This window comes from Erpetoichthys calabaricus, chromosome 14, assembly GCF_900747795.2.
Source record: "Erpetoichthys calabaricus chromosome 14, fErpCal1.3, whole genome shotgun sequence".
Taxonomy (NCBI): Eukaryota; Metazoa; Chordata; class Cladistia; order Polypteriformes; family Polypteridae; genus Erpetoichthys; species Erpetoichthys calabaricus.
Window position 1 is genome coordinate 92849486 of NC_041407.2, and position 72089 is coordinate 92921574.

General features: G+C 43.9%; 1 protein-coding gene across 1 annotated transcript; it reads left to right on the forward strand.

Moving 5' to 3' along the window:
* The first annotated feature begins 7687 nt into the window (after nucleotides 1-7687).
* Nucleotides 7688-46611, forward strand: fbxl20 (F-box and leucine-rich repeat protein 20). Its single transcript, XM_028818527.2, has 15 exons — nucleotides 7688-8300; nucleotides 8860-8921; nucleotides 31005-31059; nucleotides 31156-31230; nucleotides 31485-31579; nucleotides 31690-31758; nucleotides 32362-32457; nucleotides 32556-32682; nucleotides 38889-38963; nucleotides 39046-39176; nucleotides 39286-39346; nucleotides 39432-39476; nucleotides 44379-44435; nucleotides 44692-44904; nucleotides 45055-46611. Exons 1-15 carry the CDS (start codon nucleotides 8259-8261, stop codon nucleotides 45160-45162), a joined length of 1311 nt encoding a protein of 436 aa, XP_028674360.1. The 5' UTR covers nucleotides 7688-8258; the 3' UTR covers nucleotides 45163-46611.
* The last annotated feature ends 25478 nt before the right edge of the window (nucleotides 46612-72089 follow it).

Below are 72089 nucleotides of genomic sequence, written 5' to 3' on the forward strand. Positions count from 1 at the left end.
TGGAGCAGCGGGCCACAAGGCAAAAGTGAGAACTAAGTGGCTCGGGGAACAAAACATCAAAATTTGTGGTCCATGGCCAGGAAATTCCTCATTGAGAACTTGTGGTCAATCCACAAGAGGCAGGTGGACAAACAAAAACCACCAATTCTGACAAACTCCAAGCATTGATTATGTAAGAATGGGGGGGGCATCAGTCAGGATTTGGCCCAGAAGTTGATTGACAGCATGTCTGGGTGAATTGCAGAGATCTTGAAAAAGAAAGAAGGGCCAACTCTACGCATAAACGTAATGTCATTGTCAATAAAGGTTATGAAATGCTTGTAATTCTACTTCAGTATACCATAGAAACATCTGACAAAAAGAAATGAAAACTGAAGCAGCAAAGTTTGCGAAAACCAACACTTGTGTGATTCTCAGAACTTTTGGCCATGACTGTATAGTCAAGTAGCTTATATTGTCATTTCCACCTTACACAGTTAGGAGAGTACAACGTTCCTCTGGGACCACAGTGCTGCGTAGAACATGGGACTACTGAAAACTCTACACATTACAACATAAAGTGCAGGTGTGTGAGTGTGTGCAAACATTGCAGAACAGTGCAAAGACAGACAGGGGTACGAACGAAGATAGTGCGGCGCCGGGCAGTACGCATTTATGGTATCTAAAGGTACAAAAAAGTATCAAGGTGTGCCAAAATGTGACAATGTCTTAATGGATGGAACAGATGTAAATGGGACACTGGAAATAGGAAGAAGGCAACTGTATGATCTATATATATAAAATCCCTATGTGCGTCCAGGTGTCTGTGTGTGGGTGTCTTCTGATGAAGTGCGCATGCGCGGGGCATGGTGCGACTCGCGACTGACTTACTGTCCGAGAAAGTTAGAGGCGTTTTACGGAAATACAAACCAGTATTACTGCGAGAGGAAATTAAAGGTACACAATACAGTGACGCATATTACAGCCACATACAAGCCAGTATTACTGTCAGAGGAGATTAAAGGCATATTACCGACGCGCACGCCTGTATTACCGCCAGAGAAAATTAAAGGTATATTACGGACGTACAAGCCAGCGGACATACAAGACGGTATCCTTCAATAAGGGCGCGCACAAAAAGGCGAGCCTCAAAAGGGCGACCTCAATTGGGCGCAGCAAATAAAGGCGCACGTAAATAAAGATCTTCACCTTTGTTGCTCTTCACATATTCCAGAGCCATTTGAACTAAATTATCTATGAACGCCTTTATTCGCCACGCACAATTGAGGTCGCCCTTTTGAAGCTCGCCTTTTTGTGCGCGCCCTTATTGAATAGAGCCGTACAAGACAGTATTACTGTCACAGAAAATTAAAGACACACAATACACAGCGGTAGCCCACGAAGAACGGTCAGCTCAGCAAGTAAACATCAACAAAAGAAAGGCTGAAAGAAAGAAAAATACGACCAACAAAAAGAATGAGGTCAAAGTCCCTTGCCATTTAATATAGACTGTTCCTACTAATGTTTATGCACTACTGTTCTAGTGCCCGTTATTGTAACGGGCTAAATGACTAGTAATAAACATAAAGACGCTAGCTGCGTAAGCACATGCTGTAAAAGGCCCGGGATCCTAGAAACTTGAAATCGTCAAGCAAAAAAACTGAAATGTGGAGATGTCTGGTAATTGAAATGAACTACTCTGAGCGTCTCTCTGCTGGGAGGATTCGTTTTGCTGACGTGCTCGCCTCGCTTGTGTATTAGCGGCGGGATGAAAAGTAAAAGGGATACCGTACAGGTTTGCCGATGTTAGCGGCTAAGCGACATTGTCTTTCTTCTGAGGTTTCGTTTTGTACTGACGTGCTGGCCTTGCTTGTGTTATTAGCGGCTAAGTGAGTTTTCTGTTTCCTCGGAAGTGGAGCCCTTACCCCGACTCCACCTCTCACTTCCAGGCCGGACAGACAGACAGACAGACACACATGTAGACATTTATATATAAGACTAGACATTAAGCCCATTACAATAACGGGCGCTAGAACAGTAGTCCATAAACATTAGTAGGAACAGTCTATATTAAATGGTAAGGGACCTTTTACCTCATTAAATTTTTTTCCGTAATATGCCTGTAATTTTCTCTGACAGTAATACTGGCTTTGCTGTCTGTAATATGCGTTTAATTTTCTGCGACAACAGTGGGCAATACGCAGATTCTCCCCAGCAACTGCTGTAATGTGCGCGAAAATAAATCTACTTTTACTTTACACTTTACCGGGCCAGGCTTCTTAATCGTAAATCTGACATCCCCAGCGTGAACACTTGCACAACAATGGGGAAGCTGGTCTCCGTGTCTCAGTACCCGATTGGATTTTTCTTGTTTTTGTGTTTTAGGTCTTACCTCATTTACCGAAATCCGATTGGATCTGCCACGCGATATTTTATAGGTCCCGCCCTCTCTGTCTTGTGTGACGCGTCAGGCGGCCTATGAAGCATCTGCTTTGAAGCATCGCTCCGTGCCCCGCGCATGCGCACTTCACCAGAAGACACGGACACATGGACGCACACAGGGGTTTTATTAAAGAGGATGATACAGTGGAGTGGGAGGCTGTGTATGTGCGATCAGTCTACTACTCCCTGAGAGTCTTGTGGCTTGATGGATTAAACTGTCGCACTTTCTGGTGGTGAAGGCCTGAATGCTTTGGTACTTTTATTCAGGCGGCAGGAGAGTGAATAGTTGCACAGGACGCTCTCAATGGAAGGTGGTGATGGGAGATGGGCTTTCCTCAGCCTTCGCAGGAAGTGAAGACGCTGCTCAGCTTTCTGGGCTATGGAGCTGGTGTTGAGTGACCAGGTGAGGTTCTCCGCCTGGTGGGTGAACACAAAGGAATCTGATGCTCTTGATGACCTGCACGCTTCAGCCGTCGATGTACAGCAGAGAGCCGTCTCTTCTAGTTCTTCTGAAGGCAACAACCATCTCCTTTGTTTTGTCTACTTTCAGAGACAGGATGTTGACTTTGCACCAGTCCATTAAACGCTGGACTCTTTGCTCTTGCTGATGAGGCCCAGCACAGTCGTGTCGCCAGCGATCTTGATGATGTGGTTCGAGTTGTGCATTGCTGCACAGTCGCGAGTCAGTAAAATGAGCAGCAGTGGGCTAAGCACACAGCCCTGTGGAGCACCAGTGCTCCGTGTGGCGGTGCTGGAGATGTCATATCCAATCATGACTGTCTGAGGTCTCTCATTCAGGGATTCCAGGGTCCAATCACAGAGGGAGGTGTTCAGGCCCAGCAGGCTTAGCTTTCCAATCAGATGTTGAATGCTGCACTGAAGTCTCTGAACAGCATTTGGACGCAAGTGTCCTTCTTGTCCAGGTGAGAAAGGGCCAGATGGAGGGTGGTGGCCATGGAATCATCTGTTCCAGGAGTATGCAAACTGCAGGGGGTCCTGTGAAGGGGGCAGCAGGGTCTTGATGTGCCTCGTGGTGAGCCTCTCGAAATACTTTTTGATGATGGGTGTGTGTGCAACGGGACGATAGTCATTGAGGCAGGACCCTGAGGACTTCAATGGCGCAGGAAAGATGGTAGTAGTCTTGAAGCACGTTGGAACTATGGCGTTCCTCAGGGAGATGTTGAGCATCCGCCAACTGGTCCACACATCCTCTGAGTACCCTGCCATGGATATTGTCTGGTCCAGCAGCCTTCTGTGGGTTGACTCTGCATGAAGTTTTCCTCACGTTGGCCATGGTCAGAAGCAGTATTTTGTTGTTGTTCACTTCAAACCGTGCATAGAAGTTGTTCAGCGCATCTGGAAGGGAGTCACCTTTAAGTTACTGATAGCCTTGATGCCCTGCCACATACGCCATTTTTTAAAAAACAGTGTCTCGGAAGTGGCTACGGATTCTCTGGGTGTATGTGCACTTTGCTACTCTGATGGCCTGGCATAGTTTGGCCCCCTCTGTTCTCAGGGCGGCTTTGTCACCTGCTCTCAAAGCGGAGTCCCGGGCTCTCAGTAGCAAACATACTTCTTGGCTTCTGGTTAGGGCATGTGGTGATGAACTTAGGGGGCCGTAACCTCGTCAGTACACTTGCTGATGTAGCGTGTACCCCTCCGAGTTGGTGCAGGTGCCATTGGTTGCAGCCTCTCTGAACATGTCCCAGTTGGTGTGCTCAAAACAGTCTTGAAGAGCAGAGATGGCCCCTGCTGGCCAGGTTTTCACCTGTCTCAGAACCGCTTTGGATCGCTTGTTGAATGGTCTGTATACTGGAATTAACGTAACAGAGAGGTGGTCTGAATAGCTCAGGGGCTGCGTCAGGAATGTTTGTGTAAACAAGATCCAGCACGTTGGCCCCCTCTCATTGCAAAGTCCACATACTGATGGAATTTAGGGACCACTGACTTGAGATTTGCACAGCTGAAATCTCCAGCGACAATAAACAGTTCGTCTGGGTGAGAATCCTGCAGTGCGCTGATAGCACCGTAAGAGTTCACAGAACATGGCATGGGGTGTAAACTCTGACTATAAGCACAGTAGTGAACCCCCATGGTCAATAAAAAGGTCTGCATATAACAGTCACAAACTCAAGATGGAAGAGGTTCTGGTGGGATTTCTCTAGGTTTCATTTTTTTTTATTACACAAAATTCTGTGCTTTTGGCAGAGTTGCAGGACAGCCTCGCGTCTGTGTGCTCAAGTTTCTAGCCGCTCTGTCATTTCTCTTCATTCTTCTTTGCCAGTCTGCTCCAATCCTATCAGGTGTCGTAGAGATTGTGAGTGACCAGCCTTTGTCAATTTGCGATTGAGATCTGGACTCCGACTTCACTACTCCAGGACATTCACATTGTTGTTTCTAAGCCAATCCTTTGTAACGTTTATCTTTATATTTGGAGTCGTCTTGCTGGAAAACAAATCTCCCATGGTGCAGGTTTCTTACAGGATTCAGTTTTCTCCAGAGCCTGCTGCAGAAAAGCATCTCCACAGCCTGATGTTGCCACTACCACATTTGAAGGTGGAGATGGTGTGCGTTTATGATTATCTGCAGTGTTCAAACAATGCGTGGAGTCTGGTGGCCAACAAGCTTAATTTTGGTCTCATCAGACCATAGAACCTTCTTGCAGCTGGCTTCACAGTTTCCACTATACGTTCTGTCGAGATGTTTGTGCGTTTTTTTCTCTTTGCCACTCCGCCATCAAGCGTAACTTGTGAAGCTCATGGGCACTGCTGACTGCTCAGTCGCTCCAATCTTACCCACTGTAGCTTGTAACTCCTATGGAGTTCTCTCGGGTCTCTTGATGGCCTCCCTCACTCGTCTTCTTTTTCTTGCTGATCACTCAGTTTTTGTGGATGGCCTGCTTTAGCTGATTTACAGTTCCGACATCCTCCTTCTGTTTCTTCATGATTGATTTAGCTGAATATTCAGTAACTGGGAGATTTTCTGGTCTCCATCCCCTGATTTGTGCTTTTTATGGAATCACTTCATTGAGGTGCATTTACACTACAATCAAGTGAACCTCAGAAAGGTGACCTCCGTTAACTCATTCTGTGACATCTAAAACCAATGGGGCTGCTATTGTGATGATTTTGGCGGGGTCATATTAAAGGGGGTGAAAACTTGTGAGTCCAGTTATTTTATATTTGTTAATTATTTAAGGCAATTTGCAGTGATTTGTTTTCACTTTCTTTAGTAGCCACATCGTCCAAATATAAAATTGCACTCTTGGAGCTGACAGATAAATTTGAAACGCACTATATGATAGATAGATAGATAGATATGAAAGGCACTATATGAAAGACAGACAAAATAGATGTGAAAGGCACAATATAATTGATTGATAGATAGATGTGAAAAGCAGTATATGATAGATAGATAGATGTGAAAGGCACTATATAATTGATAGATAGATATGAAAGGGGGGCGGCGCAGTGGGTAGCGCTGCTACCTCGCAGTTAGGAGACCTGGGTTCGCTTCCCAGGTCCTTCCTGCGTGGAGTTTGCACGTTCTCCCCGTGTCTGCGTGGGTTTCCTCCCACAGTCCAAAGACATGCAGGTTAGGTGGATTGGCGATTCTAAATTGGCCCTAGTGTGTGCTTGGTGTGTGGGTGTGTTTGTGTGTGTGCTGTGTTGGGTTGGCACCCTGCCCAGGATTGGTTCCTGCCTTGTGCCCCGTGTTGGCTGGGATTGGCTCCAGCAGACCCCCGTGACCCTGTGTTCGGATTCAGCGGGTTGGAAAATGGATGGATGGATGGATGTGAAAGGCACTATATAATAGATAGATGTGAAAAGCAGTATATAATGGATAGATAGATATGAAAGGCACTATATGGCAGACAGACAAATAGGTGTGAAAGGCACTATATAAAACTGTCACACAAATGAATGGATGACTTTGCTAGTGGAGTATGTGACATGAGTAATGTGAGATTTGATATTGCTTTCTGTTGTCCTGTGTTGGTCACCTACCGTGACCATTGAATGATAAACTTTCTTATCTAACTTTCTATCTGAATGAAACAACGAAATTAGATGTTTTTCTCATCCATACTCCAAAGCACATGGGGTAGGTAACATTTAAACAAAACATCATTTTTGGTTGGAGTATTTCTTTAGGCTGCATGTGATGCCACTCTAGTGGTTGGTTAAACTTGTAATTTTATAACGGGGTTTCTTAAACTGTGGGCCATGACTGTTGTATTTAATGATAATGTGGCATGGAAGGTTTGCAAAGTGGGGCAGAGCGGGTTGATTAAGCCGTTGACATTGCTCTGATGATGTCCATGATTCTCCAAGGAGGACTCCACCACCCTGTAACAATCAGCCATGCCCGCTCCAACAATGAACTGAGCATTCAAGACTGGTTTGAGACAAAATAAGGAATTGATTACCCAGTGTGATAGCCATTGCCAGAACAAGACCCCCAAGACCCCTGGGTGGGAGGTGAATAGCTCTCCTTACCAGGCTTAATTATACTTTAAACAAGGCAGCATGAGGACACCAAGCCAGTTAATGCAGCTTCGTAATTCCCAGTATTAGCGGTGTGCAAATATTCGATTGTTTCCTTGAGCAGGATTGGGGGAAGAGGGTCCCCTTGGGTCATCTTGGTGTCACCATCATCCAGTGATTTAGTCAGCCTTGAAAAATGGGCAATGCCCACTTTATTCTACACTGCTTAGGATTTTTGACATAACATGAAAACATTTGACGAACAAGAGGAGACCATCATACCCAAAACTTATTTGTTTAGCAGATGGCGAAGCTGTCCAAATATCTAATCCAGATACTTCTTAAAGGTTCTCGAGGTTTCTGTATTTGGATGCTAAATCCAAAACACGAATGCTTAAGGTATGAATGCAGTTATTAATTTCTTCAAAGGAGGCTAAAATAAAAGCTTTCCAGACTTAGTGATGTTCAGCGGGCATTGTTTTATCATTTCTATCTCAAATCTCTTCACTTTGCCCTGCGTGTTTATTCCCTACAGGTGTGGCCGTGTTACTCGTCGCTTCCATGCATTAAAGCTGTTTCGTTGACCAAGCTGCGACCTCCAGTCTTAGATACTTTGCGATATCGGAAGCTCCCGAGGATTCTTTTGTGATCGATGATCGGCGCCTCGTCGACTGCGCCACCCGACTGGTTAAAGCCCCAGCTCCACGCTTGTTTCTCCCGCAAAGATTGCGTCACGGTACAGCGTCACACGGTTCGTCGCGATTGGCTAAACAGTTTCTTGGGGGCGGGGTGAAGCAAGGCGGAAGTTCTCTTACGGAGGAAAAAAATAATAATAATAACAATCCAAGTTTAAAGTGTTTGCCAGTTCGTGCTGGTGAAGAAAGCCGCGTCTGAGTAACTGCTGAGCTCCGCAGAAGGCCGGCGCGGCCCTGCTTCACCTGGATCTTGCCAGACAGCTGGACCGGCCGGCGCAGGCCCTCGAACGGGAGCAAACAAACCGCCGCACCGGTTCTCCTCCTCCCTGCCGATCCGGCCAGCGACCCCCCACCCCCCTCCTTCTACCCCGACGTTACTACCTTGACTACCTAAGCGTTTGTTCTGTCGCTGCCTCCTCTGTCCCCCCCTCTTTAGTTTGCTCGCATTTTCCTCACGGACGGGTTGCAGAGCTGTCGTTCCGCTGAAGGCTACGGCCGCCCGGAGCTCGACCTGCGCAGAGGCCCCGAGTGCGGTGCGGCCGAGGAGTAGGAGGAGAAGGAAGAAAGTGGACGGGTGGCCAGCCGTTACCGCCCGGAGGTCCCAAGTCAGTCATCCCGGTGATCGAAAGGAACCTCGTGGCCCCAGTGCCTCACAATGGGCAAAGAAGTGAACGGCGTGTCGAGGAGCAGATTTGAGGTGCGTGGCTTTGGGGCGACGAACGGGGAAGGAGAGGTTTAGGCCTCGAGGAGCGGAGAGTGCAGCCGGCCGACTATCCGACCCGATAGACAGACAGACGCGACTTCTTGGGCGACTGTTGGCGGTAGCGCCGCAGGGTCTGTTGCCCTCCCCCCTCGGGCTCCTTGGATGTCCATTTTCGTGGCGACCCCCCTTTCCCCTTAGACTGTCTAATCGTAGTAAAGCCGATCAGGCGCCCGCACGACGTTCTGGGATTGGCTCGCGGTGGGCCTGTGGGGCTGCGTGCTGTCCGGTAGGCAGCACGGGGCGGCCCGGGAGAGAGCAGACTTGGCGACGCAAGATGCTGCACTTTGAGAAACTACGCAGCCGAGCACTACGAGTGGCAGGAGTCCAGGGTGTCGGGGCCAAGCCACATAACTCAGTAGGGGTTCATGTGTGCAGTGGTAGAAGACGGGGCATCTGAGGGCAACGGGTATGCTAGGCAGACTGGAATGCAGATGGCACAGAAGATTTCAAAAGCTCTGGGTGTTCTTTTGTCTCTCTCTCTCTCTCTCTGCAGATGTTCTCCAACAGCGACGAGGCAGTCATCAATAAGAAGCTGCCTAAGGAGCTGCTGCTGCGGTGAGTTGCTCTGCACGTTGGCATTAATGCAGCAGAAAGTGGCAGTGTGTACTGTTTGGTGCAGCCAGGGTGCTGTAATGGTGGTGTGTTGTGTATGTAGAGTGGGCACAGCCCGTGCCTTGGTGTGTATGTGGAGTGGGCACAGCCCCTGCCCTGGTATGGGTGCATGTCAAGTAGATTGAATTGGATTGGATGGATTGGAACTTTGAAGTGACTGGGTGTCCACAGCCACGGAGAAGGAAGAATGGCCGTTAGCCTGTTTGCGGTGGGCTTCCGCTCCAAGCCCAGTCACTCTCGGGGTGTTAAGTGTTGTCCTTTGGCATCAGATGCTGATATTTATGTGTGTGTGTGTGTTGGATCAGCAGCTTTTTACTGGCTTGGTGTGAGAGTGTGGCATAAAGTGAAATGTTGAAGATTCCTTCCTTGCATCATTGCTGATATACATGTTTTATAGAGCCCCTCTTTATAGCAAATGCCATCCCAAGGCAATTCACTAATAAAGAGATGCATTTTTAAGATGATCTGGGGGTGTCATAGTTCTTAGCATTTCGTCTTCATGTCTGTGTCATGTTTGCATTCATTCTCTCCTTTGTTTGTTTGTGATGATTTTTCTCACACATATCCCAAGATGTGCAGGTTAGGTTAACTGGCAACTGAAAATTGGCCTTGGGACCAGTAACCTGTCTAGGTTTGTTTTTTCTGCCTTGTGCCTGAAGGTATTGGATTCTTGTCCCCCATGGCTCAGTTGAACAAAATAAGTGTAAGAGTATAGGTTTTTACAGGTTAAGTGGCTTGCTCCAGGTCACTCAGTCTGACTGCAGCAGTAGTATTGTAACGTCGGGCAAAAATGGAGTAGCCATCCGAACAAGTAGGGAGTATAAATGGATTTTGTGTTCCTGAGGAGGTTCTGCTGAAGCTTTATAATTCACTGGTGAGGCCTCATCTGGAGTACTGGGTGCAGTTTGGGTCTCCAGGCTACAAAATGGACATAGCAGCACTAGAAAAAGTCCAGAGAAGAGCAACGAGGCTGATTCAGGGCTACAGGGGTTGAATTATGAGGAAAGATTAAAAGAGCTGAGCCTATACAGTTTAAACAAAAGAGGATTAAGAGGAAACCTGATTGAAGTGTTTAAAATTATGAAGGGAATTAGTCCAGTGGATCGAGACAGTTATTTTAAAATGAGTTCATCAAGAACACGGGGACACAGAAACTTAAGGGTAAATTTTGCACAAATATTAGGAATATTTTCTTTAAACAAAGAACCATAGACACTTGGAATAATTGACCAAGTAGCATGGTAGCCAGTAGGACTTTAGGGACCTTTAGAACTCGACTTGATGGCATCAAGTGGATAGGACTGGTGAGCTTTGTTGGGTAGAATGGCCTCTTCTTGTCCAGATTGTTCTAATGGTCTAACTGACTGGATTACATGGGTAGTAGTATTGTTGCATAGACAAGAGTACGGTGAATTTCTTGCTTGAATGTCTGACCAACGTGAAATGCAACACATTGTTGCTCTCCAGCACCAGGAAAAGGAAAGTATGAAAAGACAGAACTTTATTTGACTTAAACAAAAACACAAGTCCGCTTACCTGTGTTTACATACCACTTGCAGAAAACAAACTGATGACTCCTAATCCATTCCAGTTTATGGAACCTGATATTTTAAGCGTCATTTATATTTTTATTTTATGAGTAGTACTCGTAAGGTGTGATCTCACAGCAGGAACTTTTGAGTTCCTGTATGCTGTTAGCCCTGGGCCACTTATGGTTCCTGGCCGCCATCATGTGTTGCATTCCCACTGCACAGCAGGAACTGTAACCTTTGTGCAAAATATAATTGCGATTTAAAGAAGAGGTGTGAAGTGTGGCGCATTTGAGAGTTCAACCCTCCTCATTGCTTCAAAGCAGTGTATATTAGAAAGTTAGAACAATCTAGACCAGAACAGGCCATTCAACCTAAAATATCATCAAGTTGGGTTTTGAAAGACCCTAAAGTCTTACTGCCTACCGCACTACTTGGTCACTTATTCCAAGTGTCTGTGGTTCTCTGTGTAAAGAAAAACTTCCTAATGTTTGTGTAAAATGTACCCTTAGCAAGTTTTCAATTGTGTCCACATGTTCTTCATGAACTCATGTTAAAGTCACCGTCTCGAACCACTGGACTAATTCCCTTCATAACTTCAAACACTTCAATCAGGTCTTGTCTTAATCTTCTTTTGCTTCAACTGTAAAGGCTCAGCTCTTTTAATCTGTCATCATAACTCCTCAGCTACAGTCATGGAATCAGCCTGGTCGCTCTTTTCTGGACTTTTTCCAGTGCTGCTATGTCCTCTTTGTAGCCTGAAGACCAAAACTGCACTCAGTACTCCAGATGAGGCCTCACCGTTGTGTTATAAAGCTTCAGCAGACCCTTCCTGGACTTGTACTCCATACATCAAGGTGCTGTATAACCTGACGTCTGTTAGCCTTCTTAAGGGCTTCTGAATACCGTCTGGCAGTTGATAGTGATGAGTCCACTACGACTCCTAAATCCTTCTCATAAGGCGTACTTTTGATTTTCAGACCTCTCATCTTGTATTCATACCTCACATTTTTACTTCCTACTTGTAACACTTTACTGACATTAAGCTTCATCTGCCACAAGTCTATATGGTGAAGAACACAAGGGAGGCTATGAAGAGTGATGTGGTGTGAAAGTGAAGCCCATTTGGGAGTTCAACGGGGGGACAAACCATATTGCTTTGAAGTAATTGCAACTTTACTGGGGGAGATTGTTGTTTCAATGCGGTTTACCGTGCAGCACACCGGGGAGGCAGCTATGAAGAGTACTGCGGTGAGAAGTATGGTGTGTCTTCGTCACCGATAACTCTCCAAAGTTTAAACTACTAACAAGTTTGTAAGATGGCGCCTGTGCTTGTGGCCAACCAATCGGAGCAATTCATTACCCCCCAGCCCCACCCACACTAGTTCCTAGTACCCAGGATACCAAGAAGTAGGAGCTAAAAAAATACTGGGAAGTACAAATGGCTCAAGTTTGTGTTGATGGGAATGCTATAAAAAAGTCTCTCATTCCTGCAGTGGGACAGCACTTGTTGGTGCAGGTAAGCTGGTAGCAGTTACTTGCTCTGCCATGTGAACCCTATTGCCCAGAAAGCAAGAATACTGACATTTAAACAAAGGTGAGGATTGAATTGGCAGCCTTTGAGTTTAAATTTCAATTTCTTAGCTATTTTTTGCCAACCCCAAGCCCCCCAAATATGAGAATAGATTGATGCTATCCACATGTAGTGACATAGAACTGTGTACTGTGAAAAGTTGACTTCATTTTTTATTTATTTATTTTTTTTAAAACTGAAAAGTGCCTTTGTTTACTGGAGGAGGGCAACTGCATAACCAAGCTGTGCCCACTGCAGAGATGGCATGTCCTGTGGGGCTGCACTTACCTGGCTCACAGGATTTTTGAGGAATTTTTTTCGAGGGGTAACAATGTGGTCATGTGGGGGCGAAATGTCCGTAAACCTAAAGCCACAACATTTCACCTCCATGATATTTCTCCCCCACCCCAGTAACTTCTAATACCCACACTTGACGTTTTGAGTGTTGGAAGTTTCTAGAAAAAATAAAGTGAATAATCGTTCTCAGCGTTCAAAACTGACTTTCCTAATTTAAACATTTTTTGTAGCAAATGATAAAGTTAGTAATAGTGCATCATTTAATTGAAACACTCTGTAAACATATATACATTTTTATTTCGATTAAACGAATCCAAACGATTTTACAAAAATGAATATCTCATGCTGTTGCAAAAAAACATGTGAAATACAAGTATGTACTAAATTAATATCTTTGTAATTTTAATGTTACTGGGGGCGAAATGTGGGGGGCAATTTAACCGGACGCCGTGGCTTTATTCCTCTGACTTAATGCAGTGGCTGTGGCTGTGGTGAGGGTGTAGTGACAGTAGCATCTGCGTGGTATTTATTGCACTTTCAGTGACCACCTGTTATTTTGCTGAAGAGACCCCAAAGATGCCTTTAGTGTGAGTTCACCAGTTTGACTACTTAAGTAATCGTATGGAATAGTGTGATGACATCCCATTGTCTGTCAACTCCTCACATCGGAGATTCAAAGTGTCTTGATGGACTATATGGTGATGGTGCTCATTCAGTTTGCCTTTTGTAGCGATTTGTCTTTATTTTTATTTTGTTAACTACCATATGAGTCTTAATTTTTGCTAGTAAGTACACCACAGTAAGGCCATGTGTGTTTTTATTTATTAATAAGGTATGTTTCTTGCCTTAAATTCCGCTCTGGAGGCTCAGTGTATTTTTATCATGGGGACCTTGCAGTTCCACTTTATATCAGTAGAGGGAGCATTCCTGGTAATCGCTTACAGTACTCCACAGTGAGTTTCAATGGAGGTCTGGCCTTAAGGACAGGAAGAGCTGCTGACCACTGAGACTTTGTGTGCACTCGGGTCACAGAGAAGTGTGCTTGAATTATCCAAGATGGAGGTATAAACAGTGTAATGCCTGTTGGGTTCAATGTTGCAGAGGTGTGGCAATCCGCACAACAGATGTGCATCAACAGGTCAGTTTTAGTATACTCTTTGTGGTGCTCAGGTTTATTATTTCCCTTCCCTCTTTTATGAACAGCATATTGAACTTGCTATTTACAGTAAACTGTGTGATGCCTGTTTTTGTGTTGTATGGTGGTTGTGGTGGCAGTGACACTTGTATTTTTAGCAGTTTATGCATTTGATACCTGAATGTTTGTGGGAAGGATGCAAAGTGACCCTCGCTGTATCTGCACTTGGTTAAAAGAAAAGTGTGCCACCACTCAGAGCTTCTCATTTGGCTTTCATTAGCTAAACGTGTGCACGTTATAGATAGATAGATAGATAGATACTTTATTAATCCCAAGGGGAAATTCACATACTCCAGCAGCAGCATACTGATAAAGAAAATATTAAATTAAAGAGTGATAACAATGCAGGTATACAGACAGACAATAACTTTGAATAATGTTAACGTTTACCCCCCCCCCCCCCCCCCCCAAGTGGAATTGAAGAGTCGCATAGTGTGGGGGAGGAACGACCTCCTCAGTCTGTCAGTGGAGCAGGAAAGTGACAACAGTCTGTCACTGAAGCTGCTCCTCTGTCTGGAGATGATGCTGTTATATGTTATATAAAATATATGATACTGTTATATGTTATATAAAATATATGATACTGTTATATGGTATTAGTGATGCTTAACCCTCTAGAAATGAGTTTACATTTTTTGGTTATTTATAGAAAATTTTCAAAGTCTACTTGCCATTTATCCTTAATGCTTGGGAAGTGCAGATTGGAGTTGAATGACTCTCAGTTGTAGATGTTTTGTCTCTGCTTGAGACCAAGAAGTCCTCCAACCGTGTCCGTGGACGGCACGCTCATTTTGACATTGGGTTTTGTATTTGAATTTTGTCAAACCCACAGAGTTCGGTTTAGAGCTTAAGCACATTCGTGTAGTGCTGGGCATAAAGTGGGAACCAACCTTGGACAAGATGTCAGTCTGTGCCACTCAGATGGGGCCAATTTAGAAACGCCAGTTAATCTCACACACCAGATCTTCAAAATCATCCATGGAGTTGAATCGGCAGAATTCTTTTCAGTTCACTACAGAGTCACGCACTTGAGATAATTGCCAAGTTTATGGTCACTTGCGCACAGTATATTTAAATTCTTACTTTATGTCTCTTCAGATTATTGACCATGAAGTGACATCAACAATAAGGTGCTACACCAAAGAAAAGAAAAACAAACCTACAATTGTAGATACAGAGATGTATAGACTCACTAGCCGCAGTACCATTGCTTTGTTGATTGTGATGTATGCTTTGGGTCGTTGTCATGCTGAAAGGCTTCCTAGCAGGTGCTTGAAGGTTTTGTGCCAAAATAGACTGATGCTTGGAGCTCTTCATGATTCCATCCACTGTGACTAAAGCTCCAGTTCCAGGTGAAGAAACGCAACCCTGAAGCGTGACGCTTCCTCCACCGTGCTTGACTGTGCCTGTGGTGTTCGTTTGTGCTGCTGTGTTGTTTTTGAGCCAAACATACCTTTTGGAGTTATGACCAGATAGTTCACCCTGTCAGACTATATTATATTTTGCCCCATGGCTGTGGGTGACTGGGTGTGCCTTTTTTTGCAAAGTTTAGCCAGGCTTGGATGTTTTTCTTTGTGAGAACAGGCATTTGTCTTTCTACCCAATCCCACAATCCAGAGATCTAAAGAATACAACCGATTGTTGTCACATGTAGGGGACAACCGATACTTGCCAGGAAATCCTGCAGCTCTTCATGTTGCTGTAGGCCTCTTGGTGGCCCCCCTGACCAGTTTTCTCCTTGTCTTCTCGTCAGTCTTGGAGGAGGGAGGTCCTGATCTTGGTAGAGCCACTGTTGAGCCGTAGTTTCTGCGCTTGTTGATGACTGTCCTCACTGTGCTTCATGGGATGTTTAATGCTCTGGATACGTTTTTTGTACCCCTGTCTTTATTGATATCATTCAATGATGAGAGCCTGTTCACATTTTTAAAGCTCTTTTTGGACCATGGATTTTTAGAGTTGTGTTGCAACCAAGAGGATTTCAGAATAATCCTACAGGAACAGGCAAACTTTATCTGAGCTCAATGAGGGCCCCATGAATTGATGTCGAGTGGACACTAACGTCTGTTTGAGATGAGACTTGTCGTGATTGGTTGATTCTGAACACAGCCACGTCCTTAATTATTAAAGGGTCATGCCCACTAATGACACCAGGTCTTTGTAGGATTTTTTTTTTCCTTTTTTCCTCTCATCAGTTTCTGGTTTGTTTTCGCCGCCTTTGTATAGAATTCCATTTTGCCATAAAGGGGGAATAAGTTCTGACAGGATTTATCTTGGTTTAAATTTTTTATTACACAAATATCGGTGACTTTAGCAGGGCTGTTTAGACCTTTTATATCCATTGTATAATGTACAGTTGTGCTTGAAAGTTTGTGAACCCTTTAGAATTTTCTCTATTTCTGCGTAAATATGACCTAAAACATCATCAGATTTTCACTCAAGTCCTAAAAGTAGATAAAGAGAAACCAGTTAAACAAATGAGACAAAAATATTATACGTGGTCATCTATTTATTAAGGAAAATGATCGAATATTACATATTTGTGAGTGGCAAAAGTATGTGAACCTTTGCTTTCTGTATCTGGTGTGACCCCCCTTTGCAGCAATAACTGCAACTAAACATTTCCGGTAACTGTTGATCAGTCCTGCACACCGGCCTGGTGGAATTTTAGCCCATTCCTTCGTACAGAACCACTTAAACTCTGGGATGTTGGTGGGTTTCCTCACATTAACTGCTCGCTTCAGGTCCTTCCACAACATTTCGATTGGATTAAGGTCGGGACTTTGACATGGCCATTCCAAAACATTAACTTTATTCTTCTTTAACCATTCTTTGGTAGAACGACTTGTGTGCTTAGGGTCGTTGTCTTGCTGCATGACCCACCTTCTCTTGAGATTCAGTTAATGGACAGATGTCCTGACATTTTCCTTTAGAATTCTCTGATATAATTCAGAATTCATTGTTCCATCAATGAAGGCAAGCCGTCCTGGCCCAGATGCAGCAAAAGAGGCCCAAACCATGATACTACCACCACCATGTTTCACAGATGGGATAAGGTTCTTATGCTGGAATGCAGTGTTTTCCTTTCTCCAAACATAACGCTTTTCATTTAAACCAGAAAGTTCTATTTTGGTCTCATCCATCCACAAAACATTCTTCCAATAGCCTTCTGGTTTGTTCACGTGATCTTTAGCAAACTGCAGATGAGCAGCAATTTTTTTTTTTGGAGAGCAGTGGCTTTCTCCTTGCAACCCTGCCATGCACACCATTGTTGTTCAGTGTTCTCCTGATGGTGGACTCATGAACATGAACATTAGCAGTTGCTTAGAAGTTACTCTGGGGTCCTATGTGACCTCGCCGACTATTACACGCCTTGCTCTTGGAGTGATCTTTGTTGGTCGACCACTCCTGGGGAGGGTAACAATGGTCTTGAATTTCCTCCATTTGTACACAATCTGTCTGACTGTGGATTGGTGGAATCCAAACTCTTTAGAGATGGTTTTGTAACCTTTTCCAGCCTGATGAGCATCAACAGCTCTTTTTCGGAGGTCTTCAGAAATCTTCTTTGTTCGTGCCATGATACACTTCCACAAACGTGTTGTGAAGAGCAGACTTTGATAGATCCTGTTCTTTAAATAACACCGGGTGCCCACTCACACCTGATTGTCACCCCATTGATTGGAAACACCAGAGTCGAATTTTACCTTCAAACTAACTGCTAATCCTAGAGGTTCACATACTTTTGCCACTCACAAATATGTAATATTCGATCATTTTCTTTAATAAATAAATGACCAAGTATAATATTTTTGTCTCATTTGTTTAACTGGTTTCTCTTTATCTACTTTTAGGACCTGAGTGAAAATCTGATGATGTTTTAGGTCATATTTATGCAGAAATATAGACAATTCTAAAGGGTTCACAAACTTTCAAGCACAACTGTACATACAGTATATACATACATACTCTAATCTGTTTAATTTGAACTCACTGGAGTGTGAATCCTGCCCTGGTGGCATTGAACACTCGGCAGCAAGCCAGTTCATGATAGAGCACATATAAGCACACATCCACACCGGACCACTTTCAAGCCACCAGTTAATCAAACATGCATGTCTCTGAGGACGTGAGGAGGGGAAAAACCAGAATACATGGAGAAAAAAAATAAACAAAACACAGCGGCAATCGGAATAACTGAACTGCTTACTGAGTTTTCTGTCTAATATTTACACTTTCTCAGAACTGCTTCATTCAATTCATAGGCGGACCTGAGCCTGTCCTGGTAGTATCTGGAATGCAGGACTCCTTCACACACCAGCTTAAGCTAACCTGCTAGTTTTTGGGGATGTGGGTGGGGAGAAAAAAACAAAAACAAACCCCACATTGGCTCATGTTTGCCTCCACAGCCTTAAACTGGATTGAACCAGATTCAAAATGTTCTGCTGTTTTTGTTCCAGATTCTAGTAATGTATCTCTCTATTATATAAAAAAAAAAATCCTGAGCTGAGACAAGACTTTTTTCAAGAGATGTTTTCAAGTCGCGCCCTTCTCTCAACCATTTTCAAACACGCCCGCGGTCCTCTCACCTCTCATTCGTGTGAATGCTATTGACAGACATGGTTCCTGCGCTCTCAGCTCTTACAAATTTTAACATTTTCCTCCCCTTAAGTTCCCAATTAAAGAGACGTATTATGTCTAAATCTTATTGAAGAATTTCATCACAAAGGGTTATCAACAGAAGAAATGAGTACACGGGCAATCCTAGCACCGAGAAACGCTGAAGTCAAATGAATTTATGCCAGAATTGTCAATCTGTTACACTGCTAATTGGTCAAATGCGTATCAATAGACTAAGCTGAAACTGTTGGTGGTGATGGTGTGGAAGATGAAAACATCCACTTACAGTATCACAAATAACACCGTCCAGTCTTCCACCACATGAATTACTGTAAAAAGGATGCATCCAAGAAAGGTAATGTAGTACGTCTTCAGGGGATAACATTAGACACCAAAGGAGATCTTGATATGCCATTCGTATTAAAACGTTTACAGTTTCCTGTTAGAATAGCTTTTGCTATGACAATTGACAAATCTCAGAGACAAACAATCGAAAAAGTCGGTTTATTTATTAGAGAGAAAGAAATGAAATTCACTCACAGGCAGTTATATGTTGCGTTGTCACGATGCAAGTCCAAACATAGAATCAAAATTAAATGCAATATTGACGAAAAGTTAATTTTAAAAATTGTTTTTACTGAAGTTTTACAGTAAATGTGTAAGTTTAAAAAGTGTTTGCGTGTTAATTTCAAATCCAAACAGAACAAAATCGTATAACGCAACGAATAAAGTCTAATTAATGCAACATGAAACATAATTTACTGTTACTGCCTGTTAATTTCAAAGACAAACAACAATGAAAACCTCTGACACAGCATGAAACATTATGTTCTTTTAATTTATTAAGTTTTACTATTTTTTATTATATGGTTATTTACTCGCTGTAATGTAAAATAGTTCTATTATGCATATGTAACAATTACCATGAGAATAACAATCTGTTTAAATTGTACATCCACATCACCATACACGAGCGGCAGAACCACAAAGAGGCTAGTGCCGGCCCGGGGGTTGGCAAGCGAAGTAAGCAGGGGGCAGAAGGTCCCCCTAGTTGTCATAAAAGGCAAAGGTCAGGTTGGCATCCTGGCCAGGATGGATGGTGGTTCCTTACCCAGCCAGGATGTCATTATAACAGAAGGGCAGTGGGAGAAGGCCTCACAGAGACGTGTTCCCCCTGAACACCGGATGGCAGCACCCCTTGGGTGGAGCTCCCAGTTGGGCTTCATGATGGTAGTGATGGAAGCCTCCAAGTCTGGAGAAGAGTCGGGTGACACTGACCTGGGGGGTTTGGAGAAAGGAAAGAAAAGAAATTGCATTGTGAGCAAAGAAGAAGAAGAAGAAGCCGCCTATTTAAGGGGTTATCATCAAATCATCTTTATTTGACCCGGAGATGTGGGGGTGAAGGGGTGGCTGAGGTTTGAGGCTCTGCTGTGCTCCCTACAGGACACAATATTAAGATGAGTAATTTGGTTGGATTCAGTAAATTCAGCATATCAATTTCTTGCTGGGTCTACGTATATAAAGCTCACTTGGTGTATTTTTTTTTTTTTTTTGTATGTTTACAAAACATTTTTTAGTGAAATTTTGCAGAAAATTCTGAATAAGTTACAATATTGGCAGTGTGATGTACTGTGGTAAAGCAGATATTGCTGGATTTCTGTTGAGTATTCTTCTCCTTTAGAAAGTCTAACTTTAAAGCAGACTGCTTAGATAGATTGATATGAAAGGCGCTATATAATAGGTAGCACTGTGTTTGTCCCCAGCCTGAAAATTTGCTTTTTGCTGAAGCTCATTAAATACATAAATATATAACTCGGTGGAAGAACAAGTTGCCACCTTCTTAACAGGATGTGATAAAGGAATATCTCTATTTGTTTTTTACTATGGAGACCCTCATCCCATGAACTCAGGCCTTAAGAGTCAAAAGGGAACTGATGCCATTTGAAACTGATTTTGTATATTCAGACGTCTCCAGCCAAAGTGTTTTTCTCACAGGCAACTGCTTATTTAGATAAGTACATAAGTACGTAAAGCACATAAGTAAATAAAATTTATTTTGAAATGCTGTGCATCAGGTCTACTAGTGACCACATGAGCAGTTTATTAATATTCTTATAATCTTTATTTTTTTTTTTTTTTTTTAAATACATAAACTGTTCAGTATGTTCATTTTCATGAACTGCAGGGCTCTTTGCACCTTTCTAGTTTCCAGGTAGTGGAGTGATGTGCTAAGCTAGCATCCTGGATACATCAGGAAGTGGTTAGAATGAATATAAAACCTTCTGGTACTAAATACAAGTTCTGGCTTTTGAATCTTTTGTACCTTTTACATCTTTGTTTACATAATTTTAATATAAAGCACAAGAAACAAATGTGCATTTTTAGTATCCATACAAGCTCCAGGGATGGTCTAAGCTGGAATCATCCCTAGTGTGAATAGCACAGTGTGTGTGTGTGTGTGTGTGTGTGTGTGTGTGTGTGTGTGTGTGTGTGTGTGTGTGTGTGTGTGTGTGTGTGTGTGTGTGTGTGTGTGTGAGTTCATTGTGTTTTGTCTTCGTAGTGCTGTTGGAAAATTGAGCTTTTACAGTTGGCTAAATACGACTCGTAATATTCAATTTGTGTGTTTTTTATTTAACCTTTTAACCGCCAACTCCCTAAATATTCCCCATGCCAGGAGAAATCTGAAAAATTTTCGTTTTTTTACTTTACATTTATTCAAGCAGTATTTACCTGCTGAAATACCTGCTGAAATGTTTCAAATAAATGGTCAATCAAAGGATGTAGCTTGAACAAGCGGTCACGGTTTGGATCTTTCATATCTGGCTCAGATAACGGGCAGCAGTCCAGTTGAGATGCTGGGGATACACCCACTCATCGCCATCATCCGATGCGTCGTCATTCACAGTATCATGCAGCGCATGTTGCTGATCATCATTGTCACTAAAATCTTCTTCAGAACTGCTACAATCATGATCAGAATTATTGTCCAAAATCGCCTGCAAAACCTCACTTGAAGTCAGTTTACGTTTCGCCATATTCACAGCTTTCACTTCCGAATCACATCACGTGAGCGGCCAATACAAGCGCAGAGTTGTCGAAATACAATGTAGTAATAATACCCACGCCAAACTGTCAGTTATACTACGCGCCAGGCATTCACATAACCACAGGCAAATCCATCCATCCATCCATTTTCCAACCCACTGAATCCGAACACAGGGTCACGGGGGTCTGCTGGAGCCAATACCAGCCAACACAGGGCACAAGGCAGGAAACAATCCTGGGCAGGTTGCCAACCCACCGCAGGACACACACAAACACACCCACACACCAAGCACACACTAGGGCCAATTTAGAATCGCCAATCCACCTAACCTGAATGTCTTTAGACTGTGGGAGGAAACCGGAGCGCCCGGAGGAAACCCACGCAGACACGGGGAGAACATGCAAACTCCACGCAGGGAGGGCCCGGGAATCGAACCCAGGTCCCCAGATCTCCCAACTGTGAGGCAGCAGCGCTACCCACTGCGCCACCGTGCTGCCCTCACCACAGGCAAATGTGCCGGATAATTCCGGCAGTAAGGCGTCAGCAATAAAGCTACGATGCCGGATATATCCGGCAAAGGGCGGTTAAGGGGTTAAGAACTATTTAGGGAATGGCTCGGAGCTCATATGGGACGTGTTCTCTAACTGACTTTGCAGGCAGGCACAAAAGACCTCATTAGCTCATTAATATTCATGAGGTAGTCTCTGAGAGGGTCCAGTTTTCTGTAGACTCAAGCTGCAGACCACCAGAGCTCCACTCCTTTGCGGAGGTTGTTGCTTTGTGTTATACGTCCGTGATGACACCTGGTGACACTGTGCTTAAGATTAGGGTTGGCGGATGGGTTAAGTGACTTGTGTCACGTGAAGTAAAGGACAGAAACCTGCAATCCAATCCAGCAGAGGTCCCATCTCTAAATTTCTGGGGTGCATGCAAAATTGGCCTACTGATGGGAATTCTGGGAAAGTAAGCCTAACATTGTTAAAAGAGTGGCATGTGTTAGAATGTGGATGTTTAAGTGGGTGTCTGCTTGTAAGAATATGTGAAATGAAGGCTTGGGACTTTCATTTCTAGTCAACAGTAAGTTAATCAATAAGACCGTGGGAACTTACTGATTTGTGATTAATGCAGCATCTTACATAAGGCAGGGTTTCTTTGTGAAAAGGGAGAGTCAGTAAGACCCTATAAATTCAAAGGATATTAAAAAGGCACTGCCAGAGGGACATCTGAGCTGCTTGGAGATGGAGAAGAGGAGAAAGAGAGAAACAACTAGCAAAGAGAAGACCACTCGGTCAGATTTTTCCACACCTTTTTCTCTCCCAAGCATTCCACCTTGTTTAAGAAAATAAAGACTGCAGCTGGTGATATGAAGTGATGTGAAGCTTTCAGTGTTCAGGTTCAGGTTGTGTGATTTCATATCTAACATTTACACCTGGCTTCATCTTCAAACACTCCTAAGCAGCAATTGGAATGGTTTGAGTTGTGCTTTGCTGAAATGTCCTGTTGTTCTATTGACATTTGGCAATGGCCGATGACTGTTAATTAAACAAACGGTGTCCATTTCAGATACGTACTGTCAGGGTAGGGATTAGCCCTTGGCTTCTGTTAGCCTGTGTAGCTCTTTTCAAAGGTAGCCATTGGGATACAAAAGCCCAACAGAAGTAGCTGTTCCTGGTTTATTACTTCCTCATTTACGAAGTATAGGGAAAGTAATGGAATTGTCCAAAATGTAGATTTTGATGAATCTCGACTTTTTAGACCTCCCCAAGTCTGAAAATACCATTTTTGGAATTATGTCTGTGTGTGTGTGTGTGTAAACACGATACCTTGAGTACGCTTTCACTTATGTCGACTAAATTTTGCATACAAGTATTAGGTACAAAATGTAGATTTCTGTCAACTTTTGAGCTATTGTCACTGACCGGAGCAGAGTCCGATTTATTCAACTTCACTTTTATAACAATTGTTCAATATCTCTTTTATATATATATATATATATATATATATATATATATATTTCTCTTCTGGTTTGTACTGCTTCCACTCAAAACCGGTCCCGCCCACACGCAGCCGACATGGCATTTCTCGATTCCTATTCGTCCTGTTCCATGTCATGCACTATACCGGCCTGCAGAGCATAATGCATCCAACAAGAACTCGAGGTGCTGCCACCACAGTAAAGTAGCTTTACCACCTTTGCGGGAGCCACCTATGTCTTACACAGCAAACATCAGAAGCTAAAAATTATCGTGAACACATTTGAGAATACAGCTCATCTTTAGCGTTTTCTTCCATGGGTGCACAGATAACACATCCTCCTGGCCATGGACCATACTGTTTTAAAATACACGGGCAAATTTATCACCAAAATCTCTCCACTATATGCTAACACTTCTACCTCTCCAGGATATGGAAGTCCGCTTACAAAATAAAGCAAACTCTGCATGCGGCGAAAAATGTACTTCTCCAGCTAGATTCCATGCTCAGAACCATCAACCCCTTCGCTAAATCATACAAACACATGCATGAAATCGCTCAGTCCAATCCAACAGCATCTGTACGAATGGTTTTCAAGGAAAACCCAGGGCAGGATTTACGACGATACAATGCCCCAACATTGCAGCGATTTTTCGTCGGAGAAGATGGCAAAACGCCTGCCGAAAGGGACATTTGCATCTATCCCATAGGCAACTCCTGTAAACAGATTTCCACGCAATCCTATGGTTTACCCACTTTTATTCCCTTACGGAAACATTGGCTGGCACAACAATTTACAACATGTTCCCGATAAAAGAACCGTCAAGCAAATAAGGCTTACTCGATGCCAATTTTACGTGTACAGATTAGCAATGAGGAATACATTTAGTATTTTGCACTCCAGCGGCAACCTATTCCAACAGTATGTCGTAGATGCGTATGTTAAAACAGAGGGCGCATGTCTCAACTATCTCAGATTACATCAACAAGATCTGCGCATGGAACAATACAATGTTTGCCTAGAAATTTGATTCTGTTCATCTGGACAGCAGAGACTAGCACCATTGACAAAGGGCCAGTTGATCAGTGATATGCAAATTGTCCACTGATTAGTAGACGTGTGAACCATTCATAGAGGGTTGAGGAATGGCTGCAATCACAGCATTGTAAGATGGCGACAGATGTACCCTTAGGCCCCCTCCTCTGTTCAGAGATGGTCGTTCCTTTTTCACGTAAATGGCCTCCTTGATTCCTCTCTCAAACCAGTGCTCTTCCCTGTCCAGGATATGCACCTCTTCATCTTTAAAGGAGTGACCACTATCCTGTAGATGTAAATAGATGTAAATAGACTGCGGAGTCCTGGCCTGACGAGGAAGCTCTTCTGTGTTGTGACATGCGCTTAGCCAGTGGATGCTTGGTTTCCCCGATGTACAATTCACGGCACTCCTCCTGGCACTTAACTGCGTAAACTATGTCACTCTGTTTGTGCCGTGGGACCCGATCCTTGGGATGGACCAATCTTTGGCGTAGCGTGTTTTGGGGTTTGAAAGCCACTGAGACCTGGTGTTTCGAGAAAATGCGCCTCAGCTGTTCCGATACTCCTGACACATACGGGATCACTAAGGGTTTTCGCTTAGGCAGTGGATGTCCTTCCTCTCTCATGAATCGCTTGGAGCGTTCTTTAGGTGTCCTCCCTGCTTTGACAAAGGACCAGCTGGGATATCCACATTTACTCGGGGCCTTTTTGACGTGGTGTTCTTCTGCTTCCCTGGCCTCTGAGTCTGTGGGAATGGTGTTAGCTCTGTGTTGTAGAGTCCTAATGACACCTAGTTTGTGCTCTAGTGGATGGTGAGAGTCAAACCTTAGATACTGGTCCGTATGTGTGGGTTTACGGTACACATCCACTTTCAAATGTCCCCCATTGACGATGGAAATTTCACAGTCTAAGAAGGCTAGCTTGTTATTTTTCATATCCTCTCTGGTGAACTTGATGTGTTTGTCCACCCCGTTGATGTGGTCTGTGAACTGTGGTACCTCCTGAGATCTGATTTTCACCCAGGTGTCATCCACATATCTGAACCAATGGCTCGGTGGTGTTCCAGGATAGGATGATAGAGCCCTCTTTTCCACTTCTTCCATATATAGATTGGCTACTATAGGTGAAACAGGGGAACCCATGGCACACCCGTGCTTCTGCCTGTAGTACTGGCTTTTGTATATGAAATATGTTGATTGAAGACACAGTTCCAAAAGCAGGCACACTTGGTCTGCGTTGAGAGAGGTTCTTTTACTGAGAGTGGGGTCATTCTGTAATCTCTTACGTACTACCTCCACTGCTTCAGTCACTGGGACACAAGTGAATAGAGATGTAACATCAAATGAGACCAAGGTTTCTTCTGCCTCCATAATGACCTCTCTCACTTTCTCCACGAAATCCAAAGTGTTCTGAATGTGGTGTTTTGAGCTGCCTACCACCGGGTTAAGAACAGCGGCCAGGAACTTTGAGATGTTATACGTGACTGAATTGATCATGCAGACAATGGGTCTTAAAGGAGCACCCTGTTTGTGTAGGCCCTGAGTAAATGTGGATATCCCAGCTGGTCCTTTGTCAAAGCAGGGAGGACACCTAAAGAACGCTCCAAGCGATTCATGAGAGAGGAAGGACATCCACTGCCTAAGCGAAAACCCTTAGTGATCCCGTATGTGTCAGGAGTATCGGAACAGCTGAGGCGCATTTTCTCGAAACACCAGGTCTCAGTGGCTTTCAAACCCCAAAACACGCTACACCAAAGATTGGTCCATCCCAAGGATCGGGTCCCACGGCACAAACAGAGTGACATAGTTTACACAGTTAAGTGCCAGGAGGAGTGCCGTGAATTGTACATCGGGGAAACCAAGCATCCACTGGCTAAGAGCATGTCACAACACAGAAGAGCATCCTCGACAGGCCAGGACTCCGCAGTCTATTTACATCTACAGGATAGTGGTCACTCCTTTAAAGATGAAGAGGTGCACATCCTGGACAGGGAGGAGCGCTGGTTTGAGAGAGGAATCAAGGAGGCCATTTACGTGAAAAAGGAACGACCATCTCTGAACAGAGGAGGGGGCCTAAGGGTACATCTGTCGCCATCTTACAATGCTGTGATTGCAGCCATTCCTCAACCCTCTATGAATGGTTCACACGTCTACTAATCAGTGGACAATTTGCATATCACTGATCAACTGGCCCTTTGTCAATGGTGCTAGTCTCTGTGATTAAGCAAAGGTACTGTTTATAAGGTTGGGGAAACCTGCAGTCAATTGAGACTGAGGAAGAGACTTGGATAAGTCTTGAAATATTTCTCCCACTTAAAAACTTTGTCCAGATGAACAGAATCAAATTTCTAGGATTTCCTTACCTGGATTATTGAGCATGCATCGAGACAAATACAATGTTTGAATACAGACAAGCAAATGCTGAAAATAACAACGTACGTGTAGGCAAAATGATCGTATTACCGTCCACATTTCCAGGAAGTCCAAGATACATGCAACAAAACTATCAGGATGCCATGGCCATAGTACGTAAATTTGGAAAGCCTGATTTATTTATCACTTTCACATTTTCCGTTCCTATTCTTTCACCGCTGTATGCTACGGCGGGCGTCGGCTAGTGTTATTAATTTGAGTCAGATTTATTCAACTTTACTTTTATAACATTTGTTCAATATATTATTGAGTCTGATTTATTCAACTTTTATAGTAATTGCTCAATATATTATTCATTTGATTTGTTGTTGATGGTTCTTTAATGTGCATCTCTCTATTATAAAAGAGAATCACGAGACGAGACGATTGCCAAAAGATTTTTTTAGCTCACGGCCCTCTCACCTCTCATTCGTGTGAATGCTTTTGTTAGACACAGTTCCTACGCTCTCTGCTCTTATAAATTTTTACGTTTTCCTCACTTTAAGTTACCAATAAAAGAAGACGTATTATGTCCAAATTTTATTGAAGAATTTCACCCCGAAGGGTTATCAACAGAAGAAATGAGTACATGGGTAATCCTAGCACCAAGAAACAATGAAGTCAAAAGAATTAACGCAAAAATTGTCGATCGGTTACACGCCAATGACATGTAAAATTTTAACAGGCAACAAGAAAGGTAATATACTACATCTTCCATGGATAACATTAGACACCAAAGGAGATCTTGATATGCCATTTGTATTAAAATGTTTACAGTATCCTGTTAGAATAGCTTTTGCTATTACGATTAACAAATCACAGGGACAAACATTCAAAAAAGTCGGTTTATTTATTAGAGAGAAAGAAACGATATTTACTCACGGGCAGTTATACGTTGCGTTGTCACAATGAAAGTCCAAACACGAAATCAAAATTCAATGCAATATTGATGAAAAGTAAATTAAAAAAAATTGTTTTTACTGAAGTTTTACAGTAAAAGTGTAAGCGGCAGATCCGCGAAATGGCTAGATTGTAGAGCCCACCCAGGGGTTGGCGAGCGAAGCAAGCAGGAGGCAGAGCCCCCTTGTAATATGTAATATATAAAAATATAATCATTACTTTGTGGTTTCCTCCTCAAATATCCATCCCCATATCTGAGTATATGAGAGAGTTTAGGGGAGACCACTCCCGATTTTTCTTCTGAAGTGTAGCCCTTTCATGGGAAGCAATCTGAAGACGGGTGTTATAGCAAGTGAATCCTGGCAGGGAGGTCTTGTGAGCGGAGCGGCTTCTAGTCCCCCTGATAAGATATTGAAGTTGAGGTTGCCAGCCTCGGCCAGTGTTGAGATATTCCTGCTTTGTATTTGAGCTTATCTGTGCTGAGTGAATATTGAAGGATGTGTGTGTGAGTTTTGGCTAACAGTTTAGGCATTTCTAGTGTTGACTTGGCCACCAATACAACAAGACCCTCAGAAGTTAAAATGGCTTACTTGGCCACTTTTTCACCACGTGTGTGTGTTCGAGCGTTGCAGAAGAGTCTTGGTGTGAATATGTGGAACAAGGAAGGTCCTGTTTTAAGGTTTGGTTGTACCCATGTGACAGTTGGGTCTTGGTGTGAGTGTGGATGTTCAATGGACAGGGCCTTGTTTAAGCATGTGTAGCTGCCAGGGTGTCTCAGTATTCCAGTTTGGCTGTTTAACAGGGTGTGTGTGGCAGGTAGGTTTTGGTGTGAGCATGTGGTAATTTGTGTGTGTGTACCAGGTGGGACATGGTGTGAGTATACAGTGGGAACTGAAAATAATTGGCCCTCTCCAAAGTATTCACATCTTGTTTGCTTTGCAGTCTGACATGAAGATAGACACAACAAAATATGTCTCCATTTGTATTTACTTAATGCTTACATGACATACAAGTGAAAGACAGAATAGCAACAGTTCAGAAAATAAATAAATAAACAGAATCACAGAGATGGTTAATGGATCACCACCTTCTAAAAATACTTGTAAACTCAATCAGGTGTAACTACCGTAAATACTCGCGTTTAAGTAGTCTTGCAAATAAGTCGGGTCTTGATTTTACCGTATAATTTCTGGTATTTTTATAATGTCGGTCATATAAGTGGAATGCGGAAAACTCACGCTATTGGTCCAAGAGATTGCTGACGCCCACCTGAGAGAGTAACCACAGAGCACGCGGCCTTTTTTCTATGCATTGTGCCTACGTGACCACACGGTAATACCCAAACTATTCCGAAGTGACGTTTGCACTGTTTTGTGTTTTTTGTATCTCACACCTTCATACATCTTTATCGTAAGAGCATCCCTTATCTACAATGGAGTGTTCGATCAGAAGAAAATATGAAGCTGGTTTGAAATTAAAAGTCATTGAAGTGGCAAAAGAAATTGGTAATTGCACTGCTGCAACAAAATTTGATGTGTCTGAGAAACTGATGAGAGATTGGAGGAAGCAAGAAGATGTAAAAAAAATAAAAATAACGTGTTGTATTTTTGAATGGGCGTATAAGTTGCCGTCTGATTTTTGTGATCAATTTTTCAGGTTTCAAGATCCAACGTGAGTATATACGGTAATCGCCTTCTCCATTGCACACCAAGCTGATTGGCATCAGTTTGTAATCATTGCGGTTAGTTCAGCTGTTCCTGGAGCATTCCAGTTCTTGAAAGGTTAACTGAAAGCAAACAGCCAACTATGGGTGGCCTGGCACTACCAAAAGATCTCGGGGATAAAGTTGTCAGGAGAGGGATCCAAAAAGATTTCAAAGGCTTTATCAATCCCCCAGAGCACAGTAAAGTCCAGAATCAAGAAGTGGAAAGTCTTTGGTACTACTAAGACCCTCCCTGGATCAGGGCATCCCTCCAAACTGGATGGAAGACCGAGGACTAAGCTGGTCAGAGAGGCTACCAAGAGGCCAGTGTCAACTTTGAAGCAGTTACAGGAATTTTTGGCAAAGAGTGGCCATTGTGTGCAAGTGACAACAATATCACAAATGCGACTTGTAATGGGAGGGTTGCAAGATAAAAGCCACTCGTCAAGAAAGGCCACATTACGTCTCGATTTGAACTTCACCAAAACGAACCTTTGAAGATTCTGAGGCCAAATGGAAAAAGGCGTTATGGTCAAATGAGACCAGAACTGAACGATTTGGCCTCAACGCCAAACGGTATATCTGGTGGAAAGCCATTACAGCTCACCATCCAAAGAACACACCGTACCTACAGTAATGAACAGAGGGGGTATCATCCTGTTGTGGGGGCACTTGTCAAGATAGAAGGAGATGGATGGTGGAAAACACTGATGGAAGACTGCCAGACAGTTGTCAGTACAGCAAAATGCGATTTACTGTTTATTTTTATATAGCCTAAAATCAAACATGGAGTGCTGCAATGGGCTTTAAGAGGCCCTGCCTTTTGACAGCCCCCCAGCCTTAACTCTCTAATGAAGATGAGGAAAAACTCCTGAAAAAAAATGGAAGAAATCTTGGGAAAGGCAGTTAGTTCAAAGAGAGACCCCTTTCCAGGTAGGTTGGGTGTGCAGTGGGTGTCAAAAAAAGCGGTACACACAATACACAGAACAGAACACAAGCAATCCTCAATATAATCGTTCGATAGAAATATTACAAGGACAGAGCAGAATTCAACAGTAGATGATGTTAGGGCAGAATGTTCACCTTCCAACATGACTTGGACCTGAAGCAGAGTTGGCCACCCGGTGACTAAGGAGAAAAAGGTTGAATGCCCTTGCATGGCTGAGTCAGAGCCCAGACTTAAACCTTACTGGAAATCTGTGGAATGACTTGAAGATTGGAGCCACAAAGCTGGAATTAAAGCAAAAGGTGGTTCCACAAAGTACTGACGCCATTTAGGTGGGGCGCGAGGGCAGCGGGTGACCCTTTAACCATCTTAGTGATTCTGTTTTTTATTTATTTTCTTCTGAACTGTTGCCATTATATCTTTCACTTGTATGTTTTATGTTACATTGAGTAAATAGAACTGGAAATTTTTTTTTTGTGCGTATCATGCCAGCCTGCAGAGCAACAAAATGTGAATATTTTGAAGGGGGGGGTGATTCTTTCCTATACCCACTGTACATAAAGAGCACAATGTTGGTGTGAGTGTCCTTGTGCACCACAGGCAGAGCCCTGATGTGGATACTTGGGTTGACCGGGGTCTTGAGTTCCATATTTGTGTTTTGGAAGTCTTGGCATAAGTGTGTGTAGTGGACTGGTGTGCAGTGAACAGCCAATTGGTGCCTCCAGCTGCTCCGTTTGGGTCCTTGCCATGTATTCTCTTCCAGGCTATGACCACCCCATTGTCTGCCTTATCTTTTTCACCAGAATCTTCTCATTCCTGGATGTGGTGACACTGTGCCGCTGTGCCCAAGTCTCACGGGTAAGCCCTTCTGAAAACACATTTGTTTCATCGCATACATTCATCTTGGGTCAGTTGGTGTTCTGGTGAATTTGTGCCATTTTTTTTTTCCTGTAGGCATGGAATGTGCTGGCACTGGATGGCAGCAACTGGCAGCGGATTGACCTTTTTGACTTTCAGAGAGACATTGAGGTGAGATGGTTTTGGTGTTTGGGGAGTCAACAGGCAGGAAGATGAACCCCATCTCTGGTTGTTTCTTAAGTTCCCCTTGCAGATCTACATAAATTCAATTGATATCTATAAAGTTTAGCATTTACTTTTACCTTTTATGCTTATTTTGTTAGAGCCCCCTCACATAAACACTCCGTATTCCCATGTCAAGACCGTAGGCATAACCCTTTCTGTAGTTGGTCCACCGAATCTTTACAGTTTGTGTTGCTCCTCAGGGTCGTGTCGTGGAGAACATCTCAAAGCGATGTGGAGGCTTCCTGAGAAAGCTCAGTCTAAGGGGTTGCCTTGGTGTTGGCGACAGTGCGCTCCGGTAATGTTGGCTGCAGGCTCTCCTGGGTTGTGGGGTTTTGGGAGGATTCATAGAAGGAACTTTAGAGCCGGACAGTTGACCGCGTCTTGTTGTTTCCCTTCTACTCACAGGACCTTCTCTCAGAACTGCAGAAACATCGAGGTCCTCAGTCTGAATGGCTGCACCAAAATTACAGACACGTGAGCAAAAAGGTCCTACTGTTCTGGTGCTGATGCATGCCAAGATGGTGCTAGCATATTCCATAGCATCAATTCTGCAATTAACGCAGAATTCTGGGTTGGGGAGTTTTGGAAAATCCCAAGTATGTGAGTGACGTTTTGAGTTTTTGGTGAGGAAATGGCGTTTGGTTATCCGAGGTGGTCCAAGCATGAAGTAAAACTAGGAAGGGCAGGGAGGGTATTAGAGGGTCAATGCCAGAGGATGGACAATACTGTTTGGAAGGGCTGCTGCGAGGGATAGCCAATGAGCAATGAGCCAGCAAAATTGAGGGTTTTAGTGGACAAAAGTGTGGCCAGTCAACAGTATGGTAGCAAAGGTAAGTGTTTACAGGATAGCCAGTTAGCATTGAGCCAGCAGGGTTTTGGGGTTGGTTGGGGGGGGGGTGGTCTCAGTCTGCAAGGCTTTCTAGCTTTCCCTGAAGTGAGTTTCGTGCACCATGTGTGAACACGTCAGAGTTGGCGTGGGGCGGCCCAGCAGCACGTGTGTTTATGTGCTTGTCTGGAGGCGAATAGAGGTACTGGAGATGTTTAGCACCTGTTAATGGAACTTTCTTCTGTCTCCAGCACTTGCTCCAGCCTCAGTAAATTCTGTCCCAAACTGAAGCAACTGGACCTGGCATCCTGCACCTCCATCACCAACCTGTCCCTGAAGGCACTCAGGTGGGCAGCACACACCCCACACGTGTTTCCTGTTTGCTGGTCACATGCTCACTTTTTTTTGTTTGTGTGTGTTTTTTTTTTTTTTTTTTTTTAAATAGCGAGGGATGCCCTCTACTGGAGCAACTCAACATCTCTTGGTGTGACCAGGTGACCAAGGATGGAATCCAGGCTCTAGTCCGATGTTGCCCGGGGGTCCGATCTCTCTTCCTGAAAGGCTGCAGTCAGGTAAGCAGTCAAGGCTGTTATTGGGTAGATGCTGTGGTGAATGTTACATTGGGATCATCAGGATGGCCAGTGTGGAGAAGATGAGAACATGCGTCAATTAACTGGTTGGGTAACCAGCGATCTCAATCTCCTTTGCTTTTGGCAAGAGCAGTAATTAGTAAAACAGAATTAAGGCTCCTGCTTTATCTTACGCTTTAGAAATCGGACCACCAAGTTAACGGACTTGTATCCAGGCAGCAGACACACACCTGTTTTAAAGGAATATGCGACCCAAAATTTTTTTTTTTTTTTTTTTTTTATCTTACATACTCAATATAGTTTGTAGTGAAGGCCAAGAAAAATATTTAATCTTATGATTTTTGTGGAGAAACGCAATAACAAAGTTTTTGATAAAGGGGTCCCAATGGTGACAAACATTAGGCAACAACAGACAATACAAAAAATGTAAATGGAAAACGTCTTGAAGTACTCCAGTCACAAAGTCCACCATAAAGGAGTGAAGGACAACTGGAGTCCCAAAAAAAAACTTTGGAGTGGCAAGGTTGGCACCCTACTTTTAATCCAAAAAAGTGAACAAAAACACAAGCTTGGTGGCGTGACAGAAATGAATCCTGTCCGTCGCCTTCTCAATCAACTCGGCTCTCCTTAATAAGCAGCCTGCTTGAGCAGGTCAGTCATGGGGAGTACCGACAGGCAGAGGTTTCTCCTCTGGGGATGTCTCGGTTTTCTAGCATCCCACGGGCGGAATGCTTCTGGGACGCAGTGGGTAGAGTTCAGATGGCCTCATGGGGGCGTCTTTTCAGCACTGTAGGGAGAGGAAGTGATGACAACAGTTAGCGATGGCGCCACCTCTCACCCCTGCTGTGGTATTGCATGCCTTATCAGTCTGAAAGGGGATCCAGAGACACCCATGCGTGACAACACACATCAAGTCATCCTGTCGTATACTTGCGGTGTGTAAAAGATCTGCATTTATTGCTAAAATATTGTTAAATAAATAAATGAAAGTAGTCTCACAACGGGAGCCCCTTTACACGAGTTGAGCTTTTGAATTGAAGACCTGACTGTTGAATGATGATTGGGTCATTGGGGGGGGGGGGGGATCTTAAATTCAAAAGTGTGATGCCGTGTGCTTATCAAGTTGATGAAGCTGTGCGGCCATTTGACTCACTAACTGACTGACAAGAAATTCTTGGCTATTTTCACACAAATGAAGGGAAAAACAATTTTCACAAATAGATCAATGGCATTGCCCTGCGGCCAAGAAAATTCCAGCGTCACGAAAAAGTCAAAGTTAATTGAATGGGGAAACAAATCGGAGAAAACCAAGATGATGTGCAGCATTAAATGCTTGGAAAGTTCCATCTTTGTGCTGGTGTATGGCGGTTACAGACTGGCCCAGTTGGTTGCACGTCTCGCTGCAAGTTGTAGTTTGTGACCCAACTGTATCCGTATTATTTATGTATTTTAATCTTGATCTTATTTATGCTTTTGTGCAAAGTATATGCAAATATATACTACTTAAGTGATCACCATAAATTGTTTATTAATCTAAACTTATTCCTTATCATTGAAACAATATTGGCCCACATCTCTCTATTATAAAAAAAATCTTGAGACGAGACTTTTTTTCTACGACGAGACGTGATCTTTTGAAGAGAGACACTTTCACGTTCCGCGAGATGGTCAAGTCACGTCATACTTACAACCATTTTCAATGAAGACCACGGGCATTTAACCTCTCAGTTGCTGGTATGCTTTTGGCAGACACACTTCCTGTGCTCTCAGCTCTTAAAAAGTTTATACGTTTTAGATGGCACGTCAACGACTAAGCGAAGAAGAAAGAGCAGCGCGTCAAAAAGAGACCCAAAAGCGTTGGAGAGAAAAGAATGCAAAAAAGAAAGCAAATTATGCCAAGAGATTTAACCACGCCAGGGGCCAGAAGAAGACAAAGTAGAACGTCGTAAAGAATTAAAAAATGTTGGAGCGATACACATGCAGAGCAGGTTAGCGATAATGAAAGTAGGAAAATTCGAACGTCCCAAAAAAATGATAGTAAAGATCGCATTAGCGCAAACAAACAGAAAATATTTACTCGGTGACAGAACAGCGAAAAGAGATCGAGTAGTGTTTGAGGATGTCTGGCGGAGAAGAGAGACAAAGCAGTGAGACAAAAGGACAGCTGCTGTTCAGGCTCTTAAATGTTCAAAGCACCGCACGAGATGCAGATCACACGGCAGCAACAGCAAACCAGCAGGTGATCGAGCAAAGAGGAGGTAAAAATAAAAAACTATTTGTTTCCCATTGTATCACTGGGTATCGAGGGGTATCAGAGGAGCGAGCGTGTCTCCTTGGGGTGCGTTCAGCCCCCCTCTTCAGAATGGCGTGTTGCGCTGGCGACGGTTGGCGAGTGAAGCGGGCAGGGGGTGAAGCCTCCTAGTTATTCTAAAAAAAAAAAAAAATCAACATTTATAGAGTTTGGTGTTTACTTTTTAACATATCTTGTGTGTTAAAGTGTGCATTTTTTTTTTTTATGTAGTTGTCTCACAGCATAACATTTTTGGATTTCCTGTTACATTTTCCATTTTCATCTGCTTTATTCTTTAAATTAAACTGATTACATTGCCAATGTTCTTCAAGAAATTAGAACCATCATTGTCTCTATCAATCCCGCATTGTTCTTTATTAGATTTCACGTCTCACTTGCTCCTGCACACTTATGGAGCTGTTAGTTTTAAAATTAGAACTGCAGCTCATGAGCACGTTATTAGTATTCAATAAATTTCTCCGTTGCTGTTTGTACTGTCGTGATAACTGCGTCGTACTTTCCATGAGAGGAAAAAAAAAAAAAGAAAAAGCAAGATGGCTTGCAGAATGCTTGGCCTTGCATTAATGTAGAGCCATGGGTTACGAGAGGGCTGGACTGTTAAGTTCTTTTGCCTCCAAATTAGTTAAAAGCTTGTTTAAAAAAAAGTAGATGTTTCGGTAGCACACACATTTGTGAACGTCGTTAGAAAGATTTAAACGAGAACAGGCCATTCAGCCTAACAAAACTCGCCAGTCCTATCCACATAATTCTTCCTAAATAACATCAAGTCGAGTTCTGAAGGTCCCTAAAGTCCTCCTGTCTACCACACTACTTGGCCACTTATTCCAAGTGTCTGCGGTTCTCTCTGTGTAAAAAAAAAAAACCACCTAACATTTGTGCAGAATTTACCTTGAAGAAGTTTCCAGCTGTGTTCCCGTGTTCATGTTGCTCTCCTTTTAAAGTCACCATCTCGATCCAGTGGACTAATTCCCTTCATAATTCTAAACATTTCAATCATGTCACCTCTTAATCTCCTTTTGCTTAAATTGAAAAGGCTCGGCTCTTCTAATCTTTCCTCATAAATCATCCCCTGTGGTCTGGAAATCGGTGTAGTTGCTCTTTTCTGCTACGCAGTTTAAGAGTTAAACATGCTGGCTATTTACGAGCTCCTTACAGGTCTAATTTATCTTGTTTTATGATACAATCCTTCAAGGATGATGTGCAGTGCCATCTATCTATCTATCTATCTATCTATCTATGGGCTGAACTTGACTTGTGGTGGTCTGCTCCTTTTCTTGCGTCCATGCCTTAACGTAGTCTACATTAGCTCGTTTTGGGTGTGGGCTTTTGCCCCGAAATCTGCAACTTGATAATATGTCGCTGTTTCTCATACACGAGATCGGCACAGAGATTCCCTTCTTGAGGTCATGTGTCTTCTGCCAGGTTGGTTCAGTCACTGGCACAGACCTTGACTTGGAAGAATGGATCTTGGAGCGAATGAATGGATGTTCAGCGGGACTTCCAGGTGTTCAGCTTTAAAGAGAGTAACCCACAGGCCCAATCAATAGCAAATGTATTTATATAGCACATTTAAAACCAGCAATAGCGGACCAAAGTGCTATAAGAATAATACAGTACAAAATACAATATACTACTCAGACACAGCTTGATAATTATAATAAATTAAAGCCTTAGGAAGCGATTTTAATATTGGCAAAGTAGGGGCCAGCCTAACATGACATAGTAGCCCATCCCAAAGTCTGGGAGTTACATCTCCAAATCTCCCCTACGCTTTAGTCTTAATTGCTTCTGATGAACCCTAAATCATCAATAGACCAGAGTTACCTAAATGGAATATATAATTGTAAAAGTTCAGGGAGGTAAGAGGAAGCTAGGCCATTTTAGGGCTTTATAAGAAATAATAAAATCAATTTTAAAATGAACCGGGAGGCCAGCACAGGAAAAATGTGCTCACTTGTGTGTCCCCATTAAAAAGATGAGCTGCAGCATTTGGGAGCAACTGTAACCATGGGATAGATGGCCTGCCTGCCTGACGCCAACATAAAGTGCATTGCAGTAGCCAAGTCGGGACGAAATAAAAGCAGGTACACTCACTGGTCACTTTATTAGGTACACCTGTTCAACTGCTTGTTAACGCAAATATCTAATCGGCCAATCACATGGCAGTAACTCAGTGCACTTAGGCATGTAGACGTTGTCAAGACCACCTGCTGAAATTCGTACTGAGCATCAGAATGGGGAAGAATGGCGATTTGAGTGACTTTGAACGTTACGTGGTTGTATGTGCCAGACGGGCTGGTCGGAGTATTTCAGAAACTGCTCATCTACTGGGACTTTATCATGCACAACCATCAATCTCTGGGGTTTACAGATAATGGTCAGAAAAAGGAAAATGTTCAGTGAGTGGTAGTTCTCTGGACAAAAATGCCTTGTTAATGCCAGAGTTCAGAGGAGAATGACCAGACTGGTTCAACAGCAACTTAAATAGCCACTCGTTACTACAGAAAAGCATCTCTGAATGCACAACATGTCGAACCTTGAAGAAGATGGGCTTACAGCAGCAGGAGATCACATCGGATGCCACTCCTATCAGCTAAGAACAGGCAACTGAGGCTACAATTTGCACGGGCTCACCAAAAATGGACAATAGAAGAATGGAAAAACGTTGCCTGTTCTGTTAAGTCTCAATTTCTGTTGCCACATTCACATTTAGAATTTGGTGTCAACAATGTGAAGGCATCCAGGGATCCATCCTGCCTTGTATCAATAGTTCAGGCTGTGGTGGTGGTAGTGGTGTAATGGTGTGGGAGATATTTTATTGGCACACTTTGGGCCCCTTAGTACCAACCAAGCATCATTTAAATGCCACAGCCTGCCTGAGTATTGTTGCTGACCACGTCCATCCCTTTATGACCGTTGTGTGCCCATCTTCTGATTGCTACCTCCAGCAGGATAACGCACCACGTCACAAAGCTCAAATCATCTCAAACTGGTTTCTTGAACATGACAAAGAGTTCGCTGTGCTCAAATGGCCCCCACAGTCACCAGATCTCAATCCGATGGCATACCTTTGGGATGTGGTGGAACGGGAGACTTACATCATGGATGAGCAGCCGACAAATCTGCAGCAACTGCGTGATGCTGTCATATCAGTATGGATTAAAATCCCTGAGGAATGTTTCCAGCACTTTGTTGAATCAGTGCCATGAAAAACTATACCAGTGCTGAAGGCAAAATGGGATCCAAACTGGCACTAGCGAGGTGCACCTAATAAAGTGGCCAGTGAGTGTATAATTCTTTCTAAATCCTGAACCCATAAAAAGGGCTTAACTTTAGGTGAAAGCCTCTGTTGAAAGAAGCTAGTTTTAATTAGCAAGTTTATCGAATTTAGCAATCGCTGTCTAGTATTACACCCCGTGGAGATTTCAGGGAGCTCAAATCCATGTGAGACTCCTCACTGATACCACTAGAGAATAAAGAAAGAAGCGCATGTACCTCTCTGTTGATTGGATCAGACTCCACTTCCTGGTACAAGTCCATGCCCCCACACGGGTAGATGCACGAGTTTGTCCATCAGAGTGAGCTTCTAGTTTTAGGTGCCTGTTTGTGTGGCAAGTGTCTCCGATAATAAGAGGGTGTTGGCTTTAAAGCAGACCTACACAACGTTTCCGTTTCAGTCACTCGATTTAGTGTCCTCCTGGACAGCAGCTGCCTCTCAACATATCCATCGGTGATGGTGTTTTAGCAATGAATATTTCGTGTGCACCGAAAGCCTAAAACAAAAAACATTTGACCAACCCCGGCTTTGTTCAGAGATGTGCATTGCTGCGTCTCGAGTGACGTTAATGACACGCTCCTTCATTTATTCCCCATGCAGCTGGAGGATGAAGCCCTCAAGCACATCGGAGCCCACTGTTCAGAGCTGATCACCCTGAATCTTCAGGCCTGCACTGTAAGTCCCATTGTGGCGCCCACGTCACCTGTGCCCGCCTGCAGATCTAGAATGTAACTGTGCAACTTCTGTCCACTAACAGCAAATCACAGATGAGGGACTCATCACCATATGTCGAGGATGTCACCGCCTTCAGTCCCTCTGTGTTTCTGGCTGTGCCAACATTACTGATGCCATTTTACATGCCCTGGGGCAAAACTGTCCAAGGTTACGGTAAGCCTAACTTTTCTGTAGCACCCCTTTTTTCTCTATATTTCTCTCTGAGGCCCCAGTGATAGATGTATATTTTATTTATTTTGACACACATTTGTGCATCCACCAGGATTCTGGAGGTGGCCCGCTGCTCCCAGCTCTCGGATGCTGGCTTTACCACTTTGGCCAAGGTAAGAGGGTCCAGGGCATTTATTCTGTGGTTTACTGTTGGATGAATCTGTGTCTCATTTTAATGCTGTCCTTCTTTCCTCGCAGAATTGTCATGAACTGGAGAAGATGGACCTAGAAGAGTGTGTCCAGGTGAGGAGGCAAGAGTAGAGTGCAGATCTGTCATCACCTTGTATTGACTCCTATGCCCAGCACAGTCACCATGTGGCTCTGGGTACTTTATGCCCTTTGCTAGGCCTGTCAAATTTGACGAGACTCCTTACTCCGATTTCCAACAGTGAGCATGTGCCACGTCAATAACCTGCGAGTTAGACCACCCTCTTCCTGTGTGGCCATTTAAGACCTCCTCAGGTTTAAAGCTGTCCTGACGGGTCTAGGCCTGTCTGTGCTGGTAGCTGCTGGGCATTGGTCTCCCTTACCTGTCCCTGCTGGTCTAACTGGTGTGGGCTTGTCTTAAAACGCTTGAGGGCAGGCCTGAGAGTGTCATTTGAGACTACGGTTGCTATGTGTGATTTGTGCATGTGTTGCCGTTAGTCCATTGATAGACTAACTGGTTAGGCGACTCTTCAAAGATAACAGATGACTAAAATGGTTAGAATGGCATCGTCCTCAACAGCACATTTTCAGTTTTCCCCCAGAAGGGTGCATCTTGTTGCATGCATTGTTCATCCATCCATTTTCTATCCTGCATATGCAATTCGGGGTCATGGGAGGCTTCTGATGAGCAGGAACAATTAGCTAATTGGTTCTCCTCATTATTTCATGATTATGTTTGGCTGGCATCTACTGAAATTCAAAATTTGGCCCTTATAAGAGCGATGGCATCACAAACCGAGTGATGGGTCCTGCCTTGTGCCCCATTCTGTCAGATTAGGTATTTGCACCCTGCATTGGAGGAATGGGTTGGAAGCCCAGTGGATGGATGGATTGATGCAGAATTGGTTTGAAGAGACACTGCGTTAAACTCTTTAAAGACGGTGTGTTTATTTCTAAATATTGGTTGGATGTTTTGAGTATCCGAATCATTCATCCATTTTCTAGTCTGTATATCCCAGTTCATGGTCACTGGAACTAGGACCTGCTGTTTTGGACACTTGGCCATCACAGGGCCTGTTAAACTGTGCCAGTTTGCCTGTCATTGGCATGGCTGTGACACTGGGAGAGTGTGCAAGCCCCCCACAGACAGCAGCACCACACATACAGTAGTCATGTTCATCACTTTTACCCAAATTTTATTCAAATTAAAAGTACTTTCCCAATCTGGAGTAGAATAAGGAATCGTGAATAATTTATCAAATGCCAGGTTTAATTTTAATTAATGGGTTTGTCATCATCAGTGTAAATTCCAGTTTCTGCTGAATTCATTCCACATAAGTGGAAACCGAGTGTGTGTAAGAGGAGAGAGGGAAATAATTGTAATTTGGAAATCGCACCCTTATGCATGAGAAAGCAGGTGTGAATGGGGGGCCTCAGCCTTCCCTGGCACAGCTGGTGCAAAGCAGAAACTTGAGTGGAGTGTCAATCGCCAGCAGACCAGTTAGAAGTCACGAAACAACCTAACCGTACGAAGAGCTCATGAAGAAGCGGTGAACAACAAAACATTATTGAGACCTGCCTGGGTGGACACTTGAGCTCTGGTCCCAAGAATTGTCCACATCACACTCCCCGACCTATAGAGAATGTATGATTATATTTTTAAAATGGTTTTGTGGTATTGTACCACTTCAGTAAATTATTGTGAATACTCTTTCCATTGTATGTTGCACTACATAGCATAGAAGTGCATATCAGCGCTGTGAAGTGAGGGAGATGATGACTGAGATACAGTTGAAGTCAGAAGCTTCCTTACGCTTCGGGTGAATTCTTCAGCCCTCCACAGATTTTATACTAACAAACTATAAATTTGGCATATCATTTAAGATGTCTACTTTGTGTGGGACATAAGTATTTTTTCCAACAATGCTGACAGACCTCAGAGTATTTCACTTTTTGAGTATATTGCAATTCCAGTGGGTCACAAGTTTTCATACACTTAGTTAATATTTGGTCTCATTGCCTTTAAATTGTTTAACTTGAGCCCATTTTGGGTCACTTTTCACCAGCTTCTTAAAATAAGTTGCTAGAATTTTTTGCCCATTCCTCCGGACAGTACTGGTGTAACTGGGACAGATTTATTGGCCTCTGTGCTCACACACACTTTTTCAGTTCTGCCTGTAAGTTTTCACTCTGACTGCGGTCAGGACTTTGTGATGGCCACCCCAATACCTTGACCGTGTTGTCCTTAAGCCATTTGGCTACAACTTTGAAGGTCCTTGTCCATGTGGAAGACCCATTTATGACTGAGCTTCAACTTCCTTGCTGAGCTCTTGAGATGTTGCTACAGTAGATCTTCATCATTTTCCTTCCTCATGATGCCATCTATTTTGTAAAGCACTCCCACAACATGATGCTCCCACTCCCAAGCTTGACCGCTGAGATGGTGTTCTTTGGCTTACAAGCCTTGCCCATTTACCTCCAAACATAACGATAGTCATTATGGCCAAACATTCATCAGATCAGAGGACATTTCTCCAGAAGGTGTGATATTTGTCCCCATGTGCCATTGCAAACTGCAGTCTGGCTCTTCTGTGGAGCAGTGGCTTCTTCCTTGCTGAGCACCTTTTCAGGTTCTGTCGATACAGGACTTGTTTTACTGGTGATATCGATACTCGTCTACCTGATTCCTCCAGCATTTTCACAGGGTCCTTTGCTGCTATTCTGGGATTGAGTTACACTTTTCGTGCCAAAGTCCCTTTTTCTCTAGGAGACAGAAAGCGTCTCCTTCCTGGGCGGCCTGACAGCGGTGTGGTCCCATAGCGTTTATACTTCTGTATTGTTTGTACAGACAAATGTGAGACCTTCAGGTGTTTAGAAATTGTTCTCAAGGATGAACCAGAGCTGTGGAGGTCCACAATTTGTTTTCTGAGGTCTTGGCTGATTTTCTTTTGATTTTTCTCATTATGTCCAGCAAAGAGTCAGTGAGTTTGATGGTAGGCCTTAACAGACATCCGCATGTTGACTCCAATTAGGATAATTGGTGATCAGAATCATTTTCCAAGCTGTTTAAAGACACGGTTAACAAAGTGTACATAAACTTGTGACCCACTGGAATTGTGATATAGTCAATAAACAGTGAAATAATCAGAGGTCTGTGAACATCGTTGGGGGAAAAAATTACTTTTGCCCTGCTCAAAGCAGACGTCTTAAATGATACGCCAAATTTCATGGTTTGTTAGTAGAAAATCTGTGGAGGGGTTAGAAAGTGAGTTTTAAAGAATTCACAAAAAGTGTATGGAAACTCTGAGTTCAACTCTGCATGGTGGAGTGCAGTAAGAACTGATTAAATGGCATAGCAGTGTCTGCGTCCCCATCTGTAAGAGTAGAAGTGTCGGACGATGAAAGAAGCACAGGTGAAGCCAACACAAAATGCAACCCCTGAGCCAAGAGAACAGCAGCCATACAGCTAAGGGAGTGTTGTCTGGCAGGAGTGGTACGGCATGGCTCTGTGAGAGTGGAAAGCTGTGAAAGTCTTGAAACGGATTTGATGTCAGACAGAAAGTTGGTGTAGTGGAGGCACCTGAAGGTCTGAAGTCAGATGAAGTATGAAGTCAATTTATATCAAAACCATCAGGGTGGCACATTGGTTGGCACCGCTGTCCCACAGGACCAGGATGCTGGGTTTATGATCGATTTTTCGGCTTTCACGACCCGACTTATATGTGAGTATTTATAGTATATTTTAACCCCCTATAAAATGATATCTCAAATATTTTTATTTTGAAGGGTTTTCACCATGTTAAACATAAATGACTTTCTCCCGCGGAGACCTTTTTTTGCTTATGGGTACCACCATTTGTGCTGTTTGTTGTATCAGTTCCGTCACACGTTTGGAGGTAATAAACGTTGGCATCGCACACTTGAACGCTCGACTTTGTAAGGTCTAGCAATATTTTTTTAATGTTGGTTTGAATTCTGGTTAGAAACTCTTTCGCTGTCGTCTCGGACCTGCGTTTTGGCTCCGTTTATGTGTATATATATTTTTTTTGTTTTGAAATACTTGATTACAATTTTTCAATTCCATTTTAGGCCCTGTTACTTGATTCTCACTGTCTTGCTTTCAGCCTTAGCTACTTTATTTTTCCATCATCTCTGTCCGTACTGCCGCTTGCTTAGTGCAGTCCAGTACACAATTTTAGGGGGTCTCGGACACGGCCAAACTCCACATGTACATTGACAGGACGCCAGCTTTGACCCCAGGATGATGGGACTTGTGAGGCAGCAGCACTGATGACCACATTACTATGCCAAGCCCAAATTCATTAAAATTCAGAATAGGTTTCCTCACCCGTCACGCCGTTCACATTTGTCTGGAAGTTGGATTTGTCACATTCATACCCGGACTGTTTTTCTTTAACAAACAATGGTTGCTTTGCTATCCCCTGCATTCAGTTGAATTTGCCAAATAAATGTCAGCTACCACTTACAGGCCGATTGTTGTAAGCAGAGGAGGAGCAGCGGGTTGCTGTTTTGTTGCCCGGTCAGGTTTGGGACTAGGGGTTTAGTCATAAGAAGCTGTGCCAACCAGATGAGGACATTCAGACCACCAAGGGCATTCATTTGACAGCTGTCAGATTTTAAAACCCAAATGAAATGCCAACAGCACACAGAGAGTGATTGGGGCACTGCGCCCATTGTGGCCAGTTTGTTAGAGGAGTTTATTTTTAGACAGGTAATTTTTTTAAAATTATTTGATAGCTTGAATGCCCCCCCCGCCAGACCCTCTCCCTTAACATAAAACAATTTGACCTTCTCCAAGTTTCACTGTTGCCTAGTGTGCCATCATTTAGGGAGTGAAGGTGGCGTCATTTTTGACCTCAATCACAAATCAAATTAAATGAATCCATTTAACAATCTGGGGGGTGGGGGGCTACTGTGCATTTCCACCATACCCTCGTCACCACTAAAATGGTCTTTTTTTTTATTCCACCCCCCCAGATTACAGATGCCACTCTCATCCAGCTGTCCATACACTGCCCACGGCTGCAGGTGCTGGTAAGTGCGTCTTTGACCTCTCATTCATTCATCCATCCATCCTTTGCTTGGCCCTGTCAGGCCGGCTGACTTAACCGCATTACGCCTCGCATTCTCCATCCAGCTGCGTCAGTTGCTAACGGAGTTGTGTTGTCTGAGCGGAGACCACAGAGGCTTCCTGTCTCCTGGTTGCCTCTAATCTAATCGGGCCCATCATTTCCTGGAGCTGTAATGACTTCTTGGCCTTGATCTTACCCCTGTCCCATCCTCCTCTTAGAGCCTGTCCCATTGTGAGCTCATCACCGATGATGGGATTCGCCACTTGGGGAGCGGACCGTGTGCCCACGACCGCCTTGAGGTCATCGAGCTGGACAACTGTCCCCTCATTACCGATGCTTCACTGGAGCACCTGAAGGGTTGCCACAGCCTGGAGAGGATCGAGTTGTACGACTGCCAGCAGATCACACGTGCCGGTATCAAGAGACTCAGGGTAAGCAGATACCCAGGGAGGGTGCAGCCTGTACCTGGCATGGGCACTGAGGACAGGAGCCTAGTGTTCTGTGACTTGGTGGAGCCGAGTTATCAGTTAAATATTCTTCTTTTATTTTTATTTTAACTCTCTCTGTCTCTGTCTCTTTAGACACATCTGCCCAATATCAAAGTCCACGCTTACTTTGCACCAGTGACCCCGCCACCCTCGGTGGGGGGCAGCCGACAGCGTTTCTGCCGTTGCTGCATCCTGCTATGATGCTGGAAAAGGCACCTTGAACCGTGGAGGTCTATAAATATTGTATAGCTGTGCAACATTGAACCAGAGAGCGACCCAGAGACTTGTCTGCAGATCTGCGTCACGCTGCTCACCCTCTTGCTGTCGATCAGCCCTCTTTGGGGGGGGCGGGGGGGGGGGAGGAGGAGAAACAGTGTGGCGTCCCCTGCAGGTTAGAGTGCGCAATGAAACCTGCCCTTCCACCATATCCCAAACCCCCACCTTGACCCATCTTCAGTTGGCCACCAGGTGGCACCGCCTGTCTTCTCTGCTGCTCACTGCCATCTGGCCGAGTCGTCCCACCCATCTTCTGATAATCCATATATTTTTATAAAAAGATTTAAGGACAAGAATTTTGCATGCAATGATCCAAAATTTTATATCTAAATGTGTATAATGTGTAAAGCAAGCGCAGGTGTCAGTTTAGGGTCGGGGTGGGGGAGGGGATTGGTCACTCGTGTGAGGTTCAAGTGGCCAGGGGGGGTCTTGATTCCATGCAACCATTAGCCTGAGCTGCCTGGCACATGTCCCACCAAGTGCCCAACAGCAGTGGCACGTGTTTTTAGTAGGAAGGACTGGGCTTCACCATGGCAGTTTAGCCTCTCGGATTGGAAAGTTGGTGACCAGGACAGGTCGGCCTTCATTAGGTGTAATAAGCAAGCAGAGCGCAGTATTAATTACCCAGTAGCTGAAGGTAGGGGTCCTCTTCACCATACGGCGTCAAGAGACGTTGGAGTTATCAAAAAAAAAAAAAAAAAGGTTATAAACTGTTGTAAACACAAAGAAGAATAAAATGGTGATGAACAGGTAAGCCAGTTTGAATTGAAGTGGAGTTCTAAGTTACTTTTAAAGAATCGAGACCCGGCAGCACAGAAGCTGCATGTTAACTGTAGAACTTCATGCACTGTGGCCAATGCACCACCAGAGGGTGCTGTCGAATCCTCAATGCTATCCAGTTCCTACAGGCCATTCCTTCCAGAACGGTGCTGTGGTTGAGGGTCGGTGATGTAGTTGGGGTGTCAAAGGAGAAGGCAAATTCAGATTTGCCAGCAAAGAGGAAAGACTGACGGAGGCAAACTCCCGACAAACCCTTTAACAGGCTAAAGTTAGTAAGTATTCCAAAAAAAATGGAGTAGCTAAAGGGAGCAAGTAGGGGTTTTATGACTGTTTGCTTCAGCACCAACCCCAGACGATTTTTCCAAGAGTAGCCACTGGCGAATATGTCCATTCTGTCTGGGGCATGTTGGAGAAATAAGTGTGCTCAATCGAGGTTTAATTACCGGTGTTTGTGTTTTTGATGTCATTTTTTTAATATATATATATATATATATAATATAAATATATACATAAAATAATCAATATAACTGTTAAGATTATTTTACTTTTTTGTTTTCTGATAAACATAAGTAAAAACCATGGAAAAAGACCAAATGTATTTGTGGGTGATTTGCTGAAATTTTTGCTTTAAGATGCGCTGTTTGGTCGGAGTACGGGGCCTGCCGGTTAGGAGCTTCAAAAGAACTTTTATTACACGGGTGTCGCGAACTGCCGTTATCGCATACCCCGTGGGGTCAGCCATCTTAGGTTAAGGGCCCAATGGAGTAGAATCCCTTCTGGCAGCAACGGGATTTGAACCAGCAACCTTCTGGATGCCGGCACAGCCTCGAAGAAGTGGATTAAAGAATGGCGGCTCTACGTTTTTAAGTCTTATGCAGTTGCTCCTAACGAGCCTTCCAAAGAAAGCTACATCTGCAAAGCTTTCAAAAACGAGTTGCTTTACAGAAGTAATTAGATTGTTATGTGTGCGGAGTGCAGTGACCAGTATGCAAGACGAAGCCAGGTGCCGTTGTAAACGAAATATATTAAATTACAGAAATGTGTTGTATTTCTTTGAAAACAATCCCACTATCACTGCAGTTCTTTCACTGGTGTGGATTTGGCCGTTCTACCCTTTTGCATGTGAGGGTTTCACTTCCCAAATTCTGTGGTTGGTACACCTTCACCCAACATAGCTGGCCACCTGAAAATCATAAAGGCGTTCGTTCACACATCCCAGAGTCCATCGTAACGGACTGGCATGACAGCTGGTTTGAGTCTCGGAGACATTCGGGTCGCGTCAGAACTTGTTACCCATCGCACTGAGGACTGATGGCTGGTTGTCTTCTCTGTGATGTTGGCTTCTTACTTTATCTCTTGGGCTTTTTTGTCTGGATATCCATGTGGTGTCCTACCTTGTAAAGTGGAATGTTATAACGCGGAGCTTCAACGTGGGGTCTTGGAGGGCCGCAGTGCCTACAGTACAAGTTTTAATCCCAGACACGTTCTTCAGCCGTTCTTTGGGCTTCATTTTAATCGACTTGCCGTTCTGTCATTCACAGTTCTCGGTGGTCTTTATTTATTTATGTATCTTTTGCTATTAACCATTAGCCCACATGATGATGGAATATAAAGCAAACCAACAGATGACCCACTAACTTGGGGGTCTCCTATGAAGTTCCTGGAGTGCCACCACATCGTGCTCCAGATGGTTTCTTGATTCAGAGCTACTCCTTACCGTTAATGAAACATGCTGTTTAACTCTGTGCCATGCCACAAATTTCCAAAACTCTTATTTTACTGAAGTGGGTATTGTGTGGTGGACACACTGGATCAAATGAGCCGCTTGACACCCCTGTATAAAGTGATGTTCTCAGCAGCCTTGACAACTCTTAGTCCCTCTGGTACCCTGTGATTGAAGGTGTGAAGAAGTAGGAGCTCCAGACAGCCTGGGTGACCCCCTAGTATTGGCTCTCTAAGCGACAGCAGTGAGGGAGACCCCTATTTCTGTCTAATAAGGTGTAATGTCTTCTGCTCAATGGTGTCACCATTTGTAACAGCACGGCAAGTGCAGCGTAGCTTGAGAGAGAACTGGCCGTTGTGTAATGGGATGCCATACAAGTCGGAGGTCTAGCTTGGTTTTGGGGTCTCTTTTATTACTCCATTGGATACCAACGCAGAGGTCCTAGGTTCACGTTCCACAGATGACTATCAGTGTTACCGTTTTCATGCGTTGTCGGTGTGTGATGATATCCACTGGGTGGTTCACTGGTCAGGGAGCCTCACAGATGCAGCATGTTGGGTTTGAACCCTGCGGTGGTGAGTTTTCACTCCCATCCACCTCAGAGACGTACATTTTATTTTAATTGATGAAAGTAAATTGCTGTTCAGGTTGTCACCTAGTGCAGGGGTCGCCAACTCTTGTCCTGGAGGACCACCGTGGCTGCAGGTTTTCATTCTGAACCTTTTTTTTTAAGGAGTGCCCTGTTTGTGCTGCTAATTAACTTCTTATGAATTCATTTTAATTGATTTAGTTTTTTAAGATTTGTTCCCCTGAATTTCTTCTTCGTTCCTCTGAATTGCTTCATTTCTTTTCTTAAATGGCACCCAAACACAAGACCAACTAAGTCAGGGCCTCAAACTCCAACCAATTTCACTCTAACCAGCTGCTTAATGAGGCACCGATTCTTGTCGTTAATTAAACTCGTTCTTTAATTCCGTGGCTTGTTGCTGCTCTCGTGGTGCATTAGCAGACATCTCCGAAATTGTTGATTTTTCTCTTTCTAAGGGCACTGGGGAACTGAGCAGACCACCATCCCTGAGACCTTCATTTTCACATAGTGGATGATGGTCACCAGTTGTTTTGGCTTATTTTGTATCTCATTATTGTTTTGCTGCTAATTAAGGAAAAAAAAACAATTAAGGGGGCTGAGACTTCAAGAGCAAGTCAAATAAAATGAGTTCAAAAGAAGTGAATTAGCAGTGAAAACAGGTTACTAATTAAGAAAAGGGTTAGAATGAAAACCTGCAGCCCTCCAGGACCAGAGTTGGTGACCCCTGACCCCCCTGGCACACGGTGTTGGACTGACCCCCGTCCAGGATTGGCTGTGACCCACAGTTGGATTAAGCAGGTTTGAGAATGTTAGGCGTTATGGTACATTGTCGCCCCCTAGTGGCCCACATCCTGCAACTGTACAACACTAGGCTGCTGGTTTAAACTCTGTGTGGTACCCTGAGCAGCTTATTTCAACTGCCAGTCTTGTGTGTGTGATTTAAATAAAAGCCTCCATCCTCTAAATATAAACTGATCAAAACAATTAAAGGAACACTTTGAAAACCCATCAGATCTCAATGGGATGCTGGCTGTCTCTACTGATATGGACTGGTATGGTAATGTGTTAGGAACAAAAGGATGGCACAGCATTTGATGGAAATGAAAATTAACAACCTACAGAGGGCAGAATTCAAAGAGACCCCGAAAATCAGAGTGAAAAAATGATCCGGTAGGCTAGTCCATTTTGCTGAAATTTCATTGCAGTAACTCCAAATCGTACTCAGTAGTTCAAATGCCCCCCATGTGCTTGTATTCATGCCTGACAACGTCGGTGTCGGGGGGGGGGGGGGAGCATGCTCCTAATAAGACATCGGATGACGTCCTGGGGGATCTCCCAGATCTGGACCAGGGCATCACTGAGCTCCTGGACAGTCTATGTGTCGGTCCATCTGACACCTTAATGTCCCACCCAGAGGTGTTCTATTGGATTGAGGTTAGGTGAGTGCGGGGGCCAGTCAATGGTATTAATTCCTTCATCCTCCAGGAACTGCCTGCATACTCTCACTACAGGAGGCCGGGCATTGTCGTGCACCAGGAGGAACCCAGGAGCCACTGCTCCAGCATAGGCTCTGACAGTGGGTCCAAGGATTTCATCCAATACCTAATGGCAGTCAAGGTGCTGTTGTCTAGCCTGTAGAGGTCTGTGTGTCCCTCCATGGATATGCCTCCCCAGACCATCACTGACCCACCACCAAACCGGTCCTGCTGAACGATGTTACAGGCAGCATAACGTTCTCCATGGCATCTCCAGAACCTTTCATGTCTGTCACGTGCTCATGGTGAACCTGCTCTCATCTGTAAAAAAGCACAGGGTGCCAGTGGTGGACCTGCCAATTCTGGTATTCTATGGGAAATGCCAATCAAGCTCCATGGTGCCAGGCAGGTAGTGAGCACAGGACCCACTAGAGGACATCGGGCCCTCAGGCCACCATCATGAAGTCTGTTTCTGATTGTTTGGTCAGAGACATTCACACCAGTGGCCTGCTGGAGGTCATTTTGTAGGTTCTGTCAGTGCTCATCCTGTTCCTCCTTGCCCAGTGGTGCAGATACCGGTGGGTCCTGCTGATGGGTTAAGGACCTTCTACGGCCCTGTCAAGCTCTCCTAGAGTAACTGTCTCCTGGAATCTCCTCCATGCCCTTGAGACTGTACTGGGAGAGACAGCAAACCTTCTGGCAATGGCATGTATTGATGTGCCATCCTGGAGAAGTTGGACTACCTGTGCCACCTCTGTAGGGTCCAGGTATCGCCTCATGTTACCAGTAGTGACACTGACCGTAGCCAAATGGAAAACGAGTGAAAAAACAGATGAGGAGGGAAAAATGTGAGTGGCCTCCACCTGTTAAACCATTCATTCCTGTTTTGGGGGTCGTCTTATTGTTGCCCCTCTAGTGCACCAAAGCAGCTGAAACTGTTGAACAAGCCCTTCTGCTACTTAACTGACCAGATCAATAGCCCACAAGTTTCATTGACTTGATGTTATTCTCTCATTCAAACGTGTTCCTTTAATTTTTTTGAGCGGTTTATAAATGTAAGTGCCGTCTTCCTGTAGGACTGGCAGTATGAGCGTTAGATGCCACCATGGTACCCCACACAGGTGATTCTTGCTGTTCCCATTTGGGTTTTCTTTGTAGTTTCAAGCTGCACTGATGTCCTTGAATGCCAGCATGTGGTGGTGTAGATCTGGCTTAACCGCCGCAGGCCTCACGTGGCTCACTGTGTTTCCCCTCTGAGAGCTGCGGTTAGTCTTTGATGGCCTCATCAGGTTCCCATGGCCCATCTCCCCCTCCTCCTATCCTGCTCGTCACGTCTATTTCCCCCCACCCGCTTTTTCTCTGCACCTAATCTCGCTTTCCCTCCGTCAGTCTGCCATTCAGGCACAATGTGCGGCTGTCTGCTCTGGGCCTGATAAGCAGATTTATGAAATCCTTTTATGACATGCACGTCACTGCACCCGCCATGACTTGGGAGATGGTAAAGGAGAGGGGGAAGATCTGCTATCTGATGACAGGTGTGACATGTTGAGATTTTTCTGCACTGTTCTGGACTCTTCCAGAAGTCTGCCTGTTCCCATTGCAGCTCGGGTTCTAGGAGCTGTCGGCTCGTTTCATTCCCATTTTCCTCCTCCACTACACAAAGACTTTAGAAGTGCTGTGAAATAAGTCACTATAAGATGGTCGCCATCAAAGCTGGCGTTATTCAGCATTTCAGAAGAGTCCTTCCTGCTGCATGCACACGTGAGGCCTGGTCTCCGCGAAGGCGCCATCAACTCTCCAGGCGGGCCGTCGTCTTCCCCTGGGAGCTTGTTATTCTCGCTGTGATTTCAGCACTCAGCAGAAAGCCAGGCCAAGCTGCCATTGTGTCTGCACTTGCTGGAGACAGCCGCTTCATCACCTGCGTCCTCGTGATCGCCTTCCCATGAATCACTACTGGCAGGGCGCAGCGCATGACCCAGGTAGATTGGGGGATTACGGCTCGAGGTTTAGGCAGTTTGATGTGTCACCCAGGGTCCTGCATCAGTGGCCAGTGGAGGCTTTGCAATTTTTGGAACAGATGTCCAGTTGCAGGTTGCCCCTTCATCTAAGGACTACAGACCAGTGGTCTTTATGTCCCACATCATGAAGACCTTTGAGACGCTGGCCACAGACTGTATGAGTCCTTTGAGAAAGACCACTTGGAAACTTCAATTTGCCTACTGGACAAGAGTTGGAGTGGAAGATGCAATGGCGTGTCTGCTCCACATAGGCGGCAGCACTAGGAGGATTATATTCTTATGATTTCTCCAGTGCCTTCAATACCATCCAACCATCCCTGTTAAGAGGTCACCTCAGGTACCTATGGCGTCCTGGACAATGGACTGTCTGTCCAGCAGACTGCAGTTTGTGAGGACCACCAGGAACAGTCCTGCCCCGCTTTATCGTCACCCTGTACACCTCAGACTAAAAATACACCACCAGGTCGTGTCACTTGCAGACATTCTCAGCTGATTCTGCACTAGTGGAGCGTCTTGAAAAGGGGGATGAGACAGAGGAGAGGAGTCGGCTGGCGGTCTTTGTTTCTTGGTGCAAAAAGAATGGAGTGCAACTCAACATCAGCAAAACCAAAGAAATGGTTATTGGACTGTAGTCACAACAACCAACCTCTACACCCGGTCACTAATCAACGAATGGACGAGGAAAAGCGGTGTACTGCTACAAGGACTTGGGGTCCGCATCAATGACAGGTGGCTGGACTGGTCTGGTAACACAGAAGAACTGCATGGGTGGAGGTGGATCAACCACCGGGATGTGCCCGGTGGCCCAAGATGGCAAGGGGCCTTTTCACTAAGAAACCCTCCCGCTTGATGAAGCGATGGGAGTATCCATGCACAGTGAGATGATCAGGACGCCCTCCGCAGCTTGAAACATCAATCAAGTATCCGCAAGTCGAAAAGATTAAGGGGGAAGTGGGTGAAGAAGCAATCGAGTCACTCAACCAAATCAAAAGTGAGAAATGCAGCGCCACATTAAACAACCTGGGGTCCATGCCCTGAATCGATCGACTCTATTAAGCAGATAAGCCAACCAGGGGCCTTGTGGGGGGTCTTCAGCTGGCCTTCTATAACACTGTAATATCCAGTATGCTGTGGTATGCTAGGCCATTTAACACCACTTCATGTGAGGCCCACTAAATCAACAAGCGGATTAAGAAGGCAGGCTAGGTTATGGGATGCTGTCAGGACCCCCAGGCAGTAGCAGTAGAGGAAGGAATGAAGACCAAACTGATGACTATGAACAATGCTGCACATCTTCTCTCTGACACACTAGCATTGAAGACTTATTATTCAGAATTCGAATTATTCAGCAAAATTGTGCAGGGTTCATTTATACCAACAGCAATATGCCTTGTGACCAATAAGGGGCATCCAAGATGCCAGACACAAAGGTACTGACACAGTCAAGTGTTCGAATACATACTATCTGGTTATACAAAAGCACAAATACCATCATCCCCCCAATTTCCGACTCCAACTCCCCGAGTGATGTGAGGTGCCCTGTTCTTACCCTGGACCTGGGAATACCTCTGGCGCTAGGACATTGTTTGAAAGAAGCACTTCCGGGTCAAGTGGGGATAGTAATTCCCTGCCGCTCCCCCTAGTGGTACTCTATGGAACCTCAACTGGGATATCTAATAGGACTTCAGTTCCCAGTATGCCTTGCCTTGTGTACATGGGTGCACCAAGTGTGTCAGGGGAGCGTACAGTCTTGACAGGCTCTCTCCCCAGGCCCTTCCTTTATACTGGCCTCCTGGGTCCAGGCAAGGGTCTTCCATCCAGCTCAGCACAGAATGCTGCCCACCCCCCGACCCCGGCTTAGACAGGGCACGTTGTTCATGCCGGCCAGGGTGCCAGCTCATCCATGCCATCCTTGATAGCCTTTAAATTACCTCACTGGGACTGCGCTTTTTATCCTTAGTCAAGTCAGTAGTTTTTGATCTTTTCAGTGATTCTGGTGTGCATCTGGGGGGAAGGAGGCATTGTCATAGCTTGTTTTAATGTTTATTTATTAATTGAGCTTCTGGAAAAAGCTAAATTGGGACAAATAAAGTGCCATCTATCTATCTTTCTGTTATTCCTTTGCACTAGCCAGTTGGCCAGTCCTACTGCCTTGTACCAAATTAATGGGAGATCTGATCTGCTAAGTGGGCCTTGACAGCTTTTAGATGGATAGCCTGGTCATGAAACCCTCGCCAGGCTGCCAGATTCAAAAACAAACCTCGGCTTCCCACAATCTTACTGAGAGAGAGAGAGAGAGAGAGAGATGGCTTCAGTGGATGCTGCTGGTGTCTCAAGTGAACACTCTCAGTCTGCACATGATATGGAAGGTGAACAGAGAAGCTGACCTCCATGAACAGGACTTGGGGGTCTTCATTCACCAGCTTGTGTTAGAAATCGAGCGCAGGTTCTCAAAGTCCATCTGGGGACATGCTGCTTCCTAAATGCTGGGTGGAATGATGAACAGAGAAGCTGACCGTCTTAGAACTCTGGTATTTCTTGGACTTCTGGTTGTCAATATCTGGTATATTGACACGCTTTATGCCTATGTTTCTGTGTACATTTTTACTTTCTCGTATATGAAGTATTGGGAACGTTTTGTAATCATCCAAAATTTCAACCTCGAGATTTTGACGAATCTTGACATTTTAGACCTCCCTGAGTCCGATTTACTTTCTCATAGGAAAAGTATTGTTAGTTAGGAGCACACACTGATACAGTAATCGTCCAAAAATCTATTTCGAGATTTTGATGAATCTCGACGTTTTAGACCTCCTTGAGTCTGAAAATACCATTTTTGGAATTATGTCTGGGTGTGTATCTGTGTGTAAACACGATAACTTGAGGACGCTTTCACTTAGGTCAACCAAATTTTGCATACAAATATTAGGTACAAAACATTGATTCCTATGAACATTTGAGCTATTTCCATTAACCGGAAGTGGTACATTTTTACTTTCTCGTATACGAAGTATACAGAAAATATTGTAATTGCCCAAAAATTCAATTTTGGGATTTTGGTGAATCTTAACATTTTAGACCTGTCTGAGTCTGCAAATACCATTTTTGGAATTATGTCTGTGTATCTGTGTGTATGTAAACACGATAACTTGAGGACACTTTCACTTAGGTCATCCAATTTTTGCATACAAGTATTACGTACAAAATGTAGATTTCTGTCAACGTTTGGGCGATTTCCGTTACCTGGAAGTGGTACTTTACCTTTTATTTATGCAGCTGCAGAGTCCAATTTATTCAACTTTACTTTTACAATAATTGTTCAATATATTATTAATTTGATTTGATTTGTTGTTGATGGTTCCTTAATGTAAATAATATAAAAATATAATTATTGTCTTGCGGTTTACTCCTCAAATGTTCATCACCATGTCTGAGTACACGAGAAAGTGGAGGGGAGAGCACTCCTGATTTTTTTTAACATGAGGATTCCATTTTTAGGGTTTATTTTTAATACTGTATTTGGTTTAGTTTTACAAAATTTATTTTTGTTCACAGCTTCTTTGTTGCCCTTGCTTACGCAAGTTAAGCAAACAGAGGTTAAGATGTAACATGGCTGAAGTTTTTAAAATTATAACAGTACTCAGTGCGTTGGTTTGCGGCTGCTGCTTTAAAATGAGTTCAATAAGGAACAAGGGGACACAGTCAGTAAATTTGACACAATCATAGAATAAATGACCAAATAGTGGGTAGACAGTAGGACTTTCGGCTGATGTTAGATATGATCAGCAGTTAGTGTCTCCACAAGGCAGTGAGGGTCTTAAGAGGTCGCCAGGTGCTGGTCAGTCAATGTCAGCTTGGCATGGGCCCTCAGCACTTGTCCACAGGGCCTTAAGGATTTGCTACTCCCTGGCAGGTGGTATCCGTATTTTTACAGACATGTATATAAATATCTGGGCGCTTGTATCTGCACTTTTCAGTTTAATTAAGCAGATGAGAAAAGAAAAACGCTGATCAGAGGCTTTATCAGAGACTGCAGAGCCCCCAGAGAAAACAATTTCCTAAGTAAATTTGCAGTGGTAAGAGTGTGACCATCAGTGCCTGTCGCTGTGCTGCTGTGGAGCGTAATGAGGATGGGAGAGCAGAACGACATGAGGAGTGCAGAGTGGGCTTCAAGCTGCGGCACTGCAACAGAGGTTGGTGTTCCTCCCCAGCTGGTGACACAAGAAGGCTTTTGGCTCAGATCACAACCAAATTTGTCCCTCAATTCTCATTTTATACAAAGCCTTTCGTGACCATCACTGTCAGGGGACACTTTACAATGCGTTCCCACAGTCACTTCATCCAGTTTATGGGAGACCTGGAGCACATCCTGGCAGCCCAGGGTACAAGGCAGGAAACAACCCTTGACGGAAAGCCTGTCAATTTTTAGGGGCCACTCACACTTAGATAGATAGATCATGTAAGGCACTATATAATAGATAGATAGATAGATCATGTAAGGCACTATAAAGTAAATAGATCATTTAAGGCACTATATAATAGACAGATAGATAGACTGATAGATCATGTAAGGCACTATAAAATAAATAGATCATGAAAGGCACTATATAATAGATATATAGATAGATCATGTGTGGCACTATAAAATAAATGGATAGATCATGAAAGGCACTATATAATAGATATATAGATAGATCATGTATGGCACTATAAAATAAATAGATCATGAAAGGCACTATATAATAGATATATAGATAGATCATGTAAGGCACTAAATAATAGATAGATCATGTAAGGCACTATATAATAGATATATAGATCATGTAAGGCACTATATAATAGAAAGATAGATAGATATGAAAGGCACTATATAATAGATTGATCATGAAAGGCACTAAATAGATAGATAGATAGATCATGTATGGCACTATAAAATAAATAGATAGATCATGAAAGGCACTATATAATAGATATATAGATAGACAGATCATGTAAGGCACTATATAATAGATATATAGATCATGTAAGGCACTATATTATACATATATAGATAGATCATGTAAGGCACTATATAATAGATAGATCATGTAAGGTACTATATAATAGATAGACAGACAGGTAGGTGGAACTTTTTAGTCTCAAGAGTATATTCAGTTTTGCAAAAGCTCAAGAAATACTAAACTTTTATGTGTATTTTTAAACACATAAGAATTTCAAAAAGAAGACAACTTTTAACTTGGCTAATGGTACAAGAGCAGTCCCAGTGAGATGCCCTGCTGTAGGTATGAAGGGCCCAGTAGGGCCATTTTGGAATTTTTTTTTTGTATTTTTGTGTAGCCCAGAGATCCCACAAAGATTTCCACAATGGGGTTTTTTTAACAGGCCCGGTCTTTTGACAGCCCCCCAGCCTTGACTCTCTAAGGAGACAAGAAAAAATCTCCCAAAAAAAACCCTTGTAGGAAAAGAAAATGGAAGAAATCTCGGGAAAGGCAATTTAAACAGACACCCCTTTCCAGGTCGGTTGGGCATGCAGTTGTGTCAAACAAAGTGGTACACACAATACACAGAACAGAACACAAGTAATCCTCAAATGAATGGAATGACCAGTCGACGTAACCAGTTCGTCTTTAGGGGTTTGGAATGAAATCCCACTCAGATTTTAGGAGAATATGCCAACTCCACATAGCCAATGGCCACATATGGATTTGATTCCCAGGAAGGTGTATCCATAATGCAGCTGCTCCAACTATTATGCTACTGGGCCACAGCCCTTAATATAATTTAAGCCAGGGGTCCTCAGTCCCGGTCCTGGAGGGCCACAGTGGCTGCAGGTTTTTGCTCCAACCCAATTACTTAATAAGAAGCACTTATTGCTCAAGTAACACTTCTGCTTCACTTTAGTTTTCTCGCTCATTAAGATTTTGAACCCTTATTGCTTATTTTAGTCTTAAACAGCTGTAGTCTCAGTTTTTAATGGCTCCTAATTAGCAATAACATGCAAATGACAAAAGAGACCAGCATTTCTCCATTTAGCTTGTTACCATTTACCCCTGTGTGTGTTTATCAGGCACTATTGGGTTTAATTAAATACTTGGAAGGAAAGTAAAGAGAAAAAAGTGAAGGACTGAGAAGAAATCTACGATATGAGAATTACCTGACATAGCAGCATTAAAGCACTAACAAGCCATGAAATTAAATTATTGGCAAGAATTGCATTCTAATTAAGCAACCGGGTTAGAACAAAAACCTGCGGCCACTGCGGCCCACCAGGACTGGGATTGAGGACCCCTGATTTAAGCCATTTCAGGCCTTCCAGGATAGAAGGTGTGTTGTTAAACATGCTGCTAGGAAGTTCTGGTGGCCAGAATGGAAATGATGCCTTTAATAATTGAAGAAACCTCAGAAGTGGATAGTTGGGGACATAAAAATGAATGAAGGGTAGTGGAGGACATTACGTAGTTGAGAAAGTGTTTCCCCAGGTAAGTATTAGGCAGCATGGAGAAGTATTAGATTATGGTGCCCAATTCCCCCGCCCCTTTGGACCTTGAGCTGTGCATTGGGGTTCAGAAAGGGGCTGCAGGGACATTAGACGTCACCAGAGGGAACTCTCAGAAGGCTGACCTAGGAGTTCCAGAAGGCATTCATGGTCCTGGTGAGCAACCTAGCAAGTGATTCACAGAAGGAGCGTACAGTAAATGCTGCCTCCCGCCATTATTCTGCTGAGCTTAGAGTCGGGGGGTCAGTTGTTGGCAAGAGGATGGGAGGCCTGAGGTGCTGAGGGAGTGCAGGAGGTTATTAGGTGGGGTGCTGACTGTTAGGTTAGTACTGTAGGTACTCCACACGTTTAGTTAGGACAAATCCTGTGTGCAAAGGCCTATTGGGCTGCAGCTTATTTGCTTCTCTTTGAAAATTTGGTTTTGTGTCGACTCTTTTAATCTCCTTTTCCTTTATAATAAAAGTACACCCTTTGTGGTGGATTTTTTCACAATGTTTTGGTGCCTTAAAGATCCAGGATTCTTACCTATGTGTCGTCTGTGCAGCAGGGAGGCCTGCCAAACCGCACCAATTCAGTAGTCAGGCACCCCCAAACACTTTTATTTGACTTATGTTAATCATTAACTGTTGATCATTTTATCCATCCACTCCAAGGAGACCCCAGACCTTTGATCAATCATCAATGAACTAAGCCACTCTAAACTTCAAGGGGAATCCACCACCCTGAACAGTTTATGGCTTGACCCCCCAGTTGTTTCCAGGCCCACCGACTTTACAGTTTTTGTCTTTGCCACTGCTATGTGTATGTGAAATCTGCATGTTCTCCCTGTATCTACATGGGTGTCCTCCTGGAACTTCTACAACCCTGCAGGTTAGGACAAGCGCCAATTCCAAAGTGGCTCCATGTGAGTGGGCCTTGTGATGGATTAGAGATTGTCCAGGAATGTTTCCTGCTGTGTATCCAGTACTGCAAGGATATGCACTGGTCTCCTGCCACCTTTATTTGAGAATGAAACACGCACCGGCCACTTTTATTATGGTACACCTTGCTAGTACTGGGTTAGACCCCCTTTAACCTTCAGAACTGCTGTAGTTCTTCATGGCATTCAGCAAGGTGCTGGAAACATTCATTAGGGACGTTGGTCCATATTGGCCTGATAGCATCACGCAGTTGCTGAAGATTTGTCGGCTGCACATCCATGATTGCGAATCTCCCATTCCACCACATCCCAAAATTACTCTGTTGGATTGAGATCTGGTGATTGTGGAGGCCATTTGAGTGCAGTGAACTCATTGTCATGTTGAAGAAACCAGTTTGAGATGATCTGAGCTTTGTGACATGGCGCGTTATCCTGCTGGAAGATGTGTATACTGCGGTCACAAAGGGACAGACATAGTCAGCAGCAATACTCAGGTAGGCTGTGGCATTTAAACGATGCTCAGTTGGTGCTAAGGGACCCAAAGTGTGCCAAGAAAATATCCCCAAAACCATTGCACCATCAACACAGCCTGAACCGTCGATACAAGGAAGGATGGATCCTTGGATGCTTTTATGTTGTTGATGCCAAATTCTGACCCTACCATCCGAAATGTTGCAGCAGAAATTGAGACTCATCAGACCAGGTGACATTTTTCCATTTTTCTATTGTCCAATTTTGCTGAGCCCGTGTGAATTGTAGCCTCAGTTGCCTGTTCTTAGCATACAGGAGAGGCACCCGGTGTGGTCTCCTGCTGCTGTAGCCCATCTGCTTTAATGTTTAACGTGTTGTGCATTCAGAGATGTTCTTCTACATACTTCAGTTGTAACAAGTGGTTATTTGACTTACTGTTGCCTTTCTATCAGGTCGGACCAGTCTGGCCATTCTCGTCTGATATCAAGCAAACTCATTGTCATGTTCAAGAAACCAGTCATCTGAGCTTTGTGACGTGGCGCGTTATCCTGCTGGAAGTAGCAATCAGAAGATGGGCACACAATGATCATAAAGGGATGGACATGGTCAGCAACAATACTCAGGCAGGCTGTGGCATTTAAATGATGCTCGGTTGGTACTAAGGGGCCCAAAGTGTACCAATAAAATATCCCCCACACCATTACACCACCACCACAGCCTGAACCGTCGATACAAGGAAGGATGGATCCCTGGATGACTTCACGTTATTGATGCCAAATTCTGACCCTAAAATGTGAATGTCGCAACAGAAATCGAGACTCAACAGAACAGGCAACGTTTTTCCATTCTTCTATTGTCCAATTTTGCTGAGCCCGTGCAAATTGTAGCCTCAGTTGCCTGTTCTTAGCATACAGGAGTGGCACCCGGTGTGGTCTCCTGCTGCTGTAGCCCATCTGCTTTAATGTTTAACGTGTTGTGCATTCAGAGACATTCTTCTACATACTTTAGTTGTAACAAGTGGTTATTTGACTTACTGTTGCCTTTCTATCAGCTCGGACCAGTCTGGCCATTCTCCTCTGACATCAACAAGGCATTTTCAACCAGAGAACTACCGCTCACTGATATTTTCTCTTTTTCAAACCATTCTCTGTAAACCCTGGATCTTGGGCGTGAAAATCCCAGTAGATCAGCAGTTTCTGAAATACTCAGACCAGCCCCTCTGACACCAACATCCATGCCACGTTCAAAGTCACTTAAATCACCATTCTTCCCCATTGTAATGCTCAGTTTGAACTTCAGCAGGTGGTCTTGACAACATCTACATGCCTAAATGCATTGAATTGGTGCCATGGGATTGGCTGATTAGATCTTTGCGTTAACAAGCAGTTGAACAGGTGAACCTTATAAAATGGCCTGCGAGGTGCGTGTTATAAGCGTAATTTAGGTTAAGATGACAGCCAATAGCCATCCCTCTAGTGGTCACATGAAATCTACAAGGCAAAACTGGTGAAGTGAGGTTCAAATAGTAAGATGGTAGTAAGGACAGAAGAGTGGCGCAGTGGGTAGTGCTGCTGCCTCGCATTAAGGAGGTCCGGGTTCCTTTCCCAGGTCCTCCCTGCGTGGAGTTTGCATGTTCTCCCCGTGTCTGTGTAGGTTTCCTCTCACAGTCCAAAGACATGCAGGTTAGATGCATTGGCGATCCTAAATTGTCCCTAGTGTGTGCTTGGTGTGTGTGTGCGCGCGCCCTGTGGTGGGCTGGCGCCCTGCCCGGTGTTTGTTTCCTGCATTGTGCCCTGTGTTGGCTGGGATTGGCTCCAGCAGACCCCTGTGACCCTGTGTTACAGATTCAGCGGGTTGGACAATGGATGGATGGATAGTAAGGATGCGGATCTCCTACAATCCAACACCAGGGGGCAGCACTGCCTTCCTAGTCGTAACTACACAGGGTCCAAAACCAAATGGTCGCTAATGGGCAGTGGGCCGTGTGTGAGGAGGCTCAGATTCTCCCTAAGCCAACGTATTCTCTGCTGCTTGAATGTGACTTTCATTTTTCCCATTGAACAAATGAGATGCTACATGTGTTGCAGATTAGAGACAGAAAAACAAAATAAATTTACAGTGCTTTAAGAGTGGTCATGGCTGTTGGCGCCGCTCTCCTCTCACCTTCTGGGGCTCAATTCCCAACACAGCACCCGACCATATGCATCTGCATGTTGCCCACCATGTTTATTTTATGGTACCTTTGACACTTTAGGTTAACACGGTACTTTAACCTGTCCTGGTGTGTATGACTGTGCCATGGTCTATAACCTGAATGTGTGCCAGATCTTTGCCAATATGAATATTATGAAATATTATGTTGCTCAGGGGACAGTTTTCCAGGTTCAATCCACCACCTTGAAACAATTTCTATAAAAATGTTATGCAAATCTAAAAACTGTGGGAAGGCAGCATTTTGGACACTGGCCACATTCTCCTGCTAATTAATGTGTTATTCTGTAGGTCTTTGTGCAGCCCTATATCCCTCTGCATGTTACAGGGGCCTAGCCATTTGGGGTTTTAGACAAAGAAGTTATACCCCCCTAGAGGCCAATCTTAGAGCAGGTTGTGAGGGTCTCTGTTTGTCAGCATCCTCAGGTGGTCTTTTCTTTTACTTCTGCCACAGACATTGTGACCTCTCGCACCTTGTGTTGCAGGGGTGTTAATTAAAGAAGGATCTTATTAGGACACATTTGCATCTGGATATCCTACCTTCTGGATCCGGCAGAAAGGCCGCAGTGACAATCAGCCGCTGAATGTGCAGCACACAAGGGAAGAAAGAAGAGCTCATCCTAGCATTGGCGTTACGCCTCCTCTGTGCCTCGTAAGCAGCTCATGCTGGCCTCGGCACCACAGAATTTCAGTGTCACGTCCACCCTGCGTCCCAGGTGGGCAGCTCCTCTTGACGTCAGCACCAAGCATCCGTCCTGCATGGCGTCAGAGCCGTTTGTTCTCGATATTATGTGTGTGGCATCGATGTCAGCTACCCTTTACGTGCCGTGAACACAGCCTGGCATTGGGCGCTACACACCCCTTGTGTGTCCTGCATGCTCGGCTTCAGAGCCACTTGCTTTTACCATTGTGTGTGCACGGCTCTGCTTGACGTCAGCCATTACGCAGTTGTTCCAGGCATCGTGTGCCATCTGATTACAGCGTGCAACGGCTGAGGCCCCTCATTAGTGTGTGGTAACAGCCCGGCCTGATGTCAGTGCCGCACATGCATGATTACAGCCCTGTCATTTTGTTCCTATTGTTAATCGGCCTGCACTTCTTCTGCTCTCTTCGGACTCGCCTTAATGGTTAGCGCTCCTATAGAAATGCAAGGCTTAAGCAGAAAGCTTAGAAGTTCCAAGAAGAGATATCCTAGCGCCTAAAAATATGGCTGTCTTTAAAATGCAGAAATGCTCTTGTGTTTGTGGTGGTGGGAGGGGGGGGGGGGAATCACATTTCTAAACTTCTCCAGTCTACCGGCAGCCCCTTCATCCCACATACAGAGAAAGATGAAGAGCCGGTGATGCTTAATTGAGAAGAGAAGGCGCGTGGAAAAGGAGCTAATTTATTCAAGACATGCTAACAAGAACAGCGCGGTACAAAGGCTGGGAAAACAAATGACGGGGAAGACGTTTGCCACCCCAGTTCAATCCTCAGGTTGGGTGCCTTCCTTGTGGATTTTGCATGTTTTCACCCTGGTCATCTCACACAATCCTAAAACCAGAAGCAAAGCTACGAGGGTGCTCCTTGGGGACAGATCCCCCCCAGTCAGAAGCAAAGCCCTTTAAGTAATGCAATCCTGAAAGGTGACACCCCCACCCCAACCCTGGACCTAAAACTTGAAGGGGGAAACGTATCTTACTTCAATCATCATTAAACCAAGAGGATGAAAACGTCAAGGGAGGGCCCCCTGTTCCTTACTTCGATCGTCACTAAACAAAGTGGATAAAAACTTCAAGGGGGAGCCCCCTGAACTTTAACATCAATCATTTTTAAATACAGAGGCTGAAGACTTAAAGAGGGACCCTTCTCACCCCGGACTTTAGGTCAATCCTCAATAAACCAAGTTGCTTTGCTGTTAAATAGACAGGCCAATTCTAAACTCACGCGAAGCGACATAACACATCTTAAAGCCGCCAGTTGTGCCCGGTTGATCCAGGTAGAACCCAGCTCCTAGCTGACTTTGAACTGGGAAAATTAGGTTTAAAATGTGAATGGCTCAAGTGAGAATACGAGACAGACATCCTCACTTTTCCTGGGACAGCTGGGTAAATTCCTCAAAAAAAGCATAAAGGCCTGTCCTCCCAGTAATAACTTCAGTCCCAGTGGTTCTCAAGAGGTTTCAGACCAAAGACCGGCTTGCCAAAGATCTTATTGTAAATCCTGCAACCAAAGTGACATTTATTTTACTTCAGGTATTCATGGGAAAAACACTTAACATTATGGGGGTAGCAGGAGGGCGGAGAGGCCGAGAGGCAGATGGACCATGCCTCTGTGTCATGCGACACTCTTAACAGCTACATTTAAACTCAAAAGCCCGCTTACTCACTTGTTTTGGGGGGGTCCGTTGAGGTACGGTTTCTGTTTACTAACTCAGATGTAAACCAGATTTGTGAGCATGCGGGGCTTAGCCCTGATAGCTGGATTTGAGTTTTACACTCATAGATTTCAGCCAGTGCTCCAGGGTTCCAATCCTGCACCTTCTCCCCTGCTCACGTGTAGATATTTCTCCATGCACTCCGACTTTGAACCCAACACCATTAAGGGCATGCGTGTTAAGGTGCTTGGAGAATCCAAACTGACCCTGTGTGAGAGAGGCTGTGTTCATGAGCGGGCCTGGCAACGCACAGAATCCTCGTCCAAGGGTGCTTTGTGTCTGATTCTGTCAGGACAAGCGCCTCCCCTGACAACCCTGTATTACTGTATGTGGGGATGAATTGGGCTCCACGTATTAAGCAGTATGGAGAAATAGGACACATAGAGAGCCTGGATGTGTGTGATTTGAAATGCATATGAGTTCTAATTGTGGTAACAGCTACAATTCCTCAGTTTAGAACACTGCAGCTGGTGGGCACATGCTGTTTCAAATCTAAATATGATGTAGATAAAGTTCAGTTAGGTGAAGCTGGGAGGCTTCTGTTTTTTTTTTTTCCTATAAAACCATTCATTCATTCATTTTCTTAACCCACTTATTCTAATTCAGGCTCACAGGGAACTGCAACACAACTGTAGATTTAATGTCAGGCCATCATGGGGCATACTCACCTGCGCCCTCACAACACATCCACACAGTGACAACGCAAAGCTGCCAATGAACTTAACCTGCTCATCTATGGCATTCCCAGGGAACCTCAAGGAATAACGGATGACATGCAAACTCTGCACAGATTTGAACCCAGGGCTCTAGAACTGCAAGGAAGCAGCACTGTGTCATCTCCTTTAATATCATGAGCATTGTCTGATTTGCTTTGATTTAATGAACTGCCACACTGCCATGCCTGTTTCCAGGTCATCTTCTTTTCAGTTTTTGTCCGCTGTCTATCATAACCGTAACACCATCTCCCTAGGATGGCTTTCTTGTTCTTTTTCCCAATTCTTCAAAGAATTTCAGAAAATATATACATTTACTTTCTTCAGGTTTCTTGCTTTATTTTTCCTTTTGTTCCTGTCAATTGATTTCCTACCTTTTTCTCCAATATTCATACAAAGGGATACATAATTTTTTTAAAAATATTTTCATGATTTCTTTTCTTCACCTGAATATGATGTTTTGAATATGAATATGAATATTAAACTGCATCAGGCCCTGGAAAGCAGTCCACCAACTAGCAGGGAGAAAATCTGAAGGTTGATGGAACTCCAGCCACCATAAAAACTTCACGCAGACCCAAAATGGCAGACAGGACTCCTTTCTGCTCTCCGCAGGAGTAGCTCTGCTGCATCCACCCATAGGAAGGTCTCCTCACACAATGAAGGAGATGAGGAGAGTCCTCGAGAGCCTCCTCCCCGGAAGAGTTGAAACCACCACAGAGCCAGTGGGGGGGTCAGGCTTGTTGGCAAGTTGCTTTGCCTGCCTAAGGTAAAGTCATCCCTGATGGAGGATCACAGGAATCGTCGGGTAGAGGGGTCCTTTCATCGGATTGGCTGGCCCAGCGCTGAGTCAGCTGTGGAATAGCTAATAGGGTGAGGCAGCTTGATGGCCGAGGTCTCCAGGACTCTCTGAACAAATCTTATCATGTGATATCATCTACTGTTAAATTCTGGTCCATACTTGTAAAATTTTTATTTTTATACTGTTCTGTGTATTGTATTGTATTGTATTGTACTGGTGTGGTGCTGAGGTGTCGCCAATTGCACGGCAGCACTTGGCACCTAATGCAGATCCTGAGGCGTTTCGTTATGTGGTGGGTGCGGAAACACGCTGCACCGGTGTATGCTCCCTAACCTGTCCTGACCTGACCTTCACCTCTATACAACAGACATCATCCATTAACTGTGCCCACTGTTTCCAGTAGAAGGTCACAGAGGTTTGTGCCTATGCTGGATGACAGTCCTATATGGGACACACTGACACTGAGCCAGCTTAATTATAAACATCTCTTTGGGATGGTGGTGGCATAGCGGTTAGTCCTGCTACTGCACACCTCAATGGACTTAAATTCAAATTCTGTGTTGACAGAAGGAAAATGATTATAAAACACACTTCCACTTCTGAGTTTACACTATTGCAATTACAGTGAATTTGGAAAATATACAGATTCATTAAATTTCTATGCACTTTATTGTGTTGAATATTTAGATTTAAAGTGAAACATTTGTTATTTATTTTTGCCCATCACTGCACCTTTAAAAAAGGACAAGGGTGTGTGGTCAGTGTATTTGTGTGTCTGTCTGGTTGCTATGTCTCTGTCATTCCAACAGAAGGCGCATCACAAACATTTGTAATAACGTATTTTATTACCATAAATGGTTGAGAGGCACCACCTGTTGGAATAGAAAATGCAATGCATTTTATTACTACATGCACATTACAAAATACAATCGAATAGATGGTGCACTGCAAACGTTAATGCTGAGTTCTGCATTGATTACTTAGATCTCAACCCATCTTAGGTGGGAGATATCCAGTGACCTTAGATGAAGACTGGACTCCTTTGGTATTGTGCCTCTTCAGAGAATCCTTGGGTACCGCTAGTGTAGCTCATAGAGTCCTGAATGAGGCACATGACCTGCATTGTGAGGGAGCGTCAATTACAGCACTACAGCCATGTGGTGCGATTCCCCGAGGGTGATCCAGCTCGCAGGATCTTCATTGTTGAGGACATGAGTGGTTGGACTAGGCCAAGGGGACACCCACGTTAACACCTTGCTTGGCAGATAGAGGGTCATTTCTGGAGGGTGGGACTGGACCATATATCTGCCAGGGGGGTTCCCAAACAGGATCCCTAGCTGTTTTGTTGTGTGGTGGGTGCAGCAACGCACTGTACCAGTATAAAGACTTGACTTAGGTGGGATGCACAGACAGACTACACTCAATAACCCATAATGACAACGTGAAAAAATGCTTTCAGAAAGGTTTGCAAATTTATTAAAAATCATCAACTGAAATCTTTTATCTAAATAAGCATTCAGACCTTTTACTGTGGAACTGGAAATTGTGGCCAGGTGCTTCCTGTCTGCTTTAATTCTCCTTGAGATATATCTAGAACTTGGTTGGAGTCCACCTGTGGCAAACTGACATTGTTTAGAAAGGCACATGTGGACCTGTGTACAGTATATAAGGTCCCACAATTTACACTGTGTGTCAGGACAAACACAATTCTCTGCAGACCTCCATGATGAAACTGAGGTGAGGCCTAGATCAGGGCAAAGGGATAAAAACACTTTCTTTATGTGTTCCCACAAGCACAATGACTTCAATAATTGTTAAATGGAAAAAGTATGAAACCACCAGAGCTCCTAGTAGAGTTGGTCGTAAGGCCAAACTGAGTTCCCAGGCAAGGAGGACCTTGGTCAGGAAGGTGATCAAGAACCCAATGGTCGCCCTAACAGAGCTTCAGAAGTCTTCTGCTGAGATGGAAAAACCTGCTTCAAGGAAAACCAACTCAGCAGCAATCCATCAATCAGGCATTTATGGCAGAGTAGCTAGATGGAAGCACTAAAAGGCATATCACAGCCCCCTTAGTATTTGCCAAATGACATTTAAAGAACTGAGAGAGCATGAAGGAAATGATTCTGGTCTGACAAGACAAAAATTTAACTCTTTCTTCAGAACTGCAAACACTATGTCATCACTTACCTTATACCATTCTTGAAGCACGGTGGTGATAGCATCATGCCATGGGGGTGCTTCTCAGCAAGAGGGACATGGAAACTGGTCAGAATTTAGGGGAGAATGAATACAGCTAAACAGAGAGAGAGATCCTTGAAGAAAAGCTGCTCCAGAGTGCACACTATGTCTGACTGGGGAGATGATTTACCTTTCAGCATGATAATGACTCAAAGCATACAGTCAAGACAATGCTGAAATGGCTTTGGCACAAGCTTGTGTTCTCGAGTGGCCCAGCCAAAGTCTAGACTTAAACCGCATAGAACACGTGTGGAGTGACCTAAATATGGCAGTTTACAGATGCTTCCCATCCACCCTAATGGAGCTTGAGAGGATCTGGCAAGAAAAATGGGATAAACTGCCCAAATCCAGGTGTGTAAAGCTCCTAGAGACTACCCAAAGAAGACTCGAAGCTGGAATTGCTACCAAAGGGGCTTCTACAAATTACAAAGGGTCTGAATACTTATATGAATGAGAGATTACAGTTTTTGATTTTTAATAAATTTGCAGATCTTTCTGAAAACAGGTTTACATTTTGTCATTATGAGTTATTGAGTGTAGATTGATTGTCAAAAGTGACACCTTTAACTGTTAAAAATGAAATCTACAACACAGTAAAGTGTGCAGAAAGTTAAGGGGGTCTGAATACTTTCTAAATCCACTGTATATCCATTCATTCATTTTGTTTGTAACTTGTTTTAAGGTCATAGAAAGATGAAGCTTATTCCGGTAGCATTGGGCAAAAGGCAGAAACAATCCTTGGAGGGGACACAAGTTCATTACAGGGCATGCACAAACACTCCCTCTCATTCACTCATACACATCAGTTTAGAGCTGTCATCCTGCACACGTTTGCGATGTGGAAGGTAACCTCAAATGCCCATACATATAAAATCAAACATAAAATGTGGCTTCCGGTCCAGGGGTGATTTTGCACTCTTAGCTCCCACAATCTTCTGACAGACTAAATGAGCAAATGAAATATGGGAGGAAATTGGAGTGCAAGGAGAAAAGCCAGGTGGACACAGTGAGAATATACAAACTGGACACCAGTCAGCGGCCCAGCTGGACAGTGAACCCAGGTACCTGGAAGAGTGAGGCGGCAGTGTTAATCATTATATCACCTTGGGAACTAAAATAAAGCAAATGAGCGTCTTTTTGAAGTTCATGTAGACGTAAACCCTGTATGGCTGATAATTCTGACACTGTGTTCAAACATTGTGCTATAAGCCAGCTAATTTAATGACACGCCCCATTAGCAGAAAGAACTGGCTGTTAATTAAGAACCTGGCTGGAAAGAAACTCCACTTCAGCCTTTCAAAGTCACGCACTTACCACTCGGCCATGCTCACAGAAACGAGATCATCCATCCATCCATTTTCTGAAGTTCCGTGTAACCCCTTAGTGCTGAGACATAAAAAAGAGCATCAAAAAACATTCATTTTTTTATAAATTACATTTTTATGCTCACATATCATTTTGTTATTATTTATTTATTGTCGCATTTCACAATACATCTATTTGCGTATTTATTTATTTATTTTTTCCAAAATATTCCTCTATATAACTGACAATACAATCCTGCAGATCCAGATGGGCTGATATGCAAACAGACTTGACAAAAGATTGGATTTAATTAAAAAGTGTATTCAAAATGACAAATGACACACAGAGGTGAAAAAAGCACAAAACTACATGCTGCAGCGAAAACAAATGTATCTAAAACTGTAGACAGAAGCAAAATTTCAGAAAAAGCAGACACAAGGTCAGAAGCACTAGAAAACTTATAAATAACTGAGACCGTGGTCTGAAATATGAGGAGGAAGTGGGGCTCAGACCCCCAGATGAGGCATTAGCACATCTAAAAGGATAACATCTGTGATAACTTATATGGTCAATGCTCAATATAATTTATATCCCTGGGTGTAGAATAATGTCGCCATTCATCTTGCCTGTAGCAAAAGGCAACTAAATAGGTTGGCGTCAGGAAGGACAACCAAGACTTTTGCTCCAATACCCCAACATCTACAGGGCAGCAAGGCAGCCTGGGTGAACACAGAAGACAGACAGAGAGACAGTGTATATAAAAAATTACAAAACGTCCAGAGCCTGGAAATGTATCGACCTGCAGAGCCACATCAGTGTACTTCACTACAACGTCTACTCCACCAGTTTCATGGTGGAACTGACATCACTGCATGTCTAGACCAGCAGTTTGGTACTAAACATTTATAGGTTGTCAAATAACATGCTAACCACACCAAACCCTAACCTTAACAAAACGAACCCCGAACATTATCTAACTCCTAACCTTAACCGTTTATTGTACACTCTAACCATATTAACCTCTAACCTTAACTTCCGTGCTATAACTTCTGGCTTAGACCTGCGGTGACGTGTGGTGCTCAGGCTCTGCAGTTAGATATTACTGGGTGTCTGTGCCCGGACGAAATGCCATCCAGTATCCGCAAGAGGACAATAATGTTCAATGAACAAAAGCAGCAAGAAGAAAGAGGAATGTGAGGGCTAGAATGTCTGATGAATAAAGGCAACAAGATGTACCGTGATCGAAAAACAGGACTTACCATTGTAAGACCATTTGAAGAAATGGGCATTTCACTATGCTAGTTATCCATATTTTTGTTTTTTACATCTACAGTATGCCTAATTTAAATGGTAAACTGTCTGAAAAAAAAGCTGAATCAATTTAAACAAAATGTTGCATGTGTGTTGTCATTGGCTCAACTTAAAATATAGGTTATATGTAAATCCGGGAGAGAGGATGTAATGGAGGGGGCAACCCAAAAAACCAGGGCTTACATGGGGACTACAATCCCGTCAGACAGCATGAGTGCACTGGGGCTAATGGGAGGACACCATTATTAGTGCGTGCAAAGTGGGATCTCATCTAAGACCGCAGGTACAATGTTTTTCTTCTCAACTAATCTGGATAACAACTTCATTGTCTCACTGGATTATAACTTTTGTCTAAGAGTTTGTCATTTTGTCTCATTATGAGTTCTGTTTAGCCATGTTGAATTTCCAAAAGACCGTTTTTACCAGTTTATTTTCATCTGGACCCGTTTCTAAGAAATAGATGATTGCAAAAGAGGTGTATGGTGTTGCCAAACTCTTAAGGAGCAAAATTTCTTTCTTTCAACACCCCCTCAAAAAACTTTACAAACTTTAAAAAACCCTTTTTAATGAGTTTTGCACTTGTGAAATCGCATGCAAAATTAAGTTTAGCACAAAACTGTATACTATAGGAAACTCATTTTTTCACTGACCACTACCTGTTATTTTATGATATTATATTATAAGTGGGTTTAGAAAATAAATGGATGAATGGACCGATATCACACATAACCAATGAAGTGAGATTCAGGTCACCAAATAAGGACAGTGGCGACTTGCTCTGTGCTAAGCAAACATGCATATAGGAATTTCATTGCACTGTGTACATGTGGCAATAACTCTGAAATTACTCGATTAAACTTAATTTTTTATAAAGCGATGCCTTACATTTTCTCTGCAGACCTCCATGATGAAACTGAGGTGAGGCCTAGATCAGGGCAAGGGGATAAAAACACTTTCTTTATGCGCTCCCACAAGCACAACGACCTCAATAATTGTTAAATGGAAAAAAGTATGAAACCACCAGAGCTCCTAGTAGAGTTGATCATAAGGCTAAACTGAGTTCCCGGGCAAGGAGGGCCTCGGTCAGAAAGGTGATCAAGAACCCAATGGTCACCCTAACAGAGCTTCAGAAGTCTTCTGCTGAGATGGAAAAACCTGCTTTAAGGAAAACCAACTCAGCAGCAATCCATCAACCAGGCATTTGTGGCGGAGCGGTTAGACAGAAGCACTAAAAGGCATATGACAGCCCCCTTAGTATTTGCCAAATGGTATTTAAAGAACTGAGAGAGCATGAGGGAAACGATTCTGGTCTGACAAGACAAAAATTTAACTCTTTCGTCAGAACTGCAAACACTATGTCATCACTTACCTTATACCATTCTTGA

Excerpts from the sequence above, each read along its gene's own strand:
- fbxl20 (XM_028818527.2), top strand. The coding sequence starts at position 8,259 with ATGGGCAAAGAAGTGAACGGCGTGTCGAGGAGCAGATTTGAG. Across the intron at positions 31,060-31,155 it reads GCTGTGCCCAAGTCTCACGG|GCATGGAATGTGCTGGCACT; the intron begins GTAAGCCCTTCT and ends TTTTTCCTGTAG. Across the intron at positions 38,964-39,045 it reads TGAATCTTCAGGCCTGCACT|CAAATCACAGATGAGGGACT; the intron begins GTAAGTCCCATT and ends GTCCACTAACAG.